At 46.3% G+C, this 72,089-nt stretch overlaps 1 long non-coding RNA gene across 1 annotated transcript; it reads left to right on the forward strand.

Annotated features, from left to right (window-relative positions):
* The first annotated feature begins 25,486 nt into the window (after positions 1–25,486).
* LOC125117537 (uncharacterized) lies at positions 25,487–33,432 on the forward strand. The gene is made up of 2 exons (XR_007132648.1): positions 25,487–31,268; positions 31,863–33,432. It is a non-coding gene; the product is annotated as an uncharacterized LOC125117537 (long non-coding RNA).
* The last annotated feature ends 38,657 nt before the right edge of the window (positions 33,433–72,089 follow it).

Consider the following 72,089-nt stretch of genomic DNA (forward strand, 5'->3'; position numbering starts at 1 on the left):
AGTTGGGTGCTAAACGTGCACGTTTCATTGCTTGAACTTAAATTATAAAATCCCTAAAGGATGTTTCTGTCCTAGAAAATAAGATAAGTCTCTTGCAGAAGCGGTCTGCCTGCTCTCGTGAGCTCCTTGCCTCTCTCAGGGCCTTTGTGCCAGCCCCTCTTCGAAGAGGCCTGCTTTGAAATTCAGGAAACTCAGCTCTTCAGGGAAAATGCAGAGGTCTGAACCCTGAGCAAAATCACCACAGGCCTTCCCTGGGGAGTCCGTTCTGTTAGAAATAAGCTTAAGGCAGGAGCTCTACTTTACCCAGATTTCTTGAAGGTGATGGCGAGTGTGGTCTCAGGTCTGTTTTATCAGCACAGAGGCTGCCTCTATTTTTAAGCTCCAGACATTCACCTCTGCTGGGGCTAACTCTCTGCAGCCACAGAAAATACCCGAACGAGAGGAAAATGGGCCTTCCACAGAGCAGGGCGCTGTGGGCTTGAGCCCTGTTATTTGTCCCTCCAGTGGTTCCTAGCTGTTGTGACGTCAAGGCTTCCATTCAAAGCAGAGAAAAAGGAAACCGTGGCCTCTCTTCGCATCAGTAGCCCGTTCAAGCTGTTGTTTCTCAGGCATCCACAACGCTCTCTGTCTGGCAGAGCTGTGCATTCCATGCCTGGGTGACCTGGTTAAATGGAGGAAACCAAATGCTCTCTGCTGAATGCTCTCCAAAACAAGCATTCCACCCTGAGCTCCCGAAGCCCAGCCTCACTGCTTCTGAGGACTGTAAAAGGAGCCGTGGCGAACTCTGTATTATCTGCTTGCATATTCAGCTTCTACTTAGGCCTAAAAGCGAGCGTATCATTACCAACGGCCTTCATTAATATACACTACAGCAAGATTATGCTGCCTTTGGGGTTAATGCTACAAAATCCTTTTAGGAAAGCCAGTGCTCTGTTAAAAACCTTCAGGAATCGTGGAAGTCCAAAGGCACTAAATGGCCACTTCTTCCCATCCCATGTCTGCTCACCTCATTCCCCAATGTCAGGTTTCCGAATTCTAGAAAGTCTCTTGTATTTACTTACATATTAATTTCACATGGTGCATTATTGAGCATGTATGGCTTCTCCATGGATATGAAAAAGAATCTCTACTGTATGGGGTAGATCACAGGCACTGGATTTTTCCTTACAAGAAGTATCAGCTTTCACTTTTCAGAGAGAAGACACTATTTCAAAGTATCACAGAGCCACGCTTTCTTTAGGAACAAGCCAAGATCCCTACAGCAAACAACCATCCTGCGAGACCAAAAGCTCACTAATAATGAATTGATTGCTTAACTCACATATCTCAGAATTTAATTCACTCTTCCAAGGGCACACCTTCTTGGGTTTCTCCGGCATGGGAGACCACATTATTTTATTAGGTTCCCAGAGGTGGACCCGATCGTCACTAGAAAAAGCACAACCACCACACTTCCAGAATTGTCTCAGTTAAGTCAGTAGTATACTTTTGAGGTTTTCTGTTACAAATCTCATTACCTCTTTCTCAAAAATAGCCCTTCTCTTGAACCCTTGATTGAAGGATATTTGCAGAAGCCCAAACCATTTAATTTTATACACAGGTATATATACTACATTTTATGTCAGGAAGGATCTTGATGTACAGTGGGGCCTTTTTATTTTATTTTTTTGAAATTTTTTAATTTTATGATTTTAATTTTTTCCGTTAGAGTTGCCTTACAGCGTTCTGCCAATTTCTGCCGTACAGCAGAGCAAGCCAGTCATACGTATACACATGCAGTCACTCCTTTTTTCACATCAGCCTCCATCACGCTCCATCACAAGCGACTGGCTATAGTTCCCTGTGCTAGACAGCGGGATCTCATTTCTTATCCACTCCAAATGCAGTAGTTTGCGTATATTAACCAGTGGGGCCTTTTTAAAGTGGATGATTATAAAATGAAGCTTCTTCCAGATGATGAACTCTTGTCTTTGGGGGAAAAAGTAGAGGTCTTCAGGTAACTGGATAAAAGGTGGAATCATGGAGTGAACCTGGTCAAGTTAGGATTTATACCGCAGGTTTACTAGACTCCGGTCTAGCTTTACCTGCACAATCAGACTTGCCCAAAGGCAGGCCTAATCTATGCCACCATGGATACAGCAGTGGGGCTGGGGCATAGAGCTGACGAGGGTATATTGTTTGTGGGTGCATTGGACTAGGTAAGCCTAAGAATCTTGAAATGAGAGGACACCTAGGACCTGACTTTCCATTTGGGGCTAGAGAATTAGTCCTTTTGTGGTTCGCCACTATCTGCGTATCAGTAATCCCTTTATTCTCCCTCTTCGTATTATTACCATTTCATGAGGTCCTTATTATCTGAAGATAACTGCTACCAGAAAACTATGACTTTTAGAGAATTGACCTAAAACACAAATCAAGTATTTAAAGCAAACAGTAAGTTTTTTTTTAATTGGGATTAAATCTTGGAAAGTTTTTCAAAAGTTGAATCTCAGTTTGCTTTACATTATATAACATACATTTCGGGTATGATACAGCAGTATGCTATTTCTTAGACCAAAGATTGAATGTTCGCTTCTGTGGCAGAATTCGAGGGTGATTTTTGTTGTAAGCATTAATTTCTCCAAGGACCTCTGTTAGTCTTTTGTTACACAAACCATTTTTTTTTTTTGAAGAGCCTACCTCTCGTGTAATCATTTCTGTTGACTTTTGCTTTCTCAGTTGTTAAACTGTTCAAACTCCCTTTGATCCTTATTTGTCAGTGACTGTGTGTGACTCAGCCTCCTTTATCAACTATGTGTAAAACTGCAGTTTCATGTTACAAGTGAACTACGCTCTATTTGCGTTTTTATTCTGTGATACTAACCAACCAAGGAAGTGAGTGGGAATAGATGCTGAGGATTAAATAGATGAGGACAGGATACGAAGTGGTCACTTCGTCATTGTTTTTAATATTCTGATGATCGGTGCTTCCTTAAGTAGCCTGGTAACCACTGGGACTCAGAGAATGATCACTCTAGTAATTAGGGACACCCCCTCCCATATTATGGTACATTTAAAGCACTCGAGATGGCTTAGTGGGCTTTATAATCAACCACATGTAGATTTGTATGCCATTCCTGGCACTTAATAGGTTTTAGGGCAAATTATGGACAGAACCTCAGGTTCTCGGTGAGTAATGTAGAGTCATAAAACCAACCTTGTGGAGTGGTCATGGGATTAGAGCCCATAAAATTCCTGGATATTGCATAGCGTATGCAGCTCAAGAAACATTATCCCTCTTAGGGCTGCTATTGCATTTCTACCAGGTCTTGTAATTTAGGAGGCTTTGACATTCAGTCCAGGCTGAAGAACTTCAACTTCAGCAAAGTCACTGAAGAATTTTAAGGTGTGCCGTTACCCGAGGAAACTAAATTTCAGAAGATGATATTTGCTGACTCTGTCTGTCATGAATTAGATCGTACAATGAGAGCCATTTTCTTTATGCTGTAGGTGAGAACCCTGAGGCCCGAGGAAATCATATAACTTTCTCAGGACCCCGTGGTTTGCAGCTGGCACAGCCAAACGCAGGACCCAGTCTTCCTACTCTTGACTGTGCCTTTTCTGCCACAGTTGCTCATGGGCAAGTGAACCACTTAAAAAAGGCTGTCATACTTGTCCAAGAACTAAGTGAAGGAGGGCCGACATATTTCTTAGAAGTGGGAATGGCTGGAAACAAGTGTTGATTAGACCTGGCGACTGACTGGCTCAGCACTCCTCCGTAAAGAAGGAGGTCAAGGGTCCAAGCTTTCCATCCCCGTCAGATGGCCGTACAATTAATTAAACTCAAATTAGCAGAATTTGTTGGTTTTGTGGTTTCCCAGTGAATTTAAAGGGACCACCCTGTCAGTTGCAAGTATTGACAGTAGGAGAAGGTGCCTGTGCTGAAGAAATATATTTGAGACTCTAATGCTGAAGAAGGAGAGTTGAAACCATTGTGCTCTGTAGAAGTATATGCACCTCTGTGTGTGCGTGTGCTCAACGGGATCTTGTGGCATATTCCCACGTCAAGGCCTTACTGCCCAGTCATCATTCTGCCCAGTTATCATTACAAACTGTTCTACCTCCGCCGGAAAGAAGCGCTGTTCCCATAGATTCTTCCGTGTCTGTGTGTTTGTTTTGTTGGATGGATCCTGCTGCGGCCCAGAGAGACAGACTTTGCTGGGCCCTGTTTTGTAAACAAATCTGTTCACGCACACTCTCTTCTATCATTGTATGTGTACACTGGCTCTGCTTTTCCCACCAGACACACAGAAGCCTAGGAATTTAGAAACTTGTTTTCGTCTAGAAGTGTGCAGGCATCCAAGAAAAATGTACACACGCATCTAAAATGTGCTCGTCTACCCCACCTAAGTGTTTGACCCTTCTTGATTCTAACTTGGGGCCGTGAACTCGGCATGAACATCGCAGCCCACTACACACATAGGGTCCCCCTAGGGGGGCATCCTTAAGCTGCCACTAACCTATTGATGAAGCTCAATAAATCGAGAAAGCTGTTTTTCACGCTTAAAGTTCGTGTGGGCCATAACTGGAATTAGTCCACCAAGATGATAAAGCATGATACCGGTTTTTCCAAGGAGAGGTGAAGACCCTTTCTCAGATTGGAATATGGACTTGTCATATGTATCCATACAGTCACTTCCTACCTGTAGTTTTTTGGATATTTCATTTACTATTCCAGCCAAGTTCAAGTTTTATGACAGGAAGTATGTGAATGGTTATAACAGGAGTAAATAACATTTGATTTTATGATTACAGTACAGGAAGTAACTTTTCACACCAAATCAATCTTGGAGGGAAAAAAAAAGTGCCTGCTTATAAATGTAACGTACATAAATTTCCCAAAAGCTCTGCTCTCTTAAGTGGAAATAAAACCAGAATGTGTTCTTATTTCTTTCCTTTCCTAACTTTTCTTATCAACACATGTCTTTGTTTTGGGAAGAGGCATTTTCCAGTATTTTACTGTGACCCAATATGACAGGGACCCATTAAAAAAGTTCTAAGTGAAAATAATAAGGCCAAAATTTATAGAATAAATAGTATGAAGAGCTTGAATACCCTTCTTTTCCCTTGAAGAGTAAAATAACCAAATTATCAATCACCATTGAAGCCAAGGCGGGCCCCTAGCTTTTAATTCTGCTGATTTCCATGTTCCATAAACATGTGGGAAAGAGAGTTTCAGCAGCTCTGCAGATGAGCAAGTTTACAGAGAAAAGAAAAAATTGAGCAGAACTTCAATTATGTCATCATAGGAGAACTTACATAGAGGCTTTGTTTTTCCCTGACTTGAAGAAAGAAAACAGGAAGGAAAGATTTTTTTCTCTCATCTTTCTCTTTGCTTCTGAAAGCCTGAGGCGCTTGTAGTGAGAAGCCGTCTAACTCACACATTCCTGAGGACTCATATTATACACGCATGTGTCCCACAAGTGAGTGGATGCCTGACAGTCTGATCACGCTACCCGAGAAGGGTTTTGCAGTTCTAGTGCGGGCACAGCCACCGTGGGGCGCAGCCTTGGCAGAGGTTCGAGCCTTCCCTCTGGGACAGGAAGCCTCACTTCACCACACTGACTGAAAACTGGATCTCTAAGATCCCTTCTACCTCTAAAACTCAGTACCACACATTTTGCAAAGAAGTCGTTTAAGCAAATTACACAAAACTGTTCTCAGGAACAAACAGATGTGTTAGAGTTACCGGTACTTAGTTCCCATTGGTGTTTTTTGAATTCTGCAGAGAATATATTTGCAAGTGGCACGCGTAAAAACCTGCCTTGAGTAATATTCAAGGCAGTTTCGTAAGAGAGGTTTCACCTGACACTCATCGAACCCTGGTGCAAGGGGCAGACGTGCTGAGGGACGGCTCCAGCAGAGCCAGCAAGGGCAGGCTCCCTGGATTCAAATGCCACCTCCAACCACCTGCTGGTGGCGTGACCCTGGTCAAGTCTTTCAACTCCTAGGGGCTCTGTTTCCTTATCGGTAGGAAGGGAATAACTAAGAATCTTGAGTTGCCAGGGGGATTAAATGAACAGATCCCGAGTAGTTTCTTGGTAGTGCCTAAACCGGTCCTGGGCGTCGGTTGGCTTTTAGCACAGGCTATTAAACCAGCTTAAAGAGGTTGGGTGATCTGAACCAGGGCAAAGAGCAACTCAGAAAAGAGGTGGGAGTGGAACACGAGGCCCCCCGACTTCCTGTGTTGGGTCACGTGCTCTTCCTGCGTGAGGCCACACCCCTTCTTTTCTATGATAGTGCCACCAAAGAGTGCACTCCTTCCCCTTGTTTAAGAGCAAACTTTCAGTCAGTGACCACCATGAAGAACATTTGTGACAGGGTTTTGTTCCGTTTGGGGAAGTGGGGGGACGGTGGGCCCAGGGGTCTGGAGAGCAGACACTGATTCGTAAACTGGGGCTTGAATGATGTCCACAGCAGAGCAAATTACAGCAAGACCTGAGTGTCCCTATAGTCTGATCCCATTTTAAATACCCTCCCCCATTTACAGGTGTTCCTAGCAGGCCACAGCTTCTTGGCAGCAGCCACGTCTGTTGGGTTCACATTCTCTGTGTTATTCCCCACAAGCATGTATTTTTATGATCTTTATCCTATTTTGCTCTACTTTTCCTTTCTCTTTTTAAGACATCAGCATTGGCCACCCAGGACTTAAGAGGAATTTTCATATAAAGCACAGTCTGTGATGGGAACAACTTGCATAGGAGCTTTGGGAACTGTGAACCTCTGTGTGAACATGACACGGGGGGGGGGGGACATTAGATATGCTAATATTTGAGTAGCCTTCTGGCCTATAATTTTTCACCAGGCTCAATCAATAAGATTTTTGTAGGTCGTAGGTATGTGCAGTTGCACCCCATGTAGGGTTCCTGTCCTTTTGATGTTAGGCTGGGTGTTCCCCTGTCTATTGAGCAAGTTCCTAAGGTCTTGAGAGTGAGGGCAGAGGGATGCCTGTTGTATGGCATCGTTGGTTTGCGTTAAATTCTTCAGTTCAGTTATTGATGCTGTTTTTATTCATCCTCAATTTGAAGATTATATTCATGCCATGCAAGTGGTTTCCATATTCTTCTTTTTAAAATATCAATACAGTAAAATTATAAAAACATACCACATTCATGAAAATTTCCTTCCAGAGTATAGATGCAGATGGTATTATTATTATTATTATTATTTTGCTTTTTAGGGCCTCACCTGCAGCATCTGGAAGTTCCCAGGCTAAGGGTCGAATTGGAGCAACAGCTGCCGGCCTACACCACAGCCACAGCAACACAAGATCCCAGCCGAATCTGTGACCTACACCACAACTCACAGCAACGCCACATCCTTACCCCACTGAGTGAGGCCAGGGATAGGACCTGCATCCTCACGGATACTAGTTGGGCTCGTTACCACCGAGCCACAATGGGAACTGCCTGGTTTTAGGAATTTTTTTTACATGTATTCTTGATGTTTATCTTGAGCGTTCAAAAATGAGAAACATAGGAGCTGGGGTTTAAGTAGCAAATTGTCACCACATTAGAAATTAAGGGCTTAGCAGAGTTCCCATTGTGGTGCAGGGGAAACGAATCTGAAAAGGAACCCTGAGGTTGCGGGTTTGATCCCTGGCCTCGCTCAGCGGGTTAAGGAACCAGTATTGCCGTGAGCTGTGATGTAGGTTGTAGACGTGGCTCAGATCTATCTGGTGCTGCTGTGGCTGTGGCGTAGGTTGGCAGGTATAGCTCCAATTAGACCCCTAAGCCTGGGAGCCTCCATATGTCACAGGTGTGGCCCTAAAAAAAAAAAAAGGGGAAAAGGGAAAAAAAAGAAATTAAGGGCTTAGCGATGCCATGTAACAAATTATGTGAACACATTGGATCTGTTTGTTTTTATTCTTTGGTCTCATTAAGTGGAAGCTTGTGTTTTTCTCCTCCTGCCATCATGAACCGCCCCCCCATTCCCACCCAAGATAGAAGTGCATTAATAGCCTGAAAATAAAGGACAGGCTTTTTCTAAGCTCCTCTTTTAGCAAACTGTCTACTGGTCCCTTCAGAAAATGAGCTCTGTCACATTGATGCTCTTTAAGAGAAAAGCAATTTTTCTTACTCAATTTGCCCAATTGTCAAGAAATTCTCCTCTGCTATAAGTGATCAGGTTTGGTTAAAGTCGAGAGAAATACATACAAAAGGTCATATTTTACTCCTTTGTGGTTGGCTTTCAAAGGATGCTTTGATTCGAAAACCAAGCGGTCACTGTTAACATGATGAGGTCTTAAAACAAGTGTTTTTCTGCCCCCATCACAGACATATCTGAAAAAGGCCCCTCTTCTCCCAAACCCCAGGGATGACACTCAGAGGCTGTGTCTTCAGTGTCTCAGCGCCCAGGAGGGAAGATCATTTCCATATTTGAAATTTAGGGACAAGCGGAAATAACTTTGTTTTTCTCAAAGGGTTAATACTCTAAACAGCTTCAGATTGGTTCACTCGCATCTTAAAATTACTTTTCTGGTCACGCGCACTGAAGGTCTAAGCATTTGTGAAATGTCTTTTTCTTTTTCTTCCTCCCGATGCTGTGCTGTTCTCTTCTGGCTGTCTTAATTACACAGGGGTTGAGAAACCAAATTAAAATTAGGCGTGGCTGGTAAACAGCGATCACGTTGCCTGCTTTCAGCTTTGCTTGTTGGAGTTACTTCTCCTTGTATCACTTTCCTTCCCACTTTTTTTTTCCCCCCAAAGGAAATATCATGAGCTCTTTTAGAAATACTCACAGGAAGTGAGTGTCCACATGCTGGTTATTCACCAGCTGAGCGCTGACAGGTGGAGGTACTGCTGCTGCCCTCCCAGATTTATTTGAGCATTTCCACCAGAGCAGGGGAGTACTCGGGGTATACAGACCAAAGGGGTTTTGTGTACTGAGGGAGTTGTGAGAGGAAATTGGTCATCGCTCGTCATCGTGGTGGACAGTGACTCAGGGAACTGTGATGAGGGGTCAGCAAGGCACGTGGCCGCCGTCTCTGAGGTCTCTGCTCCCTGCTCAGGGGGCGGGCTGTCTTCTAAAAATGAATGCTCCCTCCACCGCCAGCAACGATTCTTGTGCAGTGAATCACTTCCAGAAATGAATAGCCACAGTTTTTTGGAATGAATGTTGTGAAATCCCTCGTTTATAATGGCAGGTTTTCCGTTGGTGGTTTTTATCAGAGAGAATTTCTCAAGATCAAAACGAAACCTCCTCTTTACAAAGAAAGAAAGTACTCTCGATACAGAAAGCAAAAGTATTTCCACTCTCCTCCTGACGAGCTGTCACAGAAGATCTCTGTACCTGTGTTTAGAGATCCACGTCCATGTACTTGCCTGAACGCACGAGTCCTTGAAATCACGGGTTCATTGCCGTAACTGGTGGTCTCCTATGCAGCAGGTTGCTAACTCCGAGCAGTGTTATGTGCGGTGAGTAGGTGGTAGACTCCGAAGATCATCGCTAATCCAGTGTTCGTCCTCTTGAGTCATGGATTCAGAGGACTGCCAGCAAGCTCTTAAATACTTGCTGTGCCTTATATGATTTAATGCATGGAGCTGCAAGACTCCCAGAAGCCTGTGAAAGGTTTTGCAGAGCGTGGATTAATTGAATAATCTTTTGAATATACTAGTCCTTGGGAGGAAGAAAGGATGTCTTACAGAAGGAAGCAGTTTGTGGGAGTCTCTTAGAGCTACAGTTACTGCTCTCCTATATTTTAAGTGTCGCTCTATCCTCTTGTGTGAAAGAAATAAATGACTGCATGGTTTAATGGAGAAGAAGTTACGCCAGCTCTTTTGAAATGAAGAGACCTTCACCCACGTGTTACTCCTCGCTGGACTGTCGTCCTCCTGCCTCTTCACACAGGGCAAGTTTCCACGAGCGAGGCTCCCTGTCTGGCAGCATCAGTGATGCGCCTCATCCAGAACCCAGTGGGCCCGCCATGGGTTACTGGCAGCACTTTTATCGAGGGGCAAAGAGAGGAAATCCAGTTCCTGGAAACAGGGAGTGCAGTTTCAGAAATCCTTCTCCCTCCCGAGTGGAGAAGTTGTTTGACCTACTGACTCATTTCATAGGAATTGGGAAAACAACCTAGTGTGGTTTTCATTGTTCATCCTGGAGGCTTCCAAAATCTGCGTCTGTGCAAATAAGATGAGCTGGAGAAAGGTAGTGTTGCCACTTGCTGTTTCTACCTGCCTGGTCTCCCGATGGGATTCAGTCTCTTGCTTCCAGCGCAAGTCCAGCCTGTGCCTGGGGCTCCGTTGTGTGCCTGTCCAGTGGTGAGTACGGATGACAGCATTGTCTGATTTTACGAGTTCTTGCTTCTAAATTTCTAAATGGCATTTCATCGCAGGAAAAGCTTTAAAGAGCCTTTTTCCCCCGGCACATTTATATTACATTTTATATTGACCTGTAGAAAATACTCTAGGTGTGGTGATAATTATAAAAAGACCACAGAACCCGTAGACAACAATGGAAGTTAAGAGTTAAGAGATCTTTTGAAAAACAGATTTTTTTAGCGTATTGACACGAGGGCAGTTTTGATTTTGACACATTTATATTAAGTGATTTATGGGGGTAGTGTTATTTATAACACAAATATGGAAGATAATATATTTTAACAAAATAATATAATTACTACTAGTTAATAACGAAAGGCATATCTTTCTGGCTAGCAGCATAATGTTTACATGCAGAGGATCTTTTGATTTATGACATTTTGGTTTTAAGCTACTGTTATCAAATAAGCTAAAAGTATCCAAAGAAGACAGAGTATATTAACTTGGATAAAAGTAGAAGCTGAGAGGTGCTTGAAGTGATTAATATTTGAAGTGTTAGATTATGGCCTCTGTATCATTTCATTTATGCCAAGTCCCCCAGATCATACTCAAGTTATGTTCTTCAGCATTGCAGCGGATGCTTAGTGTATAATTATCATAGAGTTTCTCATTCTCTTCGGAGATGGCCGAGGAGAACGTTGACTTGGTCACACTAGCGCTTTCTCTTCAGCAGACAGCGTTGCGTCTGAAACGCCTTAGAGGCGGAGTTCTTAACCTTTCCAGGGTGTGGGGCCCCTGTGAGGTTACGATGGACACTGGAAGTCGTGTCACTACACTCACGCACAAGCATTTGCCCCCATTTTCAGGGCATTTGCAGCTACAGTGAAGCACACCCGGGACCCCGGGCGCGGGTTGCCACCTGGCATGAGACCACACTGTGATCTTTCCATCCCTTAGTTTCGCAGCAGACACTGGGATCGAAAGGGGCGGCAGCCAAGTCGAAAATAAGTCATCCTCTGTGGTTGCTCAGTGGGGATGCAAAGCCCGAGAAAAGGAGGAAGGGTGGAGAAAATATGTGACTAATACTAAACAAACAAAGAGAATCCTTAGTATTATCACAACCACCGAACAGCCCAGAAGCCCCAGACGTCTAACCTTGGGTGTTGGGAAAGTACAAGGTGAATTCCAGTGAATACTTCAAGATTCAGTCTTAAACAACTGGAGAGAGTTTTCCTTCTAAGTAATGAAGTCTCTTTTCTTTTTTTCCACATGTATGTTACCAAATTAGATCAGACCACAAACCATCTGAACCCCAGCAGTATAAATAATAACCGTTGTAACAAACTGGAGAAATGGTTCTACTTGAGCAGGAGAAATTTGGGTGGGGATAGATAGAAGGTAGCTTAGCTGAGTACACAAAGACCCTATTTAAAAAAAAAAAAAAAAAAGTGCCCTTCTTGCCCATCAGCTAAATTTAGGTCAATACTGTAAGGCTGTTGTGAAAGACATGATTCTTGAGTATATTAAAAGGAGTATGACATAAAAGGTTAAGAAAATAAGACTCGCATTAGTCAGACTTGTTATTGTGTCCAGTCTGAATCACATTTGAGAAAAGATTTGGGGTCATTGTGAAGAGCTCTGATACACAACCAACAGAAAGTTATACACCCTTTCCACAACAGATAAAGTAACGGAAGGTTTTAGTCCCCAGAAGGGTAAAGGATTTCTTGCCGATGGTCTTTAAGTCGCCGGAGTCTCATTTGTCTTTATAACACCCTGCCTGCTCTCAGCAAATTGCTGTACTTCAGATGCTGTCCTGTGTGGGAACACTCGTAACACCTGCATGATAGCTTCGCAAGAGTAAAGAATGTTCAAATAAGACCAAAGAGATGTTGTCAGGACATAAGGTATATAAAAAATATACTTCTTTGTTGATTAATAGGTAAGAAAGACTGTCTCAGTTGCCAAGATGATCAAGTAAATGAGTGGCCAAGGGAAGTTATGAAATCTTTGGTTTCGAGACAGGACTAGGTGGTTCTGTTTTAAATGGTGGAAACATTTATTAATTTGTTCAGCAGACTCTGAGGGCCTACTTTGCTATGCTCACAGTCTGATAGAGGAGGCTAGGATGCAAAAACAGATCCACGGTGTACAATAAGAGTCATGGCCACACAAAAACAGCATGTAACCTGCAGCCGCCATCCGTGGGTCTTCCCGACAGAGGTGGGTCTGAGTTGACTCTTCAAGGACAGCCTGTAAGGGGTTAGCTGGACCAGGGGCGCAAGCCTGGTGGGGAGGGCTGCAAGCAAGAGGCATAGTGGACACCGAGGCTCAGAGCATAGGGTGTGGTGGGGGTTGTGGGGAAAGGGGTGATGCAAGGAGAGGAAGCAGGAAGCGTCATTGACAACAGAGGCCTCATGGCTGTGCCTGAAGGTGTCCACCTAGGAGCATGAGGAGACGAGAGGTACACATCAGGCAGCTCACAGGGCGTGTGCGTCTGGATCTGCTTGGGGGGGGATTGGGGGGCTGGAGCGGGGGGCACGGGTCAGGCATAGGGCGAGGAGGCCAGACAGAAAGGACACCACTGGCGGTGGATTCTAGAGACTAGCGAGCTGAAAAGAGGGAGAAGGTGAAGTCGGGATCGTGGCTTAGGTTGTTACGTGGTATCGTTCACACAGTATGACATGTGAGAGGGGCGATGAGGCAGCCTGCGGACCTGTGAGAGCACATAGACGGAGCCTGGCGGAGGCAGGGGCCGGAGCGAGCCGGGAAGGTGGTTTGCGTGACAGGCTCTGGACTTGAGATGCTGGTCAGCAACAATGCCAAGTCGTCAGTGCTCTTGACTTGTGTGAAGAGCTATTTCTAAAGCAGTGGGTCACTCTTCCAAAATTTTTATGATAGTTAAAAATTTTTTCTAACTTTGAGTGAAATTTAAAAAAAACATGTAGAATAAGATGAAGAAATAAAAATGATCTCTGATCCCATCCCCAAAGCTCTGTTAATATTTGTGTTTATTTCCTTCTAGTGTTTTCCTGAACACGTGTGCATGTACATACACATACAGAGTTGCCAAATCAGCGTCATTCTGTATAGGCATTTTTTATAGTCCACCTTAAATGCTCATTTTCTCCAAGACATTTTCAGGGGGCATTATTCTGTAGTTTCGGAGTATTCTGTTTCCTTCCATTTTTTTAAGCCATTTTTATATTACAGTAATTTTCCCTTTTTTGAGTATAAAACTTTCAATTATATCTTGGCTGGAATTTTCCTAAGAAGTTTTTTTTTTTAATTGATATATAGTTGATTTATAGTGTTATACTAGTTCCAGGTATAAACATAGTGATTGAAAATTTTTATAGATTATACTTCATTTAAAGTTACTACAAAAGAATAGCTGTATTTCCCTGTGCTGTGTAATGTATTCTCGTTGCTTATTTACTTTACGAAAAGTAGTTTGTTATCTTTTAATCCCATACCCCTATCTTCTTCCTTCCCCCTCCCCGCTGGTACCTACTAGTTGTTTTTCTATATCTGTGAGTCTTTTGTTATATATATTCATTTATTTTATGTTTTAAATTCCACATATAAGTGGTAACATGCAGTATCTGTCTTTGTCTGACTTACCTCCCTAAGCATAATACTCTCTAGGTCCATGCATGTTGTTGCAAATGGCAGAATTCCTTTCTTTTTATGGCTAATATTCCATTGTATGTGTATGTGTGTATATATGCATACATATACCCCCTCATCTTCTTTATCCATTCATCTGTTGATGGACACTTAGGTTGCTTCTATATCTTGGCTATTGTAAATAACTCTGCTATGAGCACTGGAGTACATGTATCTTCTTGAATTAGTATTTTCTTTCTCGTTTTCTTTTTGGATATATACCCAGGAGTGGAATTGCCAGATACTATTTTTAGATTTTTTTTTTTTTTTGGAGAAACATCTATGATGTTTTTCCTAGTGGTTGTCCCAGTTTACATTCCCAGCAGTTTACAAGGGTTCCCTTTTCTCACATCCTCGCCAACATTTGTTATTTGTTAACTTTTTTTTTTTTTTTTTTTTTGGCTTCACCCACAGCATATGGAGGTTCTTGAGCCAGGGATCGAATCTGAGCCACAGCTGTGAGGTATGCCACAGATGCAAGCTACACCACAGCTACAGCAGTGCTGGATCTTTAATCCACTGTGCCACGGCAGGAACTCCCTTGTCAACTTTTTGATGATAGCTGTTCTGCCCAGTGTGAGGTTATATCTCATTGTGGTTTTGATTTGCATTTCTGTAATAACTAGCAGTGCTGAACATCTCTTCGTGTGCCTGTTGACCATCTGTATGTCTTCTTAAATGTCTATCCAGGTCTTCTGTCCATTTTTTAATCAGGTTGTTTGTCTTTTTGATGTTGAGTTTGTATGAGCTGTTTATATATTTTGGATCTTAACCTCTTATTCATCATATCATTTGCAAATATTTTCACCCATTCAGTAGGTTGTCTTTTCATCTTGTCGGTTGTTTCGTTTGCTGTGACAGTAATTATCCTTCTAAAATAAATGAATCTTGGACATATTTTTAATAATTTCCTTAGGATAGATCACTTGCAGTGAATTTATTAAGTCCAAGGACTTGAACTCTGAAGATTCCTGATACCCTTTGCCTGTTTGTTTTTTAGAAAATTTGTGTGAAGTTATACACACATGCTCATCTTCATAATCTCTCAGTGAGTGTAATCTTTTTTCAGATCTTTAGACAAAAGCATTACATTATTTTTGGTTCCTTTATTCAACCATTATTTAACAAGCACCCGCTTTGTGCCAGGCTTGTGGCAGTTTTTAATGGCTATCAGTGAAGTTTAACGTTTTTATGTGCTTATTAGAACATTGTTTATTTTTGTAAGTGTTCTCTTCACGTCCATTACCAACTTTTCTATTGGGATGTAACTATTCTATAATTTACTTAATCTTTTCTGTATGTGGTGAGAGGGAGATTTGTGGGAAATATTTCTCCCAGCTTCTTTGATTTTTAGTTCTGCTTATGACCTTTTTTTTTTTTTGAGATATAGAAGAATCTTTACATTTTATTTAGCTGAACAAATGATTTTTGTCTGTGTTTTTTTTTTTCTGGTGTGACTTCCATTACCTTGGGTTTAGGAATTCCTTCCCACGTGGAAGTTATAAAATATTCATTTAATTAAAATTTTTTAATTTCTTGGAGAAAGCCCACCAAATTAGAAGTAAAGTCTGAAAAAAAAAGATCCGAATAGATCTTTTTTTTCACACAGTAGATCTCTCAACATTGTGTGCTGAGTCATCTGTATTTTCCCAGTTAATCTTTGATGCTTCTTTTATGTTTCAAAACCTTGTACTGTTGTATCTAGCTGCAGGAGTCCATGAGTTTTGGTGGATATTAGCACCCGAGTGGAGGATATAATACTTTTTTCCCACATTTTATTATGAAAATCTCAAGCATACAGCAAAGTCTAAAGAATTTTATAATGAACCCCCATATATACACCAACTGGATTCCACAATTAACATTTTAGTAACTTGATCATTTATTTATTCATGTGGTAGTTTTTAAACCTCCCGAATCATTATTTGAAATCAAAACTGGACTATCAAAGACATTTTCTATCATTCTGTTTTTTTTCTAATTTGTAGCTTTGATTTCCAGGAAACGTTTAGCAATTTATATTAATCCAGTAAAAGAGTGAACGTCACAATAGATACCAAGAGAAACTGGTTTGTTTTGGTCATTTAATTTGTGAAGATGAGTTTGACTTTTCAGGGTTCCAACGATAAGTTTGTTTTTCAAACATAATTCTCTTTTAAGGGCTTCGTCTTCACTACAGTACAGTTGCTTTTTGTTCTTTTGGCTGAAACTGAAGAGGACGTTGAAGAAAGAGATAGAAAGGCCAGAGAGTAGACCCCGAGATGCTTGTGGGAGTATGTGGTGGGTGGGCCTGTTGGAGCTGGTGAGGGGGCCTGTGGGCCACAGTGGGCTTTGAAAGAAGACTTTTGCTGGAGTCAGGCCACTTTCCTGAGCGGCTGTTATCAGGCTCTGCCACAGTAGCCCTTAGCGTGAAGGCTGCTTTGCCCAGGGCAGCCTGTCCCAGACCTGCCCTACTAATGTTTGGCTTTGAGTGTCTCTGGTTCACGGCAAGTGATTAGGTCGAATAAACCTTAGGTCAAGGAGCTTAGTCACCTCTTTCCAGCCTAAATGACAAGCACCCTGAATTCCCATGAGTTTTTGGTGCTTGATGGCATAGACATGGGTTTGCAAGCGTGTCTTAACAGCAAACTGACCTGCTGCATCTGCCTCTTGATGCAGCATACAAGCAGCCAATGGAAAAATCTGCAACCTGCATTCAAAGATTTGGCCTTGGTCACAGTTAAAAATTAACCATGGTTTAATTTTTGTACTGGGTTGTCCCTCCCCCCCCCCAATCCAAGCTCAATTTCCTGTTTCAGAATAAATTGATTTCATCGCGTCATATGGAAGACTTTTCTTTATCCCAAACCTGTGATTTTAATGTAGAACACTGAATGTAGGTCAGTATTCACCTCTTTCTCAGAAATTTGGGAAGACAATTTTGGGTTTTTTTTTCACCCCCAGTTTTTCTGAATAATACTCCCCAGGTTGTTAAGAGCATTGATAAAGTTCCCCAGCTTCAGATCTAGAACTGGAATGTTAAAGCCCTTCGCGCCTACGAAAGGAATGAGGGCGTTTCCCGAGTTGGGCCAGAGAGGAAACCTCACTCACGGGAAGCTTCTGAGCGGACGAGCTGCTCGACCTCCGACCTCCTCCGGGAGACTCAGCCCGAGGTCCAGCGTCACCTTTGTTCTAAATTCTCTGCTCTTCATGAATGGCGGATAGTATTTTAGAAGTCTAGCCAACTAGTGCTTTGAAACGGAGGGAGAGCTACACTGAAAAGACTTAAGGTAATCTAAATGGATGTTCTAGTGATGTCAGTATTCAGAAGAGAGATCCTATTAGAGCGACTTTTCAGGAAAAAAAAAAAAAAAAGTTCTGTAACCTGAGTTTCCCCCCCCTCCCCGCCACCGTCCCCTCTCGCTTTTGCACTCCAGCAAGACGCAGCCTGTTGCTTCCCAAACCCGCAGAGCTGTTTCCTGTTCCTGGCCTTTGGGGAAGCCCCCCACCCCCCCAACTCTGCTGTCCACCTCCCCAGACACACCCTGCCCACAGCCCAGGGCAGCCTTCCGCACCACAGATACACTGGTGGTAAAGGATGGAGTGTGTTTGGCTTGCATCAGTTTGCCAGGAGCAAGGGAGGGTAGCTACAAAGCACTGCTCTAACCTGTTATTTTCTGCACTATTAAAATGTAAAGCAGGCTGACAGAAGAATCCACTCTTCTCCACCGGTCACCACCACGCTGTGCATAAGATTTATGAATCATTTGCTAAGTCCACCGCCAGTTTTAAAATCCGGCTCCCAGGCTAGGTCTGCAGGAAATAAGCTTGTGAGATCATAAGTGCTATGGAGTATGAAGTTATTTACTGGGTCCTGCAGTGTTAGCACTGGGAATCCCAAGAAAGCTGCCTAATAAGCTGGGTTGTACCCATTTGGAACCTAGTGTCTCCAAAGGGGGGGGGGAGGATGAACATGTCAGAAACATTGAAAATGAGTTTAAATTAAAGCCTGAAGTTTTTAAATATAAAGCAAAGTTTGAGTACATTAGCTTCTAAGATAGAGATGCTGAAGAAAAACCCTAATGAAATACACTGTGGTGTTACTCTCAGGGATTAAAAATAACAACAGAGGACACAGTAACAAGGTTTTAGATGGATCAAGGATTCTTTCCAGGATGGAATCTTTATGATTTAACTGAGGGCCCTGTCAGAAATATCACCACTTTGATTATAAAAGTGTCAGGAGTTCCCATCGTGGCTCAGGGGTTGGCAAACCTGACTAGTATCCATGAAGATGCAGGTTCAATCCCTGACCTCACTCAGCCTGTTGAGGATCCAGTGTTGCCTTGAGCTGTGGTGTAGGTCACAGACATGGCTCGGATCCTGCGTTGCTGTGGCTCCGGCTTCAGTTGGACACCTAGCCTGGGAACCTCCATATGCCGCAGGTGTGGCCCTGAAAAGACAAAAAGACCAAATAAATAAATAAAGTATCAGTTAGCTGTGACCTAATATGTACCAGTCATGACTAATGCAAGATCCCAGGTCACTGCAGTTGTATTTCCTGTGGCCTCAGTGTTGCAAGATCAGGCTTAACAGGGATAATTCATTCCTGTGTTCAAGCCTCTGCTTTTTCATTCATGGAAGCAGTAGGTGAGAACGGACCTCAACCCAACACAGGTGCAAGAGATGAGTAATAGTAACAACAGTAGCTGACACTGTTAGCTGGGCACCGTATGCCAGGCACCAGGCCAAGTACTTTACGTGGCTGTCTGTTTTACAATCCTGTGTGGCAGGTATTATTACTATACCCATTTTACAGATAGGAAACTGTGGATTAGCGAGATTACATCATTTCTTCCACGATTACACAGCTAGTTAAGTGGAGGAGCCAGGATTCAAATCACAGCACTCTGGCTCCTGAACCTAAACTCTTCATTTGTATCCTATTCGGTTTCCATAAATGACTCATCTTCTGGAGGTATTGTTACCCTTTGGGGGCCACTCAGTTTCATGTAGGCAGTTATCTTTTGTGGTGGTTTTGGTGTTTCAGGGAGGGTGGATGCAGCCCCAAAGCTGGGCATCTTCATGCCTTACCTTGCCCCAGATCACCTGGTTGGTTACAGCTTGGCACTAATGGTATATCTTACCACAACCCGCCCCCCCTGCCCCCGCCAGGCTCCAGCCAACATGTTGCTGGTTATAAGACAAGAGTATGTCCGTAAAAGGTAATTAATAAAGCAACTATTCCAACTACAAAAAAAAAAAATCGGTGTAGCCAATGATGGAATCCCCTTTTCTTTTATTGCTGGAAATGAGTAGAAGCTCACAGTACCTTCCAGTCAGTTCAGGCCCTATAATTTAAGTGCATGGTTAGGACCCAGAAATCTGTTGTCTTATGATACTGTTGCTGCTGCTTGACTATGTAAAACTTCTGTCAGGGAGGCTGGTTTTCCACTGATGTGGTCCAAAGGCCCTTCGTGCATTCGTCTCATCCTTACCCTACTCGATGGTCTCTGGTCCAGCCAGATGAAGTTGGAGGTGCTTGCCGCCTGCGTGGAAGCTCTTTCCTTCCCTCTCTTCCTAGCCAACCACAACTGTTCGCTTCAGCTGAAACCTCCCCCAGGCAGCCTTCCCTGACTGCTCAGGACTGGGCTGAGTGCCCCGCAGGCTTCCACAGCGCCCGCCCCCTGCTTTCCCCTCTGTGCGCACATCACGCTAAGTTCTAACTTCCTGTTGGTTTCTTGTTTGTCTTCCCCTGATTGCACTGGTCCCATAAGAGCCAGGATTGTTCTCGGCTACTTTTGGATGAACACCTTGACACACAAGGCAGTGCCTGACACATAGCAGATGCGCAGTAAGGGTTCCAGTGAGAGAGAGGTAGAAATGACATACTCGGTGACAGTGGAAACTCACAGATACAGTGGCTAGTATTGACAGTTTACAAGGTACATGACCATGTTGCGTTACTGAATCCTCACCGCAGCTCTGGGAGGTCAGTTTCTTTAACCCCAGCCCACGGACAGGGAAACATCAGCTCACCCGGTGTGGGAAAGCCAGGTCTTGAGCTTAAGTCTCTGACCCCAGACTTTATGCTGTAACATACCAACCATGTGAATATGCCAAGGCCAGTCTTAATACAGGTATTGGCATCTATAACAAAAGCTATGTGTTATTCGTGTCCTTACCAAGGCGACCCAGAGAGAGAATCAGCAGACTTTAATTTCTCTCCCCATCCTTCTTGGCATCATCCCACCCACGATTCCAGCAAAAGCCTTACTGGGACTTGGGGTGGATCCTTTCCAGGTTTCAAGGTGTTGGCGGTGAATCTTCCGTATGCAGGCCAGGCTGGCTGCCGCTGCTTTTGTTTTCTGGGGGGTAGAGCTTTTAGAAAAATGGAGGACGGTCCTTGAGCACACTGAGTAGGTAAGATCCTGGTGTGTCAGGGAGTGAAAAGTGAGCAGGGAGAGAGGTGTGTCTGTCTGGGCACCGAGAAGGTAAGAGGATGCGAGTTGGGGGCTGGTTCACTTGGCAAGTAAGAGGCTGTAGAGAGGTTGCTGGCTGGAGTGGGCCGTGGAATTAACCAGTTGAATAAATCTTGACATCGGACTGGGGTGTTCTCCACAGGCCTGTGGGGGGCAGGGGTGCAAGCAGGTGAGCTGGCAGTGTCTTGGACACACAGAGCTGGGTATGAGTGACTCACCTGGAGCATAAGGCCTGCATCATTTCCCCAGGAAGGTAGCCCATAGAACACAGCAGTGTCAGACGAGGGGAGAGCGATTTGGGGCAGCGATTCCTAAACTCAAAAAGTTCAGAGGTTCCGAGTTGAATACTCAGTCCTGCTCCACTCCAGGGACTCCTGGGAATGTCGTCAAAGAGAGGGATTTTTTTTTTTTGTAATTCTAGGGCCGCATCCACAGCATATGGAAGTTCCCAGGCGAGGAGTCGAATCAGAGCTGTAGCCGCTGGCCTACACCACAGCCACAGCAATGCGGGATCGGAGTCACGCCTGCGACCTACACCACGGCTCATGGCAACGCCTGATCCCTAACCCACTGAGCAAGGGCAGGGATTGAACTCACAATCTCATGGATACTAGTGATGTTCGTTACTGCTGAGCCACGATGGGAACTCCAGTGAGGCATTTTTAATTTCATATAGAAATTAATTTTGCCACCACGATAGAACATGAGACAAAGTCTATAAATCCCTTCAGTGGTGGTTTGAAGTGCCAGCTAGGAAGGTCTCCTTTGTGCTTGGTTATCCACAGTAAGAAGCTCTCCGGGCATTTGTTGTGGTTTTGCTGGGGGTGGGCAAGGTCAGGATGAGATGGGAGATGTGGTCAGAGGCACCTTCCACAGGACATTCAGAGATCGGAGCAGCTAGGGGAGGTCAAGGCAAGCTGGCGTCATTGTTCATTCAGTTGACAAAGATTTCCTGAGCAGCTGCTGTGTGCCAGGCACCGGGGGTGGGGGGCACCGAGAGGACGACGGTGGTATCTCTGTCAGGGTGAACTTGATTAAATGCACAGAAAAGCAGTCCAATAAAACTCAGACTACATGAGACGAGGGGAAAGGTGCTTCATGATGGAAGGGGGCCTTCCCTTCAGGTGGTTCTCCGAGCAGGTGATTTCCAAGCTGAGAGCTATAGGATGGAAGGAATGTGTCAGCCGAGGGCTTAGGGGGAAGGTCCCAGGCACAGGACACAGGTCCCCTAAAAGGCCCTGGAGTGGGGAATGAGTCTGGCCTTTGAGGATCGAGAAGGCAGATGCGCCCCAGGTGAGGAGAGGGCAAGCAGGTTTCGCCCCTCAGAAGCCTTCAGCTTGGTCCGATCTTGCTCTGGCAGGCGTCCATCCCAGAGGTCCCAGGGAAGCGCCCCACAACCCCCAAAGTATCTCCAGCCCAGGCACCCAGGCTCTTAGGAGAGGCTTTGTCCCCAGGAGGCTGCCTGCCACGTTGGTCTTCTGTGACTGTCACTTGTTGAGGGGACTAAAAAGGGATATACAGCAAAAGCAGATTTCAGTGGAACTAGTAGTTAGATCAGGTGCCAAAAAGTGTTGAGAATGTGCCCAAGGGACTATGAAATGACTGTAAATGGAACTGGCTTTATTTTGTTTGGGTTTTTGGTTGTTGTTGTTTTGTTGTTTTTTTTTGTTTTTTGTTTTTTTTTTTTTGCTTTTTTTTAGGGCCAAACCCGAGGCATATGGAAGTTCCCAGACTAGGGGTCAAATCAGAGCTGTAGCTCACACCACACCACAGCTCACAGCAACTCCAGATCCTTAACCCACTGAGCGAGACCAGGGATCACACCCACATCCTCATGGATCCAGGTTGGGTTCATTACCACTGAGCCACCATGAGAACTCACTAAATGGAAGTGGTTTTAAAACGAGTGATCTGCCTGCCCTCCTGTGGGTACAGCAAGGCAGCAGCCATAAAACGAAAACCCTGGTCAGTTCCCAGAGTGAAACCTGCAGTCTTAGCCACCTAAGTCCTGGGGCAGGTGATCCCCTGAGCAAGATGCTGTTTCCCTAGGGGTGGGGGTGGGGGTCTTTTTCTGACGTTAAAGCTCCTCTTGTCTGGGACTCTCCGGTGGGCAGCCTGGTGGCCTCCTGCTCGGCCAGCCCCTCTCCTGAGCCCTGTGGGGGGAAGCCCCCCCCCCTCCCCGCCCGGGGCTGCCCCCACCAGGGTCACCTCTGCCTGCTCTTTGAATCACCTCTCTCCCATTTTTGAAGTGATCTTTGAACTTGGGGGCTTGGGGCAGGAGGAAGAGAGCACCAGAAGTGTTGTGTAAACACTGGTTCTGATCCTTCTCAACTTTTACTACCTGTAAGGACAGGTGGACGTGGAGAAGCTGCTGGCAGGAAGGACCAATTGTTCTCAAGGTTATGGGTTATGCAATCAAGCAGAAGAGCTTTGAAGCTGCAGGAGGAGGTCAGAGCAGCTTGTCCACAAAGCATATGACGCAGAAGTTTCCCTTTAGAAGAACTTACTTGCTTGACTCTCGTTAGGAATTCCTGTGCCAGCATTTAGCTGGATCTCTGGGGTGAGTCGTTATCTCCAGTCTGCAGTTAAGGAATTTCTTTTAAAGGACCCTACTTCCAGAGTTTTCCTGAGATGCCAGGCTGAAGCGGGTACCTTCAGCACCTATTTTTGTATAGAATGTCGTTTCATCCGAGTCTGTAACCTTGTGCTCGTGTCCGTGGGAAAGGAAAAAATAGTGAGACCCTTCTTTATCCAGTTACGAAGCGGAGGTAGACGGTGATGTCATAGGTTGTGTGGACCCGGCTGTGCTGAGCTTGCGTCTGGGACAGTGACCAGACAGACAAGAGGAGAAGTGGAAGGTATTTTTAGCCCCTGGGGGCTGCTCTGGACGCCGCTTCTCCGGGCGCCCCAGTACCTCCCGCGGGGAGATGCGGCGCAGGCGCACTGGCTCTCATGCCTTCCGCCTCTGAATCATACCGTGGAATATTCAGGAGCCCTGGTGGGCTGCCGACTTGATGGTGCAGCTTTGAAAGCCACACACTTGAGCCCAAATCTGAGGCGTTGCTGGAGGGCCCTGCTCTCAGCGGGCCCTGGGTCCCTCACAGGGACCGGACCAGTCCTCTTCTTCCGAAGTGTGGTTTTCTCTGGAAATCCGGGCAGTTCACTCCTTTTTTTTTTTTTTCCCTGCGTTGAGCTGCTCCAGGCATGCGTGGAAATTCTGATGCCGAGAACAGCATGACCTCTGCAAGTAGGTTCTTAAAATCTTTGGTGAGCCGGTTTGAACCGCGAGCAGTAAGTCAGCTGAAAACTTCCGTCAGGTTGTGTACATCAAGTGCAGCTTTAGAAAAGTGATAAAAGGAAGGGATCCTGTCTGGGGCATGCAGGCTGTCCCTAGAATCATTTTTGCAGGCTGAAGGGCTTCTGGATGTGATGTGGGGGGTGTAGGTCAGTTTCCGAACAAGTCGGCTTCTGCTTGGCTGGTCAGGGTTTTGACTGCGGGCCAGTCGGTCTCTCTGGCCGTGGGAGTGAGCGGTGCCAGTAGGAGCGTGGAAGACACCACGTGCTGTGTGGAAGAAGCTCTGGATGAGATTAGGAGGCCGGATCCTTGTCTCTCTCCTCCAGCTGCCTCCCCCCACCCCAGTATGTCCCAGCCTCGAGCTCAAGTGACCCTGGCGGATTCCTGGGCCTCTCTCTACCCCCGTTGATAAGTTGAGGCCGTGTATGGCCTACAGGCCCCAAGTCAGGCTGCCTGGGTCTGCATCCAGGCTCTGCCCCTTGCTGGCTCTGTGACTCAGGGCACATGAGCATATCTCAGTGTCTTGGTGCCTGTTTCCTCATCACTAATGGGAATAGTACCCACTTCACAGGCTGCTGTGAGGCCCAATTGGGTTAAAGTGTGTGGCCTGCCCACAAGGCGGTTGGCCTTTCTTGGGATGGCTCACAAATGCCTCTTCCAGTGAGGGAGTCTGTTACTTTCTTCTACCTCTTCAGGCAAATGGACCACCTGAGAGGTCCCTAGAGGAGGCAAAGCAGGTGATGACCAGGGAAGCCAGAGGGGCCCTGGGGTGGGTCTCGGTGCCCGCCCTGTGCTCTGCCTCCCTCCCTGGTCTCCCCAAGAAAAGCTCAGCCCGGCAGAGCACAGGCCCCAGCAGCTCCCGCTGTTAACTCTGCAGGGAAGACAGGACCTCAGGTAAGCAGCGTCGCTGCCCTGGGGTGCTGCCCCCAGGCCCACGGAAGCCCAGGCAGCCTGTGCCAGTTTTCTCAGTTTCAAGGGTCATGGTCAGACTGGGTCATGGGGGCCAAGCTCTTTACTAGCTGGTTCCCCTGATGAAAACTCTTTCATTGAAATGCTTCATTCCCGATCTACATTGTTTCCAATCCCCATGCTCTTCTCTGAGGGCTCAGCTGGCTGCCCTTCAAACAGCCCAGTGAGAGACAAGTGTAGTAGTTTCATGCAGCGTCCCACCTCCTCCTCCAACTGCCTGGTACTCCGTGGTTTCTGCAGAGGTTCTCAGTGGGAGAAAAGTTGTTTATGGGGCACGTTCAGAGAGCTTGTGCCTCCTTTCCAGAATCTGTTTGGAGGCTCTGCCCCACGTGGTGGAGAATCTTGTTAAGTTTGGGTGGTTCCCTACAGTTTCCACTAGGAATTACGTCTTTAAAGACTGCCCTGGGCAGGAGAGTCTGGAACTCCCTGCTAGAGACCTTGGGGACTGGCAGGGGACATCTACGAATCCGAAGAGGGGCTAAGTTAGGTGAGCAGTCTGAGAACAGAAGGCAGGCTTTATTGCCTTGTAAATCACAAACCTGAAGTTTTGTCAGATCTTTGGGTAAGGAGAGAACCACCCTGAATAGATAACCCTGTCCTAAATTGCCTTTGCAAGGACCTAAAATATGAGACTGTTGAATGTTCTTCATCATTCGTAATTGTTAGTCCAGGAGTTCCCATTGTGGCTCAGTGGTAATGAAACCCACTAGTATCCGTGAGGACGAGGGTTCCATCTCAGGCCTCACTCAGTGGGTTAAGGGTCCAGTGTTGCTTTGAGCTGTGGTGTAGACCAGCAGCTGTGGCTCTGATTCAATCCCTAGGCTGAGAACTTCCTCAGAACTTGAGAACTGTGCCACAGGTGCAGCCCTGAAAAGAAAAAAAAAAAAAAAAAAGGGTCAGTCCAAAAACCTGGAAAAGGCCAGCCACTTCTGGTGGTCACAACCAAGCAAAACCAAGTGTTCCCAGTTTTTTGCAAACAAACCAGAAATCCTCTCCCTTCTCCCTGGAGGGGCCAGCTCTAGAATAGCTGTGTGAGCCTGCCCTCTTGTGGCCAAAACTGGCAGTGCGTATGTAACCTATTGCTGGAGCCTACCTGAAATAGATTAATTTTGAAGGTCTTTTCAAAAGATTTTCTCCGTGACTCTCTCTCTACACATGTCACTCCATCTCCAGTGCTGAATCATTGTGCTTTGGCATCTTTCTAATCCATACTTTGCCCTCTTTTGCCTCCAAAGTCAAAACTTTCCAATAAGTTCTCCCACTGGTTTCCTAACTGATCTTTTTAAAATGTAAATCTGATTGTCTTTCTCTTACTCAGAGTCCTTTAATGGCTCCTCCTTTTCCAGGTTCCAGTTTTTCTCTCAGAAGATCCTGAGGCCTGCTTCTCTTCCTGGACTGTATCTTTACCTGTGCTTCTCTCTCTCCCTCGCCTGTTCACCTGCTGACACCTGCTTATTCTACCTAGGATTTGTCTCAGGTATCACCTCCTCCAGCGAGCCCTCTGCGTTATGTTAGATAATGTGATGTATGTGATGTAATTGAGAGAGGAGACTTTTTTTCTGTATCACAGTGTCTGGCATGTTACTGTCGCTCGCTACTTATAGAAGGAATAAAGAAGACAGGATAAAACAGGTGAAGACCCAGATCACTGAGTGTTCCTCTTGGGTGTGACGGAGCTGGGCCGAGAGTAAAGGCACGCAGCCCGGCAGTGCAGGTGGAAAGGTGCTCCATCACCTGTCACCTCTCAGGGCAGCCCCAGTCCCCTCTCCTCCTGCCCAGTCGGTCATCTTTGAGCATGCTTCAGCCACGCCACTCTCACTCGAGTGGCTTCTGTGGAAGAGTTCCAGCTTCTTTACCCTGGCTGTCCGGACTCCGTCCACCTGGACCACACACCATTTTTGACATGTGCCCTAGTTAGCGTCCAGCGTCTAGGACTCAGGAATTATTTGCTGATGGACTTAACTACTTACTGACAGGCAGTATGGCAAAAGCGCATCCTGAAGTGTCCACTAAGACGTGTGCTAAACCAACTATACTTTAGTTTTTTGAAAAGAGCAAGGAAGGAGAAAAGACATGAGCTTCCGACCATCTGTGGGTTTGAGGCGCTGTGCTGGCCGCAGTGCCCATTAGAGAGCTCTGTGCCTGCACAGAGCTGACAGCCCAGCCGGGGAGGAGATGGAACAGTGCAGGCCACGCTAGGAAACCAGCAGCAGAAATGACCGTGTCGCAAGGCAGTGTGTGGTTAATGGCCAGACACACGGCTCAAGAACGAATCATGTAGGTCCTCCACTCCAAAAGGACGGAAGCCAGCCCGGCCGCCTGTTGACCCACGTCACACAGCACAGGTACCCTGCCAGTCGCGCAGAACCCACCCCCCTGACTCCAAAGCTACAGAAATACTGAAGAGAATGTGCCGTTTGTCTCTGTAGCGCCCACATTCCCTGAAAGACTCTCTCCTCCCCCCCTCCCTTCCTTGTCCAACTTTGTCCCTCCTTTGAGAGGCTCCTCTTCCTTTCAGAGCAGCCTAGAGACCCTGAGTACAGCCTGCTGACCCTGCAGGCAGCTTCTGCCATGGAGCGGAGGGCGGTGCTCGTGCGCTTCTGTCCTGCGAGGGACGTGCACCGCCGCAGGGACCGTGTCTTTTCCCTCCAGCACCTGACGCTCTGCGACATGGAGCACTTGTCCCTTAAGCGTTTGTCATTGACCGAAAGGACTTAACATGTTAGAGGGGCTGAGTAAGTAACATGGGTTGGCTTTATAGGGTTAAGACATGAATGCTGTGAGTGCAGAAGAGGGTGACAAGCCCGAGTGGTCCAGGGAGACTCTGCAGAGCAAGCAGAGAATATTGGGCTGGGCCTGGGAGGCTTCGTACATTTAAAATGGGCGGAGAACCCCAGGTGGAGTAGCTCTGTGCCCGTGACTGCTGCCAACCCAGCCGGTCTCTCGAAACAGGAAAACAGACCAGAGGGAGGGAGCCCTGCAGAGCCAGGCAGTGGGGGCAGCTTGTTTTAGTTGGAGCAGAGGGTTTGCCTAAAGGAAGGAGAGAATGCCCTGGCAGAAGGATGGACTTAGGATGGATTTAGGTGGTGGAAAGACCTCAAATGCAGCGGGGTATCTTGCCGGCAGCGGGCGCTGTGGATTACTTTTGACAACCACGGTGACCTGATGGAAGTGGTGTGGAATGTGGGAGCTGCCCTGTGGCCCTGCCCTCGTTTTGCATCACAGCCCACGGTCCAGGTGGTCACCACGATGCTTAGGACCCAGGTGTGAAGCCCCTCGACTGCACAGCGCCTCACCTTGCAGGGCTGGACCTGCCGTAAACAACAGCTCTCCTTCTGGCGTTGCCCTTGACCTGGCTCTGAGCTGTTGAGGCTCTGGGTCCATTCAGCTCTGTCCTGTCCCTCCACCCTCGTGACTGGCAATGACCCGGAAGGGGGCAGCACCCCCGCAGCAGGTGGCCTCCAGAGCTGAGTCACTGCCCTGGGAATGGTGCCCTGGTGAGGCTGGCTCAGGCAAATGGGCGAGCTCTCCGCCCTGGCAGAGCCCAGAGCCCAGGAGAAATGGATTCCTTGTGCATCTAGAGGCATCACTGAGCTGATAAGAAAGTGAAGTAAAGGCAGCTGGAGACCCAAAAGCAAACTGTCCCAATGGTAGTTTCTAGCTGGGTCTTTGGCAGAGTCCAAAGCATTTTTCTCACAATTAAACGTAGGGGCCATGGTTGTTTTATTTGAACACACCAGAATTATCCATTTACGGATACCCTTAAGAATGGAATGCAAAGGAGTTTAAGATAATGTCTTAAGATTCTTTTTGACCTTGTAAATTACAAGCGCTTAAGGAATGAGCTTAAGGATTAAAATGATCTGGAGAGTTATTCTTGGAAATTAGTAAATGAAGTTTAGGTCGTTGTTTTTTGTTTTTTTTTTAACACGTTTTCTTTATCATTCCTAAATACTCTGATGGATATTGTTTTTTGAAAATGATCCTGCTTTTAATTCATCACAGAGAAGATAGAAATATAGTGTTGCTTTTGAAAGGAGGGTTTTTTGGGTGGTTTTTTTCCCCCTAAGTCTGGCTTGTTTACTACACCAATGAATAGAGATGACCTCAGTGTAAAAAAAACAAGCTAACCATACTCTCTCTCCTTGCCTGGCAAAAAAAGGCCTTTATCAAGTAGCAAAAGACAGCAAGTCAGACCACCAAGTCATCATTTTAGCTGATTAGATTTTCCAAAAGACAGAACAGAAAGCTCTCCACGTTTTCACCGCTGAGCAGTGGCTCTTGGGAAATACTCCCAACTCAGTTTCTGTAAAACCTTAAAAAGTCTGGTGACAGTTACTCAGACAGCTGCCCGAATGCAGATGCTACAGATGTGGTTGCCCATGCCCTCGCCCCTGTGAGATTTCAGAATGGGAGAAAATAGCATCACGTCTCTTGCTTTTTGAGTACGAAATTTTTTAATTAAAAAAGAAAAAAAAAGCCGAATTCTTTGTTCCTTTACAGGCCAGGTGCCCAGTTAATTCTCTGCAGCAGAAGTGTCCCTGGGGGCCCAAACCCAGTCAGTGTCTGTGTGCTCTGACTGTCCTGGGGCGGTTTTCAGCAAGTCCCTGGACCTCAACTACTTAGTTCCCAAAGATGCTGTGAGCCTGTGGCTTGGAAGTTAGGTTTTTCTCTGTTATGTTGTTTGTTTACTTTCCATGAGCCACACAGAAATCTGGTTGGACAGTCGAAGGGTTCCCAGTTTCTCTCGGGGGAAGAATTCAAGCGGATTCTACCAGAGACCAGAACCATATCCTGTCTCCTACAACCTTTGTGGTTTCAGATCAATAGAGGCCAAATTGAAATGCATTGGAAGTTCAATTGACTTTAGGATCCACTCCAGTCCAAATAATCTCTAGACTCACTGCATTTGGGCGTGTGGTTTGGGGAAAGAGGTTTTTTTTTTTTTTTAAAGGAGGGTAGCTTTATTCTTTATTTTTTGACCTATGTGGGAAGGGAGAACTGACCTGATTTGGGGGAGAGGTTACAAAAAAGTCAGTCCCGGTGAAAGACTGGTGAGCATTCTGCCCCCACCTGAGGACGGCCTGCGCCTGTGAAAAAGCCGGGGAAGGGACCGACGTGACAGCGTTGACGCATCCTGGCGTCAGAAGGCCTTGGGGAAGCTCTCAGGCCCTGATGAGTTAAAAAAGCAGAGGCAGCCAGTCAGCGAGTGCCCGCCTGGGCACGGATTTGTTTATCCTGCCCTTCTGAAGTCAGAGCCAACATTCTTCATGGCTTTGAATGATCCGGAATGTTTCTCTCTTGGCAGGGCCGGCTTTGCACACACAGGCGTGTGTACGACTCAGGCCCCCCGAGATGTGGGCCAAAGCAGAGCCAGCCTCAGCCGAGGTGTCGCATCTCAGAATCGTCTTGTTTTAGAGCAAAAGGGAAACTGTCACACACAGCTGCTTGTGGCAGAGATGGAGAGACCGAACCTGGGTGGTGGTGGCCAGAGGTCACGGAACTGGAGGAGGGCCAGCGGGAGCCAGGCCGCCCGCCTCTGACCGCACGGCTCCTGTCCAAGCCCGGGGAGAGGCTCCAGGGCGCCCTTGGCCTCCCAGCGGGAGAGGCCGCTGCCCTTTGAGGAATGCTTAGAAAATGACTTGGGTCAGAAAGGAGAGCCTCATTTTTACAAAATGAAACAAATCAGTCATTTATTCGTCATAGGCAGCTTTTCCCAAACCTCCTTTGTCAGTGCAGCCAATTTATTAGCTCCTGGGCTCCCAGAAATAAGAAAAACACTGTCTCTATCTGTGCGCCAAAATGGGAGACTCGACCTACTCCCCCCCACGTTTCTTTTCTCCTTTTGTAGATGAGAACTAACTATTTCACGCTAGTTCTTAATAAAACAAACGCCGACTCCTTCCCGCAGGAGACAGAATTGAGCAATGTTCTGAGAACACGCTGTGCTCCTTGGGGCACTGAGTCAATGTGCTGTTTTAGAAGATGCTCCAGAAGCTTGGAAGTGCCTCTTGGGAGCGAAGCGAAAGGGGTGGAGCCGGGAGCAGTGACTCACCCTTCCTGCCCGGCGGCGGCGGCGGCGGGGAGGCCGGGCCTCCAGGAGCCTGGGCCCCAGGAGTCCCGGCTGGGCCCACGCGCCTCCGTGTCCTCTGGCCCCACCACCTCTGCATCCATGAGAGCTGCGGAAGAGGCTCTCTCCTCCTGGCCCTCTGCCCGCCACTTCCCGGAACCCTGGGAGGACGATGTCGCCTGTATTTGTATAAGGACAACCTCCTGAGCCGAGAGACGGTCACTTACCTGAGGAGGAAGAGCCAGTCAGAGCTCACGGGCCGCAGGGGGCTTCCGGGAGGCGCTGGGGCTGCATCTACGGCTTTGTTGTGTAAACGGCATGGTCGTTGTTACCAGCGAGAAGCGAGTCCCTCAGTCCCAGTAACAGTAAATGCCAGCTGCCTCCCAGTCCAGGGAGACGGTGCCGCCGGGAAGACCAGCCCGTGACCAGCTTCTGGCATGACTTGAAGAAAAAAATCACCATGTTTCCTGCACCTCATCACCGGTGTTGCCTTCGTCTTTCAGGTGAACCAGCGCGGGGAAGGAGAAGTGCTTGGCGTGTCCCCTGCCCCGGCCTTTCCCGGGGATGGCGCTCCTGGGCCCAAGCCCTCCCCGAGCTGCACAGAACGTTCCCCTAGAAAGGCCCGGGCCTTGGTTTAACTTCCTCGCATTCTTGAAAATTCTGGCTGTCTTGCATTTGTACGTACTTTAAAAATTGTCATCTAGCTAGTGTCTCAGATTTTAAGGCGTGAGTAAAATTCTTTTAGCAGAAAATTACACGCTTAGGGTATAGAAACGGAACTGAAAGCTGTGTACTCAAGGTTTTTGTATTCAAAGCGGACGCTAAGGCCCCTCCCCACCTTGTCAGGGGATCTCTCTCAGGCCCCTTTCCTATTCGAAGCCCACTCCACTCCCCCCACCAGCCCCATGCCCTAAATGACCGCGGTCCCCTCCCCTGCGTGGCGCACTGTGACACCTCCCCACCCCTCCGCTTCATTCCACAGTTAGACGGCCAGGTCACAAGGCATCCACATCGTCTCCCTAGGTGGTGTTCTGGAGTGTCCAGCCCAGGGCTGGGCGCCTGCCCACGGACTGTAACAGGTCTGTCTTTATCCATAGTGCTGGCTCTAACCGTGTGGCTGTTGGTTAATCCCTCCACGAGAGATGGACTGTCCCCCGGACGTGGCCCAAGTTGGTCCCATACACACTGTTTTCCTTCGGAGCCCTTGTCACATCCTGTCGTCATCGGTTTGCTTACACTGGACTCACCTGCCTTGTTTGCTCTCGTGGCCCCTGAGCCTCATTCACCTCCTGGTACCTCATAATCTCGGTGAACCTGTGACTCGTGAACAGGTGTGCGTGGCTGGAGTACCTCATCCCAGCTTCTGATCCTACCTGTCTTTTCCTGGACTCGGACACCCTGGCTGATTTGCTATCCTTTCCTCCAGAGAAGCCCCCAGATCCACAGCTTCTACACACTGATGCCCGATATTTGTCTTTCCTACCAATTTCCACATGCTGACTGTAACACCTATGGAAATGTTATCCAGAACGTTCGATTCTGCAGTGTTCCCCGTTCCCAGGAACAGGGGATGGGGAGTGGGGGGTACCATTTCTTGAAGAGCTATGTACCTGTGCCTTATTTGAGATACTTACAGGTTCACGACTCTGAGAATCAACACTATTATTTCCACTTTACCAATAAAGAAACAAAAGCTCAAAAAAGGATCGAATAGCTTGTCCAAGCTGCATAAGGAAAATCTGAATCCTGGTCTTGCCGATCTCAAAGCTTACACGGCTCGTCAGTCTGCCCCCAGTTTAAGCAGGCCGTTAAATCGGAGGTTGCTTAATAGCCCTTGACGTGAAAAAGGCAGCACACAGGTACTAACTCAGATAAGCTACTTCTCGGGAGGAAAGGTGGAGATCAGGCAAAGATATTATCGGTAGACCGATTCCAAGCAAGGATTGACAGAGGTCAGCCTCTAAAACCGTAAAGCTTCAAGAGGAAGACCATTAGCCCCTAAGAAGCCCGCCTTTGGGGCCCTCTGTGTCAGGGGGCTGACGGCGGGGCGTGGACGTCGACCCCTGACCCCTCTGGAGAAGGTGGCAGGAACCCCGTGAGGGAAGCCCACTCACTGGCTGTCGCTCCCCCTTTTGGCGATGCTGGGAGCAGCCCTCAGCCCTCCCTGTGTTCAGGGGAGAGCAGCTATAGAAGGTGCAGGTCTCCAGCGCTCATGGGAGGGGAGAGGCACGGCGCCGGCCGTTCGCGGGCGCTGTCAGGCTCACACCCTCAGAGCTGAGAAGTCTCATTGCCGCCTCGGATGGTGCTCCTGACCCAGCCTGCCCGTGCTCCGTCTCCCCACCTGTAGGCGATGCCCGTGCACCGGAGTCTTTGCAGGCTGAGACCCAGGCCACAGGACCCTTCCCGGCCCCTTCAAGGAGAATCATGCTGCAGCGTGAGGTTTTGTCACCTGCTTGGACCAGAGGCTTAAATGAACTGTTCCACATACTTTTCCAAATACTGGAAAGCTCCCAGAAAACAATAGGCTGGCGCTCCCTGCAGTCTGAAGCACGGTTACTGTCACAAAGGGACAGAGCTCTTCCGTGACTTGGGTCCTTTCCTCGTGTGTATGATGGGACAACTCTGGAAGCATGCTCTCTTTTTATAACAGTGTTTTAAAATATTCCAGAATCGTGTGCGACTTAATAGCTCTGCATTGGCTTGAATTTTGTGTTCACCCTGACAGATCTTCCTTCCCGTTTGTACTTTTCTGCTTGACTTTTTTAGATTTATTTTTCTGGTGTTAGACAGTATGGAATATACCTATTGCTTATCTCAGCCATTTCCCCTTCTGGCCAAGATCCTGTTGAATGCCCACCCCACTCTCGAGAACCTCCTGATGTATCGTGTCCCTGTTTTGACGGCATCTTGAAGCACCTGAGCATGGCCACTCCCCTGGTCCCTTGCCCTAAAGAGCACACACTAAGTTTCCTTCTGTGGTCGGTCCTGATGCGTCCGCTGATGAGCAAGCCTGCTCTCTGGCCTCGCTGTGGTTAAGTACCTCATCCAGGGCGTTGTAATCATTAACTTAGACACTTCTATCAGTGGTCACTTGACAGGACAGACTTTCCTGCATCGCACTGCTGAGTCACACAGCCTCTCACTGGCTGAAGCGTGAGCGTCGGAGAGTCAGGCCTCCCTAAGGAACCTTCCTTGGAGCTGCTCCGAAGCCCTCCCAGGAGCCAGGCAGGTCCCCCTGCATGGAAGACTAATTTTTAGGGATGGGGACCTGTGCGACCTGGGCTTCCACTCCTGTGATGTGCTCAAAGGTGAATGCCAGCTTCAGTGTTAGACCACGTAGGCGGAGGATGTCCTGTGGCTCCAGGTCTAAAGTGCCCTCCACCCGAGGTCGGATTTACAGGCTCATGCTGCCCTCTGCTGGCCATCTGGAGTCTGTGCCGCTGCAGAAGAAGGTTGCAAAATCAATTCTGAAAATAGAAACCTCCTATCTTCTGTGCAGGCTGCTTTCATGCCTTTCCTCCATGATTGGAGGTACAAGATCAATACCATGTTTTATTTAAGAAGACATCTTGCTGATCAAACCTTGATGGTCCGCAAAATGCACAGCCTGGGCGGCGGGCAGGGGGTGTGGGGGGGGGGGCGGGGGGAACAGTTTCCTTAGCAGCAGCCACACCGGCTTGAGGAGGTGTGTGGCGTTCACTGTACAGGAAAGAGAGGTGCTCCTTCATCCTCCTTAAAAAAAATTCATCTCTTTATCACAGTGGTAGAGTAGCAAGAGAAAACAACTGATTTTGCTTCCTCTGCTGCTCTGGATTAGTTCCTAAGGGTTCATACTGTCATTTAAATTCCAGGTGCTCATCTTCTGAAGAAACGCCCCCTTAGGATTTCTGTGCCTGGAAAATACCCGTCAACAGACTGCTTTGATATCTTGTGTAAGTAGAGGCTTGTGCTCATAAATCAGTCTCAAGGGAGCTTTGATTTATTTTCTTGGGTGATTCACCAGTACATTTTCTAAATGATGGTCAGTGTTTGATCTCTATTTCTTTCCTCCTAAATACTCAACTTTCAATCGATTCTCAGAAGAAGTCCCTAACATGAACTCCTGCTTAAAACCAGGGGTATGGATCCCATTTTCAGGTCTTAAAATAAGAGCAGACAGAAAATGTCACAGCTGCTTACTTCCATTAACTCAGCTGGAAACGCTGTTTGTGGATCCGAGGGCACCTTTTCAGGGTTCGGGGCACGTCAGGCTCCTCTGGGGTTAGCGACTGTGGGACGCTCACCTGTAGCACAGACGTGAACACGGGAGCCGGGAGCCCTTCTATTTGGGAGGCCGCGGCAGGTCTCTTAGCCACGCTCTGCTTCTGACGTGGTGAAGAAAAGCGAAGTCATTGTTTCATCGTCGTAACCATCACCGAGTGAATGGGAACCCGTGCTGTTTCTAGCTTTTCCTTATCTAGCTTAACTCGCACAACAAGCTTATGTGGTATAGACCCTGATTTCACAGATGAGGCAACTGAGGAGGCACAGAGAGTCACATAACTGCCCCCAGGTTGTGCGGGGAGTGAGTTCCAGAACTTGACGTCCTGGCTCCAGAAGTTGGCAATGGACCATCTCACCAAACTGCCTCGTAGATGCAGGCAGCTTGGGAGGCCGCACCCGCGGGCTGTGTTTGGAGACTGTTTTAGCACCGTCAAGGTCATGATCGAATGGCGGGGGCTGCTGGACTAAGAGGACGTGAGCTTCCTTAGATTAGTGGGAAAACAAGTCTTTAGAGAAGATGTGACTTGCTTAAGGTCACCCTGCAGGTCAGAGTGTGGCTGAGGGTCCAGGGCCAAAGCTGGTCGTAATTGTTTGCTCACATGCTTATTGATGAAACCCTGAAACTCGGAGCCGATTGATGTTCAGAGTTCCCCGTAGCCACGCGGAGATTAGCCTTTACCATTTCTATAAAGCACCAAGTGGCAAAGACTGACGCCTGGGAGCCTGGGCCTGGAATCTTGCAAGGCAGGGCCTGAATCCTGGGCTTGCCATCCACAGGCTTTGTGTCCAAGAGCGAGACCTGTACCCTCGCAAAATCTGTTCCTTCCCCTGGAAAATGGAGATGACGCCACCAGCCTTGTTAGGTGGCTGTGAACACTGAGAGAGCACATGGCATAGTGCTGGCACAGAACTAAGCCTTCCAGAAATGGATGCTGCTACTGTTTTCAGAGCACCTTCTCCATCTGCTTCTCGGTTGATTCAGACCTTCACCCGGAAAAGGCACTCCAGTGTTCTGATCTGATGAAACAGTGAACATTTGTGAGGTGCTTTAAAAATTACAGATGTTTCTGTATACTCCCGAGCACCACTGCAGGATAGGAATCTGCATCTCCGCTCTCCAGATCGGCGTTCTTAGGCTCGGCAAAATCGCATGCTCCCCAGGATCCTGTAGTTAGTCAACAGCACAGCCAGGACCTCACCTCAGAGCTGCAGCTCCGGATCCTGTGCTGAATAACTTCATTTGCTTCCTGTGAGGCAGCATTTATTAGAGGCATGTACGTTAACAGAAAAGCACTTCCCACCCTGGGATCCCAACCGGCCACAGCTGCATCTTTAATCTGGCCTAAACATTCAAGTTAGGACTCCTGTATCCCGATGTCTGTAACATTTGGAAGCCACTGTCTTAAAGACGTGTCCTAGTCAGATACGGTCTCCTCGGGTATTTAAGCCCCAAGGGACGTTACCTTAATCCGGTTTTCCTGCAAGAACAGACTGGCATTTCACGTCAAGGGAAACACCGTGTCTCCACTGTTCCGCTTTTGCCACACCGGAGTTACCCGTGTGGTTTACGGAGTCACATTTCAGGCTCTACCTTGCCTATCAGATCTGGAAGCAAAAATCCAGAGAAGGGCAGCTTGCTCAAAAAGAGCATCAAGTATGGCAGGGCAGGTGGGGTTTTGAAATGGAAACACATTCCTGTGGCTTGTGGGCTGAGGGAGACGGAGGAAGGCTTTTGTTCCTGACAAGTGGTTCCCTTTGTGCTGGGGATGGAGTGTTCAGCAGGGTTAAACGTGTGTTCCATGTGTAAGTGGTGGGAACAAATAACACGCCTTTCCAATGATGCGATACCTTAAACATGGTTGAGGCTTAAAATAGGAGCACCCTGAGTTACAGAGAGTCAGCCCTGTCCATCTCCTGGCCTGAACATGCAGAACAGTGGGGTCGATTGTTGGAGACGGAGGGCAGGAAGGCGTGGAAAGATGCTGTCGTGACCGAGTAAGATCTTTCCCTGTAGGTCAGTGTCGCTGACGGACTCGGCAGAGTAAGCAGATGCCAGGTGCTGGGGCCCGTTTTCCCACGTGTGTCCTGGAAGGAGAAGGAACGGGCCCCTGATTTTTTTTTTCCACATCCCTACTAGTGAACCATGGGATTTTTTTCCCCTGTGTGAGTTTGATAGCCACCCTGCCCACGCAGACCTCTTTGCAGGAAACCGGCCTCTTGCTTTAGAAGATGATACAAAAACAGAGGCCCAAACTCAGGAGCTCTATTTCAGTGTATTTGTGGATGTCATTTTATAATCGCCAACTAAGTACCTCTGGTTCCCACCAAGGGCTTGCCAGCTTCAAGGACAGATACACTACATGACTGATTCTGGTGCTAATTACTCTTTCTCTGCTAAAAATGCCTCCTCATTTGAAGAGCCATAGATGGGAAAGAATATATCCACCTTTGTTCTGCTGATTTTTTTGAAAAGGCGTATTTAAAGGATAATACAGGAAACGTACCATCTGTTTGTTTCTGCTGAGGGAAGAGAACAGTATGGCTGCATGTGTATTATGTGTATGCGTGTGCAGGTATGTACATTTGCAGATGTGACCTTTACTTGATGTATGAGATATGTATGACCTTAGATATAAGTAAAAGGAAGAAATTCATTCTTTAGGAAAAAAATTTCCCCGTAACTGAAATGTCAGCCATTAGTTAAAAATGAAAAAAAAATTAGGGTGTTCCTGTCATGGCTCGGTGCTACAAACCTGACTCGTATCCATGAGGATGTGGGTTCGACTCCTTGTTCTGTGGGTTAAGGACCCAGCATTGCTGTGAGCTGTGGTGTAGGTCACAGACGTGGCTCAGATCCCACGCTGGTACAGCTGTGACATAGGCCAGCAGCTACAGCTCTGATTTGACCTCTAGCCTGGGAACTTCCGTATGTCTCGGGTCTGGCCCTAAAAATAAATTAATTAAAAAAAATAGAAAGTAGGCCTTTTTGGATTTTGGATTTTCAGCTGATCAGAATAAGAGAATTTGGCTGGACCTTATATACTTGGGTTGCTGAGATTATCAATTACAATAGCATTTGCAGAAAGATGCAGTGGAGCCCAGATTTATCACAAAATTAGTAAAATAGCTATTTGAGGAGGCCAGTGATTCCCGTGTCCCAGCACTTGTTCAGGTTGAAATGCTTGCACGTCCTTTCCAGTTGAGATATTTAACTGCCTGTGGCTTCATGGAGCATGTGTATTTCTTTGCTGGCAGCACGTGGCTGCATCCTTGTGAAGTGATTGCTGCACGTCTCTGCAGCCCATGGTGTCCTCGTCTCTTGTTTACAGAGATGAAAAACTGAGCCTAGTGGCGGTACGCACGTGCCATGGTGCTTTTCCACTGTGAAGGACGAGTCTGTGTTGGGATCTCCTGGTGAAGGGCTAAGTGGCCTGGCCTGTCAGGGGTAAGAATGTGAATCGGACCTGAGCTCAACACCCTACCCCCTCCTGGCTTGTTAGCCTCCTCCTGCTGGGCCCACTGGAAATCCTCAGCCACAGGCACGTTGTAACTGGATGTTCTTTCCATACTCATGTTGAGATTGTAAATGAAGGGAGTTCCTGTCGTGGCTCAGTGGTAAGGAACCCGATTAGTGTCCAAGAGGACACGGGTTCGATCCCTGGCCTTGCTCAGTGGGTTAAGGATCCAGTGTTCCCGTGAGCTGTGGTGTAGGTCACAGGTGGAGCTCAGATCCTGTGTTGCTGTGGCTGTCGTGTAGGCCGGTGGTTGCAGCTCTGATTTGACCCTTAGCCTGGAAACTTCACTATGCCCAGGTGCAGCCCTAAAAAAAAAAAAAAAAAAAAAAAAGGACAAAAATAAAAAAAGATTGCAAATGAGGGTAATGTGTGAGAAAGTCAAAAGGAAAAGCTGTTTCTATTGGCTTATTTAAGCAAAGAGAACAGGCTCAGTGAATGGTACAGCTAGGATTTGAACCCACTCTCACAAAATGACGCGTTCATGTTAAAACCCCAAAGAGGTGGTGGTGGGGGAATGTGTGAGGTTAAAAGAAACTAGAGTCTTAATGAGTGAGCCTCATTGGGTTCTGAGTTTGAAAAGAAAGCCACAAAACTACATTTTTGTGGAGAAAGTGGGGAAAGTTGGATATAGGCTAGATGTAGATAGTAGATGATACTGAGGAATTAATTCTCCTGGGTGGGAATGAGATACTGTAATTATATAGAAGAATGGCCTCTGTTTTTAGACCTGCTCAAGAAGTCAGGACCACACTGTCAGGATGATTGCTGGTTAACTTTCAAATGATTCAGCCAAAAATGTACATGCGTCTTACGTGTGGATAACATCACTAAGGCAGAAGTGGCAAAAATGAAGTTAGTGAATTTAAGTGGAGTGAATTTAGGGATTCACTTCATTGTCATTCAAATTTAATGTATATCTGAGTCATAACAGTTTTTTTTAAAAAAAGGCTGCTCATCTCTTCGGTTAGGTGGTCAGATACAGTATCTTCCCAGAACCCTAGAACCCTGAAGGGAACGGAAATAGACTTCCTAATAAAATGGTATCAAGAACCGTAACGGAGGAGAAAAAAACTTGGGCAAAAAATAGTTTAAGGAGAACCGAGAGTACAGCGAGGGGAGAGGAGGAGAATCTTAGGTGAAGCCAACAAAAGTCCTTATTAGCTCATAGATGCAATCTAAGGAGTTCCATTCTGGGAAAAACAAGAGGATCTCATTAGCATAACTACATTACTTTGCCTCTGAGCGATTCCGTCGTCCTCCTTTGGCCCCCAAACCAAACAAAATTATCTTCAAATGAAACTGCTAGGTTTTCTTGAACTGCTACCAGAGCACCTGCTTACTTGGTCCCGTTGACGGGTACGTCATAAGGCTCCTGGGCACCACTCTGACTTACCTGGCACCGGGCACTCTGATCCCGGGATCAGCTCTGGCCTCTTTACCCAAACAAAGGCTTTCCCTTGACCTCCCGCGGGGAGAGAAGGGGCTGACTGTGCCACTGGCTCTAAACGATAAACACTGAACCTTGGTCTGGGCAGCTCAAGGATAAAGTCACAGGTATCCCCCAGCCCAGACAGCAGATTTGGCGAGAGCGGGATGTGTACGTGGGAGATACGCTAAAGCTCGGTTTAGGCCGCAAAGAGGTTTCACCTTTTTCCTTTTTAGGCTGTTGCCAGCTTATTGTAGGGAAGCACTCCAAAGAAAAACCAGATCCTCAAGCTTCTTCAGGAAGCTGGTTTCATATGGTGGTTTAGATTTAAAAAGTGATTGTCTAGCACCATTTGAAATCAGTGTTCTTGGGGGAGCCCAGCTGCGCTGCCAGTGCCAGAGGGAACGCATGGGACCCGGTCCTGAAGACTTTGAAGGCAAAGAGCAGCTGCCAGGAGAGCCCGCCTGGCACGGCAGTGGATCCATGCCACCCCTGCCAGCAGTGAGTGGTGGTGTTACAAACAGCAGGTTAATGATGCGATGGCTCATGACTAGAACTTCACACTTTGGGCAGTAAACCTCCTATAGGACGTTTCCTGTAAGACAGACTCCATGGTGTGTGGGTTGAAGTGCCGAGTGTCGGACAGATTTATTCATCTCTGGGCTCTTCGCAGTCCTCACGTCCTCCCTCCTGTGACCCCTTAGAGGATGACTGATTTCTTTTGGTGTTCAGAGTCAATATAATTTTCTAGCACCATCTGAAATCGGTTATAATGATTGGGGAAGAGCACCGTGCCACCGACTAACGAGAGAAAATACACTGGGGACCTTTGCAGCCATGGATAAGAGGCAAGAAAACATAAGAAGTACCGAGGGGGGGTTTCTTCTTCCAGTTTTTGAGCTTCATGGCCCTGCCTTGCATGTGTGCCAGCACTAACCGATGGCTGATTCCTGGCCTACGGCTAAGGGTTAGATTTTAGAGGAATTCCCACAAACTCTGTGGGGATGTTTGCTTGACGCTGGACACCTAGGCAAGAATGGGTAAAGTCCACGCCTCAGGTCCTTGGGAGGCGACGTCGGGGGGAGATTCTGCGCCCAGCCCAGCCTGCCGCTGGCACGACCTGGCCCGCAGGGCTCTCCTGTCCCCGCGGAGAGCAGCCCGTCCCACGCCCAGCCACGTCTTTTTCTCAAAGACAGCGCCAGGCTCAGGTGGACTCCAGGGTAACGCTGACACGCACGTGAGAGGAGATGGCCCAGCTGACGAGGTTCTGGGTCTAGGATGAGCCTGAGTCCCATTGAGAAAGCCCCAGCTTACTCTTGAACTGTCTTCCTAAATTTTACCTTCTTATTATTTGGAAGCAGACTGAAAACAACACTGGGTTTTCTAGGTCCAAGCATGGCGCCAAAGGCTCCCAAGTGAGCCATCTCAACCGTCCCCACGCCCAGGGGCTCACCTGCGGCTTCTGCCCCAAGTCCCGCCCACCACCGCCACCGCCACCCGCGGTCTCCACGCGCCGTCCTGGAGGAGGCAGGGCACCTGCTGCGACTCCAGCCTCTGCCTCCTGCCTTCATCTGGCCTGGGGAAGCCAGCCGGCCTGACCTCAGCGGACACCCTCCCCTGCCTCACAAAGCTCAGCAATACCTCCCCCCACCCCGGCCCTTCCCACACCCCCTTCCTCTCCCCCTCCTGCTTAGGATTTGTCCAGGAAAGTTCCTTCGCCTCACATGGAATTCTTGGAACTTGAAGCCAAAACATTCTATCTGCCACACGGACCCAATGAGACCATTTCACGTCTCCTTTTTCAGTCCTATGGTTAGTATTTCCCCACAACTCCGCTTTTGCTTTCTTACCGGCTCAGTTTTCCCTGAACAAGCTTACTGCTCCCTGGCTCCAGTACCTCTGCTTTCCCTGAACTAAAGCTCCAGCCACAGGCACTTCTCTGAACTCCTTGTTTCCATATTTCCATTTTTTGATACAAAATCTTTTTTAACTTTTAAAAGAATTAGTGGTTCACCTGACAGCTCTCCAGACTTGGCCACCTGCTCAGTTACACACACACCCACACACACACACACACACACACACACGCAGGTGCTTGGAAGACAACCGCAAGATTCCTCAACTGGTCAAGTCGGGACCACCTGGCCTCGTTCCCCACCGGTGGCTTCCACAAGGACACCTTCCTCAGAAGAGGCCATGGGGGCGGCTGCACTTGAAACTTGCCTCCAGAGGGTACTGGGGAGTTTCACCTGCTACTGCCAACCTGTGTCAATTATGATGCCAATGCGGTGCCCATTATCCTGCCCCAAGACCAGTTCTGCCTGGTCCACACCGTGGTTAAAGCTCACCCCCAAGAACTGCCTGACGTTCCTCCCCCACCCCAGCCTCACACACACGCACCCAGCCCTGCCGCTCTGGTCTTAGCTGTCTTAAAATCCTCTTCTTAAAATCCACCCCTTTCTCTGCACCCTCCTAGAGGGCTTTCTTGCCCACCTCTCACCTTTAGTCTGGCTTTGGTGTTGCCGCCAGATTTCCTTCTATTAATACGTGTGACTGTGCCCTCCCCCCCACCTACATGCCCTCCCTCCCCTCCAGCCCCCACCCCCCCATCAGGGCCTGGCTTCTGCGCTCACCCCGCTGCTTGCTGCTGCTGGCCTCCAGGTACTGTGACATTTCCAAGTCTGTGTGTGTGTGTGTGTGTGTGTGTGTGTGTGTGTGTGTGTGTGTGTGAGATACTTCCTCTGCCCTCTCCTGCTCCTCCTCAGCCTGGGAGCGCCCGCTAATTCTTCAGTTTCTGGCTCAAATGATTCTAACTCAGATAATTGACAGTAACAGCAGCTAACACTGAGCTCTTATTTTGTGCCAGACACCCGCTCAGCATTGATCATGAATTATCTCATTTAATCAAACTTTCAGCATAGTCCTGAGGAGGTATTATCATTAACATCATTTCCATTTTGCACATGAGAGAACAAACAGAAAAATTAAATAATTGGCCCAAGATCATGTAACGGTAAGGTTTTTGTGCAGGAGAACACACCCCGATCTCTGAGTCCAGGGCCTCTCTCCTAGTCACCGCTCTTCTCTTCCTTGTGGTGGATGTGGTCACGGGCCTGCCCATTTGGTAGACAGCCTCTAAAATGCCCCTCTACCCCGATCCCCACCTGCTGGTATTCATGCCCCATGTGATCCCCTCCCCCGACTGTGGTTTGGACCTGCTGACTTGCTTTTCTCAGATAAAACATGGCAAAAGTCCCTTTTGAGATTAGGTTGCAAATGGACTGTGATTCTGTCACACTCTTGCATGCGCTGGCTGTCTCTCTTCCTAAGGAAAGACACCTGCCACGCTGGGATCTGCCCAGTGGAGAGGCCCGTGGGGCACAGACCTGGTGTCTTCAGACCGAAGCTCATGAGGACCCGAGGCCTGCCCAGAGCCACGTGAATGAACTTGTCTGGCGGTGACTGCGGCTCCAGCCAAACCCTTGACTGTAGGTCTGTGCGAGATCCTGAGCCAGAGGACCCAGTTGAAGTGTGCCCAGATTCCTGACCCACAGAAACTGTGACATGATATGTATCTGTGGTTCTAAGCCACTACGTTGGGGGTTATTTGTTATGCAGCAGGTGATAACTACACAGCTCATAGTACTCACATCCAGACTTAATCCTTCTGCTTACAGGAGTTCCTGTTGTGGCTCAATGGTAACAAACCCGACTAGGATCCGTGAGGATGCAGGTTCAATCCCTGGCCTCACTCAGTGGGTTAAGGATCTGGCGATGCTATGAGCTGTGTTGTAAGTTGCAGACATGGCTCGGATCACGCATTGCTGTGGCTGTGGTGTGGGCTGGTACCTATCGCTCTGATTCGACCCCTAGCCTGGGAACTTCTATATGCCAAGAGTGTCACCCTGAAAAGCAAAAACAAAGACAGAAGCAAACGCTTTCTGCTTACAGTATCTAATTTTTTAGGTAAACTTTTTGTTGGAATAACTTTAGATTTTTTAAAAGAAGTGCAAAGAGTACAAAAAAGATCTTTTCTTGCTCTCACCCAGTTTCCTCTGTTATATTGTGTATAACCATGGTACACTGTCAATACCAACAAACTAACATTGGTACCTTACCGTTAACTAAATTTCAAACTTGATTTGCAGCTCTTTAGTTTTTCCACTAATGTCCTTTTTCTGTTCCAGGATTGGTGTCACATTTTTAATAGCCAAGTTGATATCCCACTCCATAAATTTTGTGTTTTTGTATGTGTGTGTGTAGAGAGAGATGTGTGTGTGTGTGTGTAAAGAGAGTTGTGTGTGTGTGTGTGTGCGTGCGCGCACCTGCTAAAATTTGGGAGGTCTACCCATAGATAATAAAGGAATATTAAAAAGTCTTTAATTAGGGGTCTGTCTTGTTTATAATTATTTGGAAATAAAACCATTACATTAACTTAACTGAAAATTTCTACTGTGTGAAGTTACTGAGGGGGAGGGTGGGAGTGGCTCAAAATAATAAATGATCAGACCCTAACGAATCACAAATACTTTTAGAAAATCAAATATACTTTACTAAAAAGCAATGACCTTTTTAAAACATGAAATTTTCATTTATTAATTAGCCTATCAAATAGCATAAGATTCACAAATGGTTATTTTGCCTTAGGATGTTGGTATGATCTCATTTTTATTTATATGATACACAAATACTTAACTTGCTTGTAACTATTTAAGTGGAAACTCTTCAACTAAGAGTGCTAATGTGCATTTTTCTTGATTCCTATGCAGTGTGATCCTGGCAAGTCCCTGCATCTTTCTGGGTTTTTCTTTAGAATGAACTTATATTATTAGAATTTTACAACAAATTATTTATGTACTACAACCACTTAATAGGTGTAAACATTTTGCAAACAAAACTCTGTGAACAAAGTTTAATAAAACTAGGAGCTCCGACTGTGGCTCAGTGGTAACAAACCCGACTAGTGTCCAAGAGGATGCAGGTTCAATCCCTGGCCTTGCTCAGTGGGTGAAGGATCCAGCACAGCCATGAGCTGTGGTGTAGGTCCCGACTTGGCTTGGATCCAGAGTTGCTGTGGCTGTGGTGTAGGCTGGCAGCTGTAGTAGCTCCATTGGACCCCTAGCCTGGGAACTTCCATATGCCACAGCTTCGGCCCTGAAAAGCAAAAAATAATAATAATAACAGTAACAACAGGGAGTTCCCATTGTGGCACAGTGGGATCGGCCGTGTCTCTGCACCACCAGGATGCAGGTTTGATTCCTGGCCCAGCACAGTTGGTTACAGGATCCATTATTGCTGTAGCTACAACGTAGGTCACAACTGAAGCTTAGATCTGATCCCTGGCCTGGGAACTCCCATATGCCACGGGGCAGCCAAAAAAAAAGCAACAACAGAAACAAATCTGAACTCTGAAAATAATGCACACATGAGACCTCAAGTCTTAGTGGCCAACATTGGTTTCTTGGCTTGACTCTCAGAGAATCAAGCTCCTTTTTGTTGCCAGAACGACTCCGCTATTTTCAGTAATTGACTACTGAATAAAACAGACAATAGAAGATGCTGCAGAAGGAGGGGGTGCCAAAGAAAGAGAAGTGAAAATATGATTGGGGAAAAGGAGCAAAACACAGTGTAACCTCATTCACAAGCCATCACTTCCCAGAACTCTGAATTCATTACGTTTTCCCCACTTCTCTACTTTGAAATGAAAGTGTCAGATGGCAGGAGAGCAAGCTGTTAAGTTTACCAAAGAACTGCATGCATAAATATTTCTAATATTATATTCGAGGTTAGTACATAATTCATTTCTGTCTATCGTGCCTAAAATACAATCTTGGCTATTCAGAATGATGACTGATCCTCAGAAACTGTGGAAACCATACATCAGCGAAGGCTTCAATTGTATTCATCATCCCGTGCTCGCTAAAGCCAGAAGGATGTCATAGAGACTTTGTCAACAACTCTGATTTAGCCAAAAATAAAATAAAATGTGTATACTCTATAGACAGAATCCAGCATTTTTCAACTTTATTATTGAGACACAAATCTCCTAACATAAAGTTCACCCTTTTAACCAACCCCCCCCCCCCCCAAAGAAACAGCATAGCCATTAAGTAGACATGCCTTAGTGCCCGCCTGCATCTCACTCTGGGCAGCCACCAGTCTGCTTTCTTGGATTTGCCTGTTCTGGACGTGCTTTCAAATGCACACACAACATACGTGCTTGGCTCCATTCACTTGGCATAATGTTTGTGGGCTGAGCCATGGTGTAGTGGGGTCTGTATTTCATTGCTTTTATGGCTGGATCCTATTCCACTGTATGGGGAGACCGCATTTTGTTTATTTGCCATCAGTTTGGTGGGCATTTGGCATGTCATTCTTTACTTTTACATTTTATTTCTATCAATGGCACACACATGTCCATAGACTCTCAGCTGAGACGCTGCTGGCCCTCCAATTACAAAGGGCCGTCCTCTGCCTTCTTGCAAGCAGCTAGTGTCAGCCCCTCCCTTTGTTTTTTCTGATTATTTTTTTTTTCTATTTAAACAGCCCAATCTGTCTCTCCTGATTTTTTCGCTTGCATTTAAAATGCTCATATTGCTACTTCTTCATCTGGGCCTTTTTTTTTTCTTCCTACTAATGATGGGACATGAGGATTTAGCTCTTACATCACCACTTATGTACATACTCCTCCATTTACCGTCAGAATTTAGGGACAGCACTATTTTTGGTTAAATCGAGAATTAGTGTTGATAATTATGTCAGTACTGTTGATGGCATAGCCACATAGTTTTACATTGCCCTTAAAATTTTAATTCTCAAATGAATAATCTCATTTTAACTTGCTCGATTTTCTATAAACGTAAATATTTCCCGCTCTTTATTATAGAACCGAAGACCCTCTCAGGGTTTTTTCCCCTCAGAGCTGTGTACCCCCCTGCGGTGATCTGGACTGGTTGCTCGCCTGCTTCCCAGCCATCGTCCCAGGACGTAGCTTCGTTATCGTCCTGAAACTCCCTTTCTTCTCTTGGGTTAGATTCTCCACCTGGATCCCAGCACATTTCTGGCTTTACTTTTAATTCTCATCCTCTTCCTTCTTTTTTTTTTCTTTTTTTTTGTGTGTGTGTTCATCCTTCAGTAGTTTCCCTAAGAAAGGGTGACCAGGAGGTAGTTATTTGAGGCTTTTCATCTTACTCTTATATTTCATTGATAATGTAACAGGAATTCCTGACTGGAAGAAATTGCCCCTCAGATGTTTGTTTTCCAGCCCCATGTTGCTGAGTAGCCTGATGCAGTGCTGATTTCTGGTGCCTTTTCTCTGGAAGTTTTTAGGAGGTTCTGTTTATATCCCTTGTGTTGTTTAAATTTCATAATTATGTGTGTGATAGAGGTTTTGTTCATTAATTTGACCAAACATTGAATGTCCCTTCCATTCTGGAGGTTGATTCTTTCAGCTCTCAACAATATTTCTCTGCTGCTTCCTAGGTAATTTCTTTATTCATTGTCACTGTTCTTTCTAGAACTGTGGTTTTTCCTACATTGGACACGCTGGACCAGCCCTGTGATTTTTCTTATTTTTTCCTTTCCAGTTTTCTATCTTTTTTATCTTATTCTGGGGAAATTCCCACCTGTATTTCTGAAACTTAATACTGAATTTTGATTTCTTCTAATATGCTTAGTATCTGAGAATTTCCTTTCTTTTTCTTCCTTCCTTTCTTTTCTTTCTTTCTCAATCTTTTGTTCCTATTTTGAGGATTCACAAATGTTTCTTAAGATGTTAAATAGGAGTTCCCGTCGTGGCGCAGTGGTTAACGAATCCGACTAGGAACCATGAGGTTGCGGGTTCGGTCCCTGCCCTTGCTCAGTGGGTTAAGGATCCGGCGTTGCCGTGAGCTGTGGTGTAGGTTGCAGACGCGGCTCGGATCCCGCGTTGCTGTGGCTCTGGCATAGGCCGGTGGCTACAGCTCCGATTCGACCCCTAGCCCGGGAACCTCCATATGCCGTGGGAGCGGCCCAAAGAAATAGCAAAAAAGAAAAAAGAAAAAAAAGAAAAAAAAATATGTTAAATAGGTATCCCCCCCTTTTTTTGTCTCTTTAGGGCTGCACCCATGGCACACGGAGGTTCCCAGGCTAGGGTTCGAATCAGACCCTCACCTGCCACATACAGCTCATGGCAACACCCGATCCTTAACCCACTGAGCAAGGCCAGGGATTGAACCCGCATCCTCATGGATACTTAACCTGCTGAGCCACAACAGGAATTCCTTTTTTTTTTCTTCCCCCCTTCCTGCTCCCTGCATTGTTGCTGTTTATTCCAGGTTCTTTGTGTTTTAATTCTTAGTTTTGTCTTTCATGTTAGAGGGTTGCTCAGATGTCTTGTGATCCTTGGCCATCTACTCATATTCAAGCCTGGAGGCCTTACAACTGTTGGAAGCTCTCCATACACTAACAGGACTTACCAGCTGGTGGGCTCATCTTGGGGTGTGTGATTGGCAGAGGATGACCTTCCAAAGGCATCCACATCCTAATCCCCAGAATCTGTGGAAATGTTACCTCACATGGCAAGAGGGACTTTGCAGATGAGTTTCAGGTTAAGCCCTTGAGATGGGGAGAGATGCCTGCATTACCCAGGTGGGCTCAATCTACTCACACGTGTGCTTAGAAGCAGAGAACCCTGCCCGCTGGGGTCAGAGGGAGACGTGATTGTGGACGAAAGGTCAGAGAGAGGCAGTGAGGCTGGCTTGGAAGAGGAAGGAAGAGGGCCCTGAGCCAAGGAATGCGGGCTGCACATGAAGCTGGAAAGGAAGCAGAACCTCCCCTAGAACTTCCAGAAAGGAATGCGGCCCGGCCAACACGTGGATTTTTACCCCAGTGAGATCTGAATCTGACTTCTGGCCTCCAGAATGGTAAGGTAACAAATCTGTGTTGTTTCACTAAGTTTGTAATAACTTAGAACAGCAGCCACAGAAAATTAACGCAGGGTAATTGAGAGGAGACAGAGCTGCTGCCCGGAGGACTCCCGGTGCCGTTATTTATAAAGTGTGTATGGGGGGGTGTTCGCTCGCTCTCTCCGTCTGATCAGTCTTAGGCTCACACGAACGACATGGCCACAGCTGTTGCTGGAATAAAGTAAGGCTAGGCCTCAGCGCCTCTGCACATGTGGGAGGAGGCTGCGGAGAAACTGCAGCCAGAGAACTAGTGGAACCATCGGTGAAGACTTGAGCCTGCAGCCCTGGAGCAGAAGCTGGAGGTCCCCAGAAACCCTGAGAAGCCACAGCATCCACCCACCAAAAGCAGGAGCTTGTGGGGAGAGATCCGTGAACGCGGCACACGTGACCACTGGCATAATGGCGCTCACTTCGCTCAGACACCAAATCCCACGCGCCGTCCTCTCACTAGCGAACGATCTGGAACCCTGCCTGGTCTAGGTTCTGGGAAGCATGGCTGCCAGCCTTAGACGGGCTTGGTGACAGCTGGGAGCTGCCTGGCCGCAGACAGTCCAGCTCCGAGGGGTATGATACGCTGGCTGCCGGTCCTGGAAGCTGAACTGAGAGAAGCTCACTGCACAACAAGACTTTTTTGGAATAAGGCGCCTAATCCTCCCTTGGCTGTGCCTGAGATGCGTAAGTCCGGAGCTTCTCCCGTGCAGACGCCCCAGAGGCTGGAAGGTGTGTTGGGAGGGTGGGGAGGAGACGGAGCTGAACTGAACCCTGACGCAGTCTCCTGGTGAGTCCCGTTCCCAGGCCATCTGCAGCGACGACTGCACCTCCAGCTTCCCACCCATCTGCCTCGTGCCAGATTCCTTCTCGGGCTTCCTCTTCTGGGGTCTTAGGTTTCAGTCTTCTCTGTCCTGCTAAGTTTACTTACCGCAGATCTGTCTGTCTCTGAGATTTTGGTGGCGGCTTCGTGGGCTGCTGTCGACTCTCATGTGCTCTTTGTCCTTATCGGTTCATACTTTATCCTTTATCATCATATGAGTGGGACTTCAGAAGCAAATCAACAGGCCCATGGGTCACTGTATTTAACTGAACGTCTCTAAGGTTTTTAAGGCAAATGGTGTAATATCGTGCAAAGAGCTCCAAGCCAGGCGGCCCAGGTCTAGTTCCAGCTATCTTACCATGTTAAGGAGCCACATTTCCTCATCTCTAAAACAAGGTGGTCCCTTTGGGGTCCCTTTTAAAGAATCTAATGAAAGCTCTGATCCCTCTCCCCTAAAAGAAAAAATGGTACACATGCACACACACACAGAATTGGAGTATATTTTAGGAGGTTCACGGGTCTCTGAGGGTCCAAGACCCCTTCAAGAGTATTAACCCCAAGTCCAGAACCCCTGCCTAGATCATCGCTGAGGTCACTTTTAGATCTGACATTCTGATTTTCCAAAGCTATAAGGTTTAACTGTGGTATATTTCAAAGATGACATTTTAAGCTGGCCTTTTTAAGTGTCAGTAAAATAGTTTTCAGTGTGCTATTTATCAGGAAACCAAAGTCTAGAGCCTAAGTGTTAGTCTGAATTCAGTTCAGAGGGGTCAAGAGGCTTAGAGATTTAAGTGGCTGACTGGCATGGCTAGTGGAAGGAGTGACCAGAGGTCAAAGGAGCCCTGTGTCATTTGCTCATCATGGAAAATGCCATGGAATCGCGGGGAGAAATCTCAGTAGAGGCTTGACTGGCAGGCACCTGGGGTTGCCCAGGTTACATTAGCAGCGGCCCCCCGAATGTGTATTCTTAATAGCATACAATTTTGAATAATGATGCCAAGAAAATAAGCTCAACTGAACTACAGACTAGAGCAAAGTACAGATGCCAGGTAATAGCATCACTATGTATCCTATATTGGATTTGGTCCTTTTTTCCAGCTCCAGGACCCAAAGGGCAGCATAGCTCCTGGGATCCTGTGCATGTTAGGCTATGTATGGATAAGGAGCAAGACGACTTGTACAGGGCTGGAGGCTAGTGGCTGACGGAAGAGAACTGTTTTTCTGTATTGCTGAGAAAGATGAGAGGAATGAGGCCATGGTTTTTGCCTAGGTCAGGGGGAATTGTTGAGGGAAGGGCGTCTACTGACTGTTCTCTAAGAAGCTGGAGGAGCAGTGCAGTTACAGTCCCTTATCTCTGGATCCCATACACACTCACATCAGCTCTGTGATGCTGAATGTTTTCATTTGATATCCAGTTGAAGCTACTTGGAACCCCAGATGTACTGCCCCATTATTATTGAGTGGATAGGTGCCACACACCTGTCACCTTGCGGCCACCTTCCTTTGCCTTAGTGGTTTTGTTCACCCTCCTCTTTCTTTTGCGTGCTGTAAGTTTTAGAGGGTAGAGTCTGCTGGGTAAAAGTTATGTTTGATCATTTCATGCAGCATATAGTTAAAGCAGGAGCTTCACTAACCAGTCATTCCTTTATTAAAAAAAAAAAAAAGACTTCGAAAAGGATTTTAACAGTATTGACCCATTCTACAGTTGGTAAAACAGGTATCCCAAGGGAGAACTATTGTCACAGTGGGTCAGTGAGGGAGGGAAGAGAGACTGGCATCTTTGCTTTACCCCACCTAAAAACAATGGCTACCCATGGCTGTGAGTTTTGATTTTTCTGAGACTAGAGCTTAGAACTCTATAGAAACTGGGTTTTAAGTTGATGGAAGGATTTTGGGGGCATTAATTTTTAGTTCCCTTGACCTGATTCTAGAAGTTCTGGGCGCCACACCCCTCATTTACTTTCTCTCAAGGCCACAGTACGAACTTCAGCCAGCGGCTTTGGATCCACCCTGTTTTGAAAAGGCTCATTCCACCCAGGTGGCCTTGGTATCCAATCCAGTGGCCAGCCCTGCCCACTGCATGGAAACAACAGATAACTGCCTTGGCTGGCACTGCCCTGGTATGTGGGTGTGGTTGGGAAGCTTCAGGCCATCTCAGACTTGCCATCTCAGGATTAGCACTTTCCTAAGCTGGAGAAGAGGTGAGCAGTGGTAGGCACATTTCTTCCTTCTGGGAGATGAGAGGGGTCTGTAGGTGGACAGGGAGCTGGTTCATCAAAAGTCATAGGGTCATAGGAGGAAGAAAGGCGACAGTGTGTCAACAGCTTTTACAAATCCTGCCTCCCGGGGTGGGGGGGGTGGGGGAGAATGCTCCACAAAAATGTGGCGCTGGACCAGGCTGTGTCAACACCGAACATGTTGGACACCACCCGCCATGGGTTGGGCAGAGTTGGTGCAGGCCTGGCAGAGGTTGAGTAGCCAGTCCTGTGCCAAAGGCTTGATGTGGCAGGAGGTGACAGGACAAAGGTACTGGTGTGTGCCAGTTGGGCGCCAGCCTTCTTAGCTGTCAGAACTGGTCTCAGAAAAAAGCACACAGCCCTTGGGTATACTTTTGTAGGAGGCATTTTTACTTTATGAAAACAGCTGCCCCTCCCTTCGGGCTTCCTTCCTGTGACTGAACAGGGCAGAGGGAAGGTCAAGGGCAGGCAGGAGAATAAGGACAAAGGAACAAGGTGTGGATGGTACACAGAGCTACGTTCTCATCCCAGCTCACTTGCTGACTTCCTGCATGTGCAAAACAAACCAAAACATAGAGTTGGATGGGGGCAAGGCCGAGAGAAATGTCAACGAGCAGAGCTTCAGTGACAAACAACAGATAAGAGATTCCTGGGGGGACCTGGCCTTGGAAGAGCCCTGGTTCCACACTGATGGGCTGAAAGAAACCATTAGCCTCATTTTTCCTATCTAGAAGGTAAGGTCAATTAGCAATACTTCATTGAAATGTCTTGAAAATGAGGGCAGCAATGGCCATGAAGAGAAAAAGAGGGCTTGTGGCCTTCTTTACTTGAAAATAATGTGGCCAGCTGAGATGGACTCGATTCTAGGTCCCCGGTGAGCTTTTCCTTGGCTCATGCCTCTTGATCCAGCAGCAAGAGTTCCTTGGGGCGTAGAATGGGAAGATGATGGTCTGCTGAGCTGTGGGAGTGAACAGCTGGTCTGAAGTCCAGACGCATGGCTAGTTCCTCGTTGCCTTCTGGAGCACAGCACTGGCCCTGGGGAGCAGCTGTTCCCCATTCCTTTAGTATCTCAGCAACTTCAGTTGAATAAAGATTTGTTGAGCATCTACAGTGTTGCAAGCACTGTCTAGGCCCTGAGCGGTGTGTTCTTCTGTAACACGCTCAGAACTCTGCTGCTCAGGCCATTTCCACCTCAACATATGGTAAACCGATTGCAAGTGCTATTAAGACCGCATGCCCTTCTCCCCATGCTGTTCAGCCAGCATGCCACAACTTTCTCTGAAGTACTTTTGTGAGTTCTGAGAAAGGGATCCAAAAGAAGGGCAGGAGGAAAACTTGATATTTAATTGAGTGAAAGACGCTCTCATCCTCTTGCTGGCCAGGGTCCTCCCAAGTCAGCAGAGGGAAGCCAGACGGTGTGATTTATCATCCTCCCTAAGCCACTTCCCGGGTGTGCCCCTTTGCTTATACCACCTCCACACACTAATCTCTGCCTTGTCCATTTGCAGAGAACGGGTGGAGATGGAGCTGCAGTCTGTGTCCATAGAACAGATACAAACACTATTGTACCCTGCCCGGCCTGGTCGTGACCAGGATCTCATAGCAAGGTGTAATGCATCTCTAAAAAGAAGTTCATGGCTGACCAGATGTCATCAATTCAGACATGTCTGCCTCCATCCTGGCTTGGAAGGTGAGTGAAAGGTCAAGACCAGACCTTAGGACTCTGGAGAACTCTCTGCTTAGGTTTTAGAGCAGAGTGGATCACTGTCCTGTTGCAATTCTTCTAATAGGCAGTACCTCTGTTAATGCACATGGTACATTCTGCCTGCTGTTAGCATCACTCACATTCATGTTTTTCTCACCTAACAGACCGTAAACTTCTTGATGTCAGGGTTCACGTTTCCCAGCACATGCCTAGCACAATGTTGGCACTTTGTGTCGAGTTGAGTTGGCTTGAGAGATTGGGGACTGAGTTGGCTCTTTCCCACAAATTCTGTCTTTAAGGATTAACCTCTGATAAAGCTTTATGTAAACAAATTTGCTGGATGTCAGCATGGCAGCACCACCCTGAAGTTGGGAACTCCCTCTCTGAGAAGGAGAAGCCTGTCTGTGGTCATTGTCTGAGGAACTATGGCATAGCTATTATTATTCCATTAGAAATTGAGGAGGAAAATATGGTACTTGACCTGCATTCAGTTTACTTTGGCACCAGTTGGTTGAGAACCTTCTACTCACACTCAGATGGAGTTCAGGACCTGGGAGCATCCTAAATCGTAAATTTTAGCTAGAAATTCTCCCCAAATCTTCTTCGTCAAAAGGGAGCAGATAAGCTCTATAGCTTAAATACATGGCTTTAGGAAGGACACACTCTTCCTCATACCACTTTTAATGCATCGCACAGCTATGAGACTCTGAATCTACTGCCACTGTAGGAGCTGAATTTTCAAGATCCGAGGATTCAGCACCATGGTCAGAGCCAAAGAGATAACAGCTTTAGGCCTGAGGTAAATCCTCTCTGTAGGAGAGAAATAGAGGGAATCTTTATCTGAAAAATTCTCCTTCTAAATAACAATGGGATACCACTACACACCTATTACAATGGCCAAAATTCAGAACGCTGACAAGAGCAAACGCCAGCAAGGATGTGGTACAACAAGGATTCTCATTCATTGTTGGCAGGAATGAAAATGATACATATGGTCACTCTGGAAGAGTTTGGTGGTGTCTTACAAAACTAAATGTACTCTTACCATGTGATCCAACAATCATGCCCCTTGGCATTTACCCAAAGGAGCTGCAAACATATCTCCGCATAAAAACTGGCACATGGACGTTTATAGCAGCTGAATTCCTAACTGCTGAAACTTAGAAGCAACCAAGGGGTCCTTCAGTAGGTGAATGGATAAATACATGGTGGTACATCCAGACGATGGAGTCTTATTCAGCACTAAAAAAAATGAGCTATCAAACCATGAAAAGGAAATTTACATGCTTATGAGTAAGTGAAAGAAGCCAGTCTGAAAAGGCTATGTATTATATGATTCCGACTATATGAAATTCTGGAAAAGGCAAAACTATGGAATCAAGAGAAAGGTCAGTGGTTGCCAGGGGTCAGGGAGGAAGAGATGACAAGGCAGAGCACAGAGGACTATCTGGACAGTGAAAATACTATGATGCTATAATGGTGGGTGCATGTCATCATAGATTTGTCCAAACTAATAGATTGTACACCACTCCGTGAGCCCTAATGTGGACTAAGGACTGCAGGTGATAATGATGTGTCAGCATAGACTAATCAGCTGTAACAAATGTGCCACTCTGGAGGGGGCATTGCAGCAGGACAGGCTAAGCATGTGTGGGGATGGGCTACATAGAAAACCTCTGAACCTTCTCAGTTTTGCTGTAACCTTAAAAGAGCTGTAAAAAATAATAAGGTCTTAAAAAAAAAAAAAAAAGAATTCTCCTTCTTCCCCAACTCTCTTGGCCAGTTGAGCCAATGCTCAGGTCAGCCAGAGATAAGACCCTCAAAGCCCCAGCTCCATGCTATGACGGGCACCGCTCTGCCTTCAGATGTTGCCTGGACTGGGACCCACACCCACAGGCCTCAGCGCCATTAAATGTCTCTCTGACTTGGAGGTAAGTGTTTTCGCCGGGTTGATTTTCTGTATCTGCTAAGATGTGACCCGGAAAGAGCCATAGTATCTCTTAGTTGTGTTAACACAAATGTCTGAGAGCTCCTCCCAAACAGAGAAGGTGGGGCTGCCCTCAGGGGCCCTGGAGGAAGACCTGGTCTCAGAATCACCCTTTGCTCCTCCTGATGGCGCTTCCAAGAGAAAAGCTAAACCCAGGCTAGCACAGCTTAGAATGCAGATGGCCCTGGAGGGAAAGAGGGGACGGGAACTAACCCCTGCTGAGCATCCCATGTGCCAGGTGTGAAATGGAAACCGCCGGTCCACCCTCACTGCAGCCTGAAGCAGTTGTGAGTCCTCTCGAGCGCCCTTTCACAGGAACCTTGCACAAGATGGATGCGGTCCACAGCCGTGGTGTGTGAAAACAAACACACAAAACACACACAAGAAAAAAAACAAAAACAAAAACCCGAAACATTCTTGTTAATAAATTGTGTGCCTGGAGTTCCAGTTGTGGCTCAGCAGGTTACAAATATGCCATAGTGTCCATGAGGATGCAGGTTTGGTCCCTGGCCTCCCTCAATGGGTTATGGATCCAGCATCACTGTGAGCTGTGGTGTAGGCCAGCAGCTGCAGCTCCGATTCGACTCCTAGTCTGCGAACCTCCATATGCTGCAGGTGTGGCCCTAAAAAGACAAAAATAAAAATAAATAAAAACCTGACATAGTGTCCATGAAGATGCAGATTCTGGTCAGTGGGTTAAGGAGGTGGCATTGCCACAAGCTGTGGCTCGACTCCTGTGTTGCTGTGGCTGTAGTGCAGGCCGGCAGCGGCAGCTCCAGTTCAGCCCCTAGCCTGGGAATGTCTCTAAGCCTCGGGTGCAGCCATAAGAAGAAAAACAAAATCTGTGTGACTCCCATTACACAGTACGTGCACTCCTAAGGATGTTTATGAGTTAAGTTTCACATACACATTGTGCTGTGTTAGCACATCATTCAAGTTTTTTCTTATTTCAGTAAGTTTAGAATCCAAAACTAGAAGAGAAATCCTTCCAGTGGGAATATAAAATGTTAACTGAAACACTGGGTAGCAGATGCCTAATTGCTTCTTTGATTGATATGAGAATGTATAAATCTGAACAATGTAAAATGTATGAAATTGAAACTGCGATAAATATCACAAAGTGACACAGACATACACCTGCACACCCACCCTCTTTAGGTCCTGGTGGTGACACACTGCAGATGCAATCTGGATAACCAGGTGTCCTGGGAAGCAGATCAATGGTTCTATTCCACAGCTCAGCCTTTCTTCATAGGACTTAGTAGTTAATTACCAACTGTTTGTTGAGTGCCTAGGTGCTTTCTTCAAGATCTCCTTCAAATTCTCACTTTTTATTCTTTCTGCAAGTTCCAAAACCAGATGATTCTTCTCTATGAAAGTCTAACTGCTGTGGAATCTAATTACGTGCCCTTTCATATCAAATATCCCCCTTCCTGTTTAATTTACAACCCTCTATGACTCACCCTTTGGAAATGGTCTGTAAGGAACCACACCTGTTTCGGTCCTGCCTACACATATTGTTGAGAGCCTTCAACTTTGGGAAAAAGAATTCCTGAATTATATTAATAATATGAAACACTAAAAGAGACTTGTCTTATAAACACAGTCAATGATGACAAATCCGTTTCTCTCCCACACTCCATAACCTATACTTATAAAATTTTCTGCTCTTTTATGGCATGAGGCATATCTGGAAAACTCATCATAAGATAATAGCACATGCCTATTCCCACTGTGGTGCAGCAGGTTAAGGATCCAGAGTTGTCTCTGCAGCAGCTCGGGTTCAGTACCCAGCTTGGCACAGTGGGTTAAGGATCTGGTGTTGCTGCAGGTGCAGCTCAGATTCAGATTTGATCCCTGAACCAGGAACTTTTATATGCTGTGGGTGCAGGCCAGAAAAAAAAAAAGTAGATAACACATGCCTGGTTAAATATTAAATTCTTTTTGAGTAAGTGAAAAGGGACAAATGGAAGTGAAACCTAGATACTTAATTGGTAGTGGAAAATGAACAAAAAATGATCAAGCAAAGAAAACTGTGTTCTTTATTTTTTTGAATGGTAGAAATTTCTGAATAAGTTCCCAGCATTTATCCAATTTGATGCTACTATGAAAAAATAATGTACATAAAATATATATTCAAATAACTCTTGTGGCAAGTCTCTCTCTGCTCTTTTCCCATCGTAACAGAACGCAAGTTTTGTTCAGAGGATAAGGCAGAGTGTATCCCCCACTAAAAATACTTGCCTGTCACATGAGATGGCCCTATGACAGTTCTGGTCAGTGATGCTAATAAAAGTCCTCTTGGTATTTATATGAAAGCTCTTGTGTTTCTGAACTGGCACTGCTCCTTCTTCCTGCCTTGAGTGCTTATGTGAAGCCAGGCACTGCGGCAGCTGTCTTGCAACCACGAAGTGATGAGCATGAGAGTAATGGCCCCCAGGCTAAGGCTAGCAGAGAAATATGGTGAGAATCTGAGTCCACGATAGCACCAGTGCCTCCTTTGCCAGCCTTGGTCTTCTTACTTCTTGAAATAAACATCCTCCACACGTGGTTAAGCCATTGCTAATGGGGTTCTTTGTTGTTTGCAGCCAAATGCCATAAAAACCAGCACAACCCTGTGCACATCTTTGCTTCTCTTTTTCAATCCCCAAATTAAAGTTAAGCATTTCTTTTACCTTCATAGAGAAGCTGAGTAGCCACATTGCCTGATTTTGTGTTTTGAAGTTCTCATAATAGGCTACTGTATTTATTACCATCAACTAGAGATAAATATTAGAATTAAGTTTAAAAATGAATGTATAAGTAATTACATATAAACAGTTGCTGGATCTCAGGATGAAGGCCAACTGCATATGAAATCAATAGAATTACATCGTTTCGATTGGCAAAACAATGACACCACCAGTGTCCACAAAGCTGTGGGGAAGTGGCATCTCTCACATACCACTGCTGAGTGGGTGAGCTGTGCAACAACTTAGAGCAGTTTCCCAATCGAGTACAGCTGATGACGAACATGTCTGGTGACCCAGAAAATCTTGCGCACATGCACAAGAAAAATGCAGAAGGATGCTTGCTGAAGCATTGCTTTATGACAGTGAAAACCTGAAGATAATCTACGTGCCTGTCAAGAAGTGAATGGATGGAAACGTCATACTATCACTATATTAAAATTAAGGACAAAAGCAGAACCCAGATCTACCCATGGATATGGAGAGAGGTGGTGGCATGCTACAGCCAGGTCTCAAGAGCTAATGGTTAAAATTTTAGGAGTTTTGCCAGCTGGTCAATATTATATCAGTAGTTTGAGATCACCCATGTTAGAAGTATTTAAAATATGGAAATTAGAAATAATGATTTGTAAGTCACTCCCCTTTCTCCCCACAGAAGCTGGAGTTAAATATTCCAGCACATCACTGGAGAGACTTCAGAAACAGTCTTTATTTAAAAAGGCAAGTTGTAGGAGTTCCCATCAGGGCTCAGTGGGAATGAATCTGACTAGCATCCATGCGACACAGGTTCAATCCCTGGCCTTGCTCAGAGGGTTAAGGATCCAGCATTGCCATGAGCTGTGGTGTAGGTCTCAGATGTGACTTGGATCTGGCATTGCTGTGGCTGTCGCGTAGGCTAGCAGCTACAGCTCTGATTCAACCTCTAGCCTGGGAACCTTCATATGCTGGGGGTACAGCCCTAAAAAGACAAAAAAAAAAAAAAAGAAAAAAAGACAAGCTGTAGAATGATAACAGTATAGTGGCATATATTTAACACTTAAAACCATATGTAAATATATATTTTTAATATTTATCAATAGTAATAAAATGTCCAGATGGATAAATGCCAAATTTGTGATCACGATGGTCCCCAGAGAAGGAGACCATGTACCAGGTGTGATGAAGGGGAAAGAGAGGCCTTGAACTTTTTGTAATGTTCTATTTATTTTTATTTTTAAATATATAAAGCCAAAAAGTTAATTTTTGTCAATTAGGGTGCCAAGTATAAAAACATTTGTTATCCTACATGCTTATCTTTATAACTTGGATTTTAAGGTAAAAAAGGCAAAAAGTGAAACGAGGGTCAAAAGAAAATTTGTGTATTATATTTCATTGACTCCATGACATTGACTGTGAGATGTGCTATTATTTCATATACCACTAAGAAAACAATTTGGAATTTGCCATTTAAGCTGTATCGACGAGGGCAGGCAGAATCATACATTGCTGATAAATGAATGTAAAATGGAATAGCCACTGTCAAAAACAGCTTGGCAATTCAAAATTTAACCAAAAAGTTATTTTATATACATGACGCAACAATTCTACTCCTGGGTATACATCCAAGAGAGCGGGGAACATTTTCCCCAGCAAAAACATGTACACAAAGGGAGTTCCCATTGTGGCTCAGTGGTAACAAACCTAACTAATATCCATGAGGTCCCAGGTTCGATCCATGGCTCTGCTAGTGGGTTAAGGATCCAGCATTGCCATGAGCTGTGTTGTAGGTCCCAGATGCGGCTCAGATCCTGAGTTGCTGTGGTTGGGGTGTAGGCCAGAAGCTGCAGTGCCGTTTTGACCCCTAGCCTGGGAACTTCCATATGCCCAGGTTTGGCCCCCCAAAAAGAAAAAAGAAAACACGTACACCAATGTTCCCAGTAGCATTATTCATAATAGTAAAAAGGTGGAAACACTGCTGGTAGATGGCTGGTGGGAATGTACAATGGTACAGCCACTCTTGTGAAAGAGTGAGCAGTTCCTCAAAAAGTTAAAGTGACCACAAGACCCAGAAATTCCACTCCCCGGTATATACTCAAGAGGAGCGCACACATCCTCAAAAAAGCTTGCACACAAATATTCAAAGCAGCCTCATTCATACAGCTAAACAGTGGGACAACCAAAACACTGATCCCCTGATGCAAAGATAAACAAAACATGGTACAAACAAGGAATTCCATTCAGACAGAAAAATACATGAGGAACTGATACGTCCTGCGACATCGACAACATGATGCCTTGCAGAGTAAGCCAGACGACAAAGGCCACAGCTGTACGATTCCATTCATATGACACGTCCAGAACAGGCAAATCCACAGAGCCAGGAAGCAGCTACTGGTTGGCAAAGACTCTTCAGAGGGAGGGGAGGTGGGGAGTGACTCCTTAACAGGTCAGAGTTTCCTGCTCTGGAATTAGACGTGGTGGTGGTTGCACAGCACTGCGAAGATACTAAACACTGCTGAATTATACACTTTAAAATGGTGACTTTTGGAATTCCCTGGTGGCATAGCAGGGTAAGGATCCAGCTTTGTCACTGCAGCGGTTTGGTCGCTGCTGTGGGACGAGTTGATTCCTGGCCCAGGAATACATGCTGTGGGTGCAGCCAAAAAAAAAAAAAAAAAAGGTGAATTTTATGTTATGTGAATTTTATCTCAAAGTCATTTAAACTGTCATATCATTGATTTTTAAGATGATACTGACTTGAGACACTGCGTTGCAAAAGCAAAAACAAAGGTGTCAGAGTTGAAGACATGTAATATATACAATTTTGTAGAAATCTGCAGCTTCTATACAAATAGCATGGTAACAGGAAATGAGTTAGCTGCACATGACAGCAAAAACCAGTGCTCTCTTCAAGCAGAGTAAAGTAAATAAACATTTATTTACCTAAATAAATGCTCATATACCTGTAAAATGGGAAAAGTTATGAAGGCAAGATCCCTGTCTGTTTTCATCAGTGTATTTCTAGGGTCTAGCACAAGGCAGAGCACACTGAAGACACTAAAAACACGTGAGCTGAATGGATACATACACGGAAATGGATGAATGCATCACACAGTCATTTGAAATTTTCATAAATAAGAAAGAGGGAAATGTTCACTACAATGTAATTTGTGAAAACATATTAAACTACAGTGTAATCCTGATTTTACTGAAAATGTATGAATGCCTAGAAAAAAGAAATATACTAATCTTTCAACTGATTTTCTAAATATATGGTGAAATTTCTCAGATTTTTAATAATTTTTTCATACTTTTGTAAATTTTCCAAATGTATGCAATAAGCCAGAGTATTTTTCTAATTATAAAATAAATTAAAAAAAAGAAAAAGGCAGGTGTTCCTGTCATGGCTCAGTGGAAACGAACCTGACTCGTATCCATGAGGATGCAGGTTCGATCCCTGGCCTCGCTCAGTGGGTTAAGGATCTGGTGTTTCTGCGAGCTGTGATGTAGGTCACAGATGTGGCTTAGATCCAGCATTGCTGTGGCTATGGCCAGCAGCTGTAGCTCTGATTTGACTCTAGCCTGGGAACCTCCATATGCCATTGGTGTGGCCCTTTAAAAAAAAAAAAAAAGAAAGAAAGAAAGAAAGAAAAGAAAAAGGTGAAAGATTATGTGATCTGAAGGTGGGAATGTAAATTGGTACAACCACTATGGAAAACAGGGTGGAGATACCTCAGAAAACTAAATATATAAACTATCATATGATCCAGTAATCCCACTCCTGGACATATATCCAGACAAAACATTCATTCAAAAAGATACATGCACCCCTATGTTCATCACAACACTATTCACAATAGCCAAGTTATGGAAACAGCTTAAATGTCCATCAGCAGATGAATGCATTAATAAGATGTGGTACATATATACAATGGAATACTACTCAGCCCTTAAAAAGACAAAATAATGCTATTTGCAGCAGCATGGATGGAACTAGAGATTCTCATACTAAGTGAATTAAGTCAGAAAGAGAAAGACAAATGCCATATGATATCACTTATATGTGGAATCAAAAATATGGCACAGATGATCTGATCTACAAAACAGAAACAGATCATGGACTTGGAGAACAGACTTGTGGCTGCTGGGGGAGCGAGTGGGATGGACCGGGAGTTTGCGGTTGGGGGATGCAAACTGTAACATTTGGAATGGATGGGAAATGGGCTCCTACTGTACATCACAGGGAACTATATGTGATTGGGTCACTTTGCTGTACAACAGAATTTGGAGAAACATTGTAAATCAACTATAATTTTAAAAAAAGAAAAAGAAAAAAAGAAAAGAAATCAGTAAGCTTAAAAATCGATCAACTGGGAGTTCCCACTGTGGCACAGCAGAAACTAATCTGACTAGTAACCATGAGGTTGCGGGTTTGATCCCTGGCCTCACTCGGGGGTTTAAGAATCTGACATTGCTGTGGCTGTGGTGTAGCTCGCAGCTATAGCTCCAATTCGACCCCCTAGCCTGGGAACCCCCAAATGCCATGGGTGCAGCCCTAAAAAGCAAAAAAAAAAAAAAAAAAAATCAACCAACCAATCAATCAAGACCACTTCAGCAGGAGGCAAAATCATCACCACCCTGAATTTTCTAGTGTTTTCCTGCTATTATGGGCTAAATAGTGGCTCTCCCCCACCCCAATTTCATATGTTAAAGTCACAGACCCCTAGAATGTGACTATTTGGAGATACCGTCTTTAAAGAGTTAATTCCATTAAAGTGAGGTCACAAGGTGGATCCTAAAAATTAGGACATAAACCCATACAAAGGGAAGATGATTCTAAGACATGCAAGACAGCCCTGTATAAGCCAAGGAGAAAGGCCTCAGAAGACCTATCATATGATCCAAGGCCTGCTGATGCCTTGATCTCAAACTTCCAACCTCCGGGATTGTGAGAAAATACATTCCTTTTTTTTTTTTTTTTTTTTTGTCTTTTCTAGGGCCACTCCCGTGGCATATGGAGGTTCCCAGGCTAGGGGTCTAATCGGAGCTATAGCCACCGGCCTATGCCAGAGCCACAGCAACGCAGGATCCGAGCCGCGTCTGCAACCTACATCACAGCTCACGGCAACGCCGGGGCCTTAACCCACTGAGCAAGGGCAGGGATCGAACCCTCAAGCTCAAGGTTCCTAGGCGGATTCGTTAACCACTGTACCACAATGGGAATTCCCAGAAAATACATTTCTATTGTGCAAGCTACCCAGTTGGTAGTACTTGTTAAGGCAGCCCCAGCAAATATACCCATTCATCATGTTAATTAGATGTTGGTGACTGTGATGGTTAATTTTAGGTGACACCTTAGCTTAGGCTAGGGTGTCGAGATAATCAGACATCAGTCGAGATGTTACTCTGAAGGTACTTTTTAGATATGAGTAACATTTAAATCAGTACACTTAGATGCTCCATAATATGAGTGGGCGTCATCCTATCAGTTGAAGGCCTTAAATAAAAGGACCGAGATTCCTCCATAGGGGAAGGAGCCCTGACTCCAGGCTGTCTTTGAACTCAAGCCTGCAGCATCAACTGTGGCCAGAGGCTCCAGCCTGCCTTCTTGTAGAATCAGACTTGCCAACTCCCAAATGTCATGAGCCTATTTTTTAAAACAGCTCCCCCTACCACCACCATCACACACAGACATCTACACACAGCCTAGTGGTCCTAATTCTTTGGAGAACTCTAATAATCCAGCCAATAAGGACCGATACTCTAGGTACTTAACTCCATGTTCTTGTACTTGTTTTATGCAAAATATCTATTATTTCCAAATTTGTGATGGGAAAAGCTGGTCTAATACTTGCAGATTAATTCATCGCTGTACTAGTCTTTTTATGTTTTAATGATGACATTGAGCTTTGCTAGAGGATGTCATCAGCGAGCCAGAAGGAATGAAGGGCAGTCACTCATCCAGACGCCTTACAATTTACACCCACGGTGCGCTGACAGCCAGTAAATTCCAACAGGATGAACAACGGTGGTTATAATTTTAAAACTGTCTTTGTTATGAGCATCCTGCTCTTGTCTTTTGATCCTGCCTAATCTTGTTCTACCCTGTACTTTTGCCGCCTCACTTCTTTCTTCAGAAATGACAAGGTTTCTTTCTGCTCTGTTAAGTCCATAAACTGAGCTGTTTACCCAGAGAGAAATCGGATAAGATAAATTAGATAAATGCAGAGGGTTTGGCCAGGGAAGAAACAAAGACGTGAGGCGAGGAAGTCTGAAGAATGTCAGGGAGCAGGAAGTGCCTGGAGGGCAGGGCACATGGGGGAGCAGGGTGGTGCGGAATGACCCTAAGCTCACCTGGAACCAGGGACGCTTGTCTGTGAGACCGGCTGGGTGGCCGGTGGATCAGGAGGTAAACAAAGTCAACAGAACTATGTCGCTGGTACTCATGACATTGGCATGCTTGCCACCTTGCTCTAAAAAGTCACTGCCCCAAAGTTTTCCTTCCCTAATACACCTGTGAATTTCTAAATTTGAAGAGGCTTCCTGTGGAGGTAGGGGATGCAAAGAAAAACAAGAGGCCTCATGAAGAGAGAAGCATGGGGTAGAGCCAACGAGGGGCTGGTCTTGAGATCTGAGGCAGCCCACAAGGCAGGCACTAAATTATTTGGGAAGTCTTTTATTTATTTATTTTAAATTGTTTGCTTCTTAGGGCTGCACCTGCAGCATATGGAGTTTCCCAGGCTAGGGGTTTGAATCGGAAATGAGGTTGCTGGCCTCCATGACAGCTCACAGTGGCCAGGGATCGAACCCATGTCTTCATGGATACTAGTTGGATGCATTTCCATGGCACCACAAAGGGGACTCACCAGAGCACTGAGAAGTGGCACTGCCAACAGGACATTCTGCCAGGATGAAAATGTTCTATGTCTGCATGATCCAGCGGGGTGGCTACTGAGCACTTGAAATGTTGCTAGTGAGACTGAGCAACTGAATTTTATTTTTTACGTGATTAAAATGAAAATACCACATGTGGCTAGCAACTGCCGTAATGGACAACATAGGCACATGGTCCTCATAACACAGGGATCGATGTGTCTCCCAGCGTCAACAGTTTGGAAATGGATTGTTCCCAACAAATGAACTCAGTGATCCCCCATGTGTGCGTCACTAGTGATGTGGAGAGTCGGATGGGGCCAAAGAGAACAATGGCACCTCCTAGAGACCCCAAACCACTGGTAGGGGAGGTTGGTCACCTGACAGGCTCTGATCTGGTAAGCCGCGAATTAGGGCATCTTCTCCATTATGTTTGCCAAATGTGCATAAGATAAGCCGCTGCCTAGGAGTCACTTCTAACTCAAGAAACAGAGCTAAAACTTCCCAGCTTTGCTTTCCTCCCAAAGGTGGGGTGGTTCTTTAAATTTGCTTCCGTTTGGGGTAGATTTGGAAGAAAAAAATTCCTTCCAGCTGTCCAGCAGCTTAATGGCAGAAAATCACATTTGTCAAGCCGGTCTTGGGAGGATTTTTGTTCAAGTGAATAGAAATGAGATGAACTTGGAATGCTGAGATTTCTCATGTTTGACATGATGGCAGAAGAACATGGAGCAGGGAAATAGTTTGACATTTGGGCCCCAGCAGAAGTGTGTACATGCAGCCCCTTTAACTCATGTTAGGAAGGAAATGCGCTTTACCGAGAAATGTGCCAGGCTCTGCAGAGACTCCGAAGTTCTGGAGCAACAACATGGTTCCCCTCCGTCATAAGTGGGGGCCACTCCGTTCGCTTTGATGGGCTTCCTCTCGTTCATCTACATGGATGGGGAAGATGCTTTCTCGGGTTTTCTTCAAGGAAAGTCTAGACTCCTTATAAACCATTTTAACAAATGCAAGGGACCCCTCAATATAAATTATTAACGAAGATGTTACTGATTTGACTTCCTTTTCAGGGGAAATGAAGCATTGCCGGAGTATAATATGGGAGTGGTTCAACAGCATCATTGCAGCTGAGCCTTCAAGAGAGTAGGGGACTTCACAAAATGGTCTCAAAGAGAGAAAAGCACTATTTGGTTTTATATGAAAGTTTTTAAAAGAAGTATTACAGATGGAGAGGAAATGAGTGGCTGGAGTATATACACTGTGACCAGGTTTCAAATAATGATTGTGACTTGAGTCATTTCTGAGGAATAAGTAGGCAAATTCTTTTACTTTGACTACTGGATGATGTTGATCAAGTCCATCTGCTTATATCCATTAGACGGCACCATCTCACATTATTTTGGAAGTGGTCATCCTGAGTCAGACTGACTAGTCCTAACTGATACATTTGATTTGCGTCTCATTTGTTTTTCCTTCCATCCTCTGTCACGACTACTCAAATTTCTTCTTCTTCCCTCGGACTTGCTGAACCTCATGAGTATCATTCTTTTTTTTTTTTTTTTTTTTTTTGCTATTTCTTGGGCCGCTCCCATGGCATATGGAGGTTCCCAGGCTAGGGGTTTAATCGGAGCTGTAGCTGCCAGCCTAGGCCAGAGCCACAGCAATGCGGGATCCGAGCCGCGTCTGCAACCTACACCACAGCTCACGGCAACACCAGATCCTTAACCCACTGAGCAAGGGCAGGGACCGAACCCGAAACCTCATGGTATGTAGTCGGATTCGTTAACCACTGCGCCACGATGGGAACTCCATGAGTATCATTCGTAATCCTAAAGAGCAAGAAGGGAATTTCCATGTTAGTAGAGGAACCCCACTAAGAAAGAATAGAATGCTGCATAACTTATTGTCCAAACTGAGATGTTAGAGAATAAAGGGGGCGTTTTAATAATTATGCTGGAATAATAAGCATGAAGCCACCACTGTCACTAAAGAAATAAACAGAAGATGTGTGTAAAGGCACTCAGCATCGTTTGTTAACAAGGCAAAAAGAAAGTGAGACTATCAGAGACCCCCTCCCCCCCAGTGACAAAAATGAAAAAGTTCAACGATGCCAAGTGTTGGTAAAGACATAGAGCAACTGGACTCAGTTGGGAGTGCATTTTACGACGGCCTCTGAAAACAACCTGACATCCCTAGTAAAGAGGAACACGCACATATCCTAAAATCCAGCAACATCACACCCACAAAATACGTACTGGGGGAAGTGGCCAAGACAGTGACATGGGAGGACTCCAAGCTCACTTCCTCCGTGAGCACACCAAAAGCACCAGCTCTTTACAGAGCAGCCATCAATGAGGATGACCTGAAGGCTAGCAGCAAAGATCTTCGACAACTTAAGACACAAAGAAGGAACCCCAGCAAGTAGGACCAGAGGTATGGTGTCATCAAGACCCATGCCCTCAGGCAACTCGCACACAGGAGGATAAGTACAAGTGTGGAGTCTCTCCCCAGGGAGCAGGGGTCCAAGCCCCACACCAGGTTCCCTGGCCTGGACAAGATGAGCCCCTGGAATGTTTGTCTTTAAAGGCTAGCAGAGCTTACTTTCAGGAAAGCCAGAGGGCTGTGGGAAATAGAAACTCCGTTCCTAAAGGGCACACACAAATTGTCTTCTGCCCCTAAGACTCAGGGCAGAAGCAGTCATTTGAAAGGAGCCTAGGTTAGAGCCACTTGCTAATCTTAGCCTCCTGGAGAAGGAGGCGGCAACTGAGAATCACCCGAGAGACACAGATGCTGGCAGAAGCCATCCTACCACAAGAACACTGGTGATGCAAGTGCCATTTTGGAGTCTTCCCTCTTGTTACTAGTGCTGGGACCTGGCCCTAACCACTAGCCAGTTAGCAGCACTCATGGCTGATGCCTGCCCACTGGTGGGCAGAACTGAATCCTGAGGTGTCTGGCTGCAGGGTCTTGGGTCCCAGAGCTGGTGTCAGCCTGATGGTTGGCAGGGCCAGGTCCTGAGGGCTGACATGGGGCCCTGGGTGTCCCGGGGCTAATGCTGGCCCAGTGGTCAGCCTGGAAGGGCCAGGTCCTGGAGTGGCTGGCAGTTCAGGGGTCCTCTGGCAGTCAGCCATCTGGTGGGTTGTGTCTGTCTTGGACAGGGGCTGTGTCCTGCCTGGACAGCTGCTTGGTCTGAGGTGTCCCAGGGGACTCCCTAGGTCCTGTCCCTGCCCCCGCAGTGGGCTTACATCAACTCTGGGACATCCAGGACCCTGCTGCTAGAGATCTCAGGACCCAGCTCTGCCCTCCAGAAGTTGTCAGCCTGTGCACTAAGCAGAGACTGGCAACCAGTCTAACCAGGGGCTAGCAACAGCTACCACCCACCAGCATTCCCACAGTATTCATCCCACTACAACAGAAGAGCCCATGCAGCATGCGTAGAGGGCACCCTCCAGAGCATACAGCTCTGGGGATCAGGGGGGAGTGTGTTACAGGGCCCCCCAGCACATCTCCAAGATCAGGAAACATAACTAACCTACCAAATACATAGAAACAAAAGCAGAGAACTAGGTAAAATAAGGAGACAGAGAATTCTGTTCCAAGGGAAGGAACAAGATAAAACTCCAGAAGAACTAAGTGAAGGGGAGGTAAGCTATCTGCCCAATAAGGAATTTAAAGCAATGGTTGTGAAGGTGGTCAGAGAACTCGGGAGAAGAAAGGATGAACACAGTGAGGAGACCGTTAGAGAAGTTAGAAAATACAGAAAGGAACCAACTAGAGCTGAACAATACAAGAAGTGAAATGAAAAATATGCTAGAAGGAATCAACAGTGGAGCAGATGATAAGACAAACAGATCAGGAAATGGGAAAGCAGGGTAGCAGAAATCGCCGAAGCTGAACAGAAAAAAGTAAAAGAATTTGAAAAAAATGCAGGGTTCTTAGAAAGCATTCGAATACATTTTACTCTGTTTTATCTTGGATTCAATCATTTTACATAAGCTTTACCCTTTGGCTCCTCCGGTTTTTTGTTTTCTGGAATTTTTTTTGTTTTTTGTTCTTGGTCTTTTCAGGGCCCCACCTGTGGCATATGGAAGCTCCCAGCCTAGGGGTCCAATCAGAGTTGAAGCTGCCAGCCTACACCACAGCCATAGCAATATTGGATCCAAGCCATGTCTGCAACCTACACTACAGCTCATGGCTACTCCAGATCCTCAACCCACCAAGGGAGGCCAGGGATTGAAGCCACGTCCTCATGGGCACCAGTCAAATTCATTTATTACCACTGAGCCACAATGGGAACTCCCCTTTTTATATTTTTGGTGTTGCATTTTTATACTGTGTATTCACTAACCCATTATGGTAGTTTAATTATTTTCAATACTCTTTTCCTTTGACTTTTATGCTAAAGTTATGTGGTTAACAAACTATCCTGTTACAGATTCAGTTTCTAGGTCTGATTGCACATTTATCTTTACCAGCGTGTTTTATATTTTATATTGGGGTGGTCATTGTTTAGCTTCTTTTCATTTCAGCTTGAAAATTTTCTTTCAGAATTTCTTTCATGGCAGGTCTAGTGGTGATGAACTCTCTCAGCTTTTGTCCAGAAAAAAGCTTTATTCATGTCTGAAGGATAACTGCCAGATACACCAATCCTGCCTAGCAAGTTTTTTCTTTCAACATTTTTTATTTTATTTTATTTTATTTTTTTTGTCTTTTTTTGTTGTTGTTGTTGTTGTTGTTGTTGCTATTTCTTGGGCCGCTCCCGCGGCATATGGAGGTTCCCAGGCTAGGGGTCTAATCGGAGCTGCAGCCACCGGCCTACGCCAGAGCCACAGCAACGCGGGATCCGAGCCGCGTCTGCAACCTACACCACAGCTCACGGCAACGCCGGATCGTTAACCCACTGAGCAAGGGCAGGGACCGAACCCGCAACCTCATGGTTCCTAGTCGGATTCGTTAACCACTGCACCACGATGGGAACTCCTTTTTCAACATTTTGAATATATCATTCCACTCTCTTTTGCCTTGTGGAGTTTCTGTCGAAAAACCCAAAGATAGTCCAATGAGGGTTCTTTTGTATGTTACAACTTTTTTCTCTAGATGCTTTTAGAATTTTTTGGGCCACGCCCACAGCATGCATAAATTCCCAGGCCAGGGATTGAACCCAGTTCACAGCAGTGATAATGCCAAATCCTTAACTGCTAGGCCACCAGGGAGCTCCTCAGAATTCTTTCTTTATCACTGATTTTTGACAGCTTCATTGTAATGTGTCTTAGAGGTCTTTTTGTGCTGAGATAACAGGGTGACCTATTAGGTTTTGTGTATTTGGATGCCCATTTCTTTCCCCAGGTTGGGAAGTTCTCAGCTATTACTTCTTTAAATAAATTTTCTGCTCCCTTATCCCTCTCTTCTCCTTCTGGAACCCCAATTATTCCAGTATTTATCCTTTTAGTGGAATCCTATAGGCCACAGAGGCTTTCTTTGTTCTTTTTCATTCTTGTTTTATTTGTTGGCCTTTTGCTGGGTTATTTCCAGATCCCTATCCTCTAACTCACTTATTCTATTTCTCATTGGCTCTATTGCTGATTCTCTCTATTGCATTTTTCATTTCATTTATTGAGTTCTTCAGCTCCAGAAGCGCTGTCTGGTTCTTTTCTGTGGTTTCTATCTCATTTGGGAAATTTTCATTTTGCTCTTGTATTTTTTTCCGGAATTTCAGTGAATTGTCTGAGTTTTCTTATAGCTTAAGTTACTTCAAAATAGCTCTTTTGAATTCTTTACTGGCTAGGTCACAAAATTCTGTGTCTTTGAGTGTGGTTACTGGAGAATTATTTTCTTTTTGTGATGGCAGGTTTCTTTGATTTTAAATGTTTCTTACAGTTTTTGCATTACTGCTTTCCTGTTTGTGGGAGACTCCTTGAATACTTTGTTAGCTGCTTTCTGACGACATATTCTGTTCAAAAGTGTTGTTATCTGTGGTTTTATGTCTTTGTATTGGTACATTACTCCACTCTTCTTGCTCCCCCGTGTGGCAGGATTCTGAAGCTTTTATGTCTCTGATTCTGACCAGTCACCAGGCGGGCCCCTGGAAACCTCTCATTTGTTTTCCAGAAGGTGGCGCTATGGCTCCAGTTTGTGGTTTCTCCCTTGCCCACTCGGTGTGGCCTGTTTCTCAGGGTGCACCCCATTCCCAGGAGTTTGCTCTTCGTGCTGCACTCTGAAGCGTGCACACAGAGATGCCACACACTGTGGGGAGATGTGGGTTTAGCCCTGGGACGTTGGGGGTACCCATGGATCTGGTTGGAGAACTCCCAAGTGTGGTACTCCCAGAGGTTTGTGGGTGGGCTTCCTGCTGAGTGCAGTCCACAGGAAAGGTGTCCCTTCTCTCCCTCCAGTCACAAAAGTCCCACCTCAGTACTCTGGGGGCTGTTGGGGAGAAACGGGTTTGTCCCACACAACTGGAGTAGCTGGGTACTTAACTGCCATCATTTTCCCCGAGAGAGGGTGCCGCCACTGGATACAGCAGCCGGGAGCAGTGCTTCCTCAGAGGAAGGGGGCGGGGGAGGTGCTTGGAAAATTTCTCTTACCACCCCCTCTGCCGCAACCAACCTTTTATTATTGTTGCTGTTTTTCTAGAATGGCATGCTGGAACCTCCCCTCGGGAAGGCTGGACTTGTGCAAATTCTCTCTCATTCAAGGGGATCTGCCCCGGTCAGCACTCTCCAGTTTTTTTTTCAACACATCAAGAGGGGGTTCTATGCAGGTTTGCTGGCTCTTCTAATTCTGCAGTCTGCACCAAAATCTGTCTGCCTATTACTGGATGCACAGGTAGGTGAGACTCTTGGGTCTCTTGGCGAGTG

The sequence above is a fragment of the Phacochoerus africanus genome, chromosome 16 (assembly GCF_016906955.1).
Source record: "Phacochoerus africanus isolate WHEZ1 chromosome 16, ROS_Pafr_v1, whole genome shotgun sequence".
NCBI classification, from domain to species: domain Eukaryota; kingdom Metazoa; phylum Chordata; class Mammalia; order Artiodactyla; family Suidae; genus Phacochoerus; species Phacochoerus africanus.